Source organism: Lissotriton vulgaris, chromosome 1_1 (assembly GCF_964263255.1).
Source record: "Lissotriton vulgaris chromosome 1_1, aLisVul1.2, whole genome shotgun sequence".
Lineage (NCBI taxonomy): Eukaryota > Metazoa > Chordata > Amphibia > Caudata > Salamandridae > Lissotriton > Lissotriton vulgaris.
In genome coordinates this window covers 1136362544-1136434632 of record NC_141685.1, presented here as the reverse complement: position 1 = coordinate 1136434632, position 72089 = coordinate 1136362544, and the positions used below count along the sequence as shown (strand labels likewise).

At 46.5% G+C, this 72089-nt stretch overlaps 1 protein-coding gene across 1 annotated transcript; it reads right to left on the bottom strand.

Annotated features, from left to right (window-relative positions):
- Positions 1-23724: 23724 nt before the first annotated feature.
- On the bottom strand, positions 23725-64289 carry SKIC8 (SKI8 subunit of superkiller complex). The gene is made up of 11 exons (XM_086963817.1): positions 64069-64289; positions 63467-63513; positions 63353-63380; positions 49961-50066; positions 48848-49020; positions 48541-48689; positions 47946-48039; positions 47220-47313; positions 44024-44116; positions 31675-31753; positions 23725-23953 (listed from the first exon to the last, which is right to left on the bottom strand). The coding sequence occupies exons 2-11, from the start codon at positions 63476-63478 to the stop codon at positions 23864-23866; spliced, it is 918 nt and encodes a 305-aa protein (XP_086819943.1). The 5' UTR covers positions 63479-63513; positions 64069-64289; the 3' UTR covers positions 23725-23863.
- Between the last annotated feature and the right edge of the window lie 7800 nt (positions 64290-72089).

The following is a 72089-nucleotide window of genomic DNA, read 5'->3' as shown; positions in this document are numbered from 1 at the left end:
TATTGGCAATAGCTTAAACTTGTGTAAATAACTTTTGTGAAGATCATGTTTAGTGTATTTTATTGAGACGAAAATCCAAGAACCGAAGTGAAATATTAACATATTTTTGTGAGATTTGTAATAAAGCTTGAAACATTGAAAGAACATATTTGAACCAGTTGTTGTTGAATGGTTGCACAGATTGATGCTGTGGTAGCGCATAGTGATGTTGTGGTGCCCCTGAGTGATGCTGTGGTGGCCCGAGTGATGCTGTGGAGGCTGTGAGTGATGCTGTGGAGGCCGTGAGTGATGCTGTGGAGGCCGTGAGTGATGCTGTGGAGGCCGTGAGTGATGCTGTGGAGGCCGTGAGTGATGCTGTGGAGGCCGTGAGTGATGCTGTGGAGGCAGTGAGTGATGCTGTGGAGGCTGTGAGTGATGCTGTGGAGGCCGTGAGTGATGCTGTGGAGGACGTGAGTGATGCTGTGGAGGACGTGAGTGATGCTGTGGAGGCTGCTGTGGAGGCCGTGAGTGATGCTGTGGAGGCCGTGAGTGATGCTGTGGTGGTGCTGAGTGGTGCTGTGGTGGTGCTGAGTGGTGCTGTGGTGGTGCTGAGTGATACTGTGGTGGTGCTGAGTGATGCTGTGGTGGTGCTGAGTGATGCTGTGGTGGTGCTGAGTGGTGCTGTGGTGGTGCTGAGTGGTGCTGTGGTGGTGCTGAGTGGTGCTGTGGTGGTGCTGAGTGATGCTGTGGTTGTGCTGAGTGATGCTGAGTGATGCTGTGGTTGTGCTGAGTGATTCTGTGGTGGTGCTGAGTGGTGGTGAGTGGTGCTGTGGTGGTGCTGAGTGATGCTGTGGTGGTGGTGAGTGATGCTGTGGTGGTGCTGTGGTGGTGCTGAGTGATAATGTGGTGGTGCTGTGGTGGTGCTGAGTGATAATGTGGTGGTGCTGAGTGATCCTGTGGTGGTGCTGAGAGGTGCTGTGGTGGTGCTGAGTGGTGCTGTGGTGATGCTGAGTGATGCTGTGGTGGTGGTGAGTGGTGCTGTGGTGATGCTGAGTGATGCTGTGGTGATGCTGAGTGATGCTGTGGTGGTGCTGAGTGGTAGTGAGTGGTGCTGTGGTGGTGCTGAGTGATGCTGTGGTGGTGGTGAGTGATGCTGTGGTGGTGCTGAGTGGTGCTGAGTGATAATGTGGTGGTGCTGTGGTGGTGCTGTGGTGGTGCTGAGTGATAATGTTGTGGTGCTGAGTGATAATGTGGTGGTGCTGAGTGATAATGTGGTGGTGCTGAGTGATCCTGTGGTGGTGCCGAGTGGTGCTGTGGTGGTGCTGAGTGGTGCTGTGGTGGAGCTGTGTGATAATGTGGTGGTGCTGTGGTGCTGCGGAGTGATAATGTGGTAGTGCTGAGGGAATGTGGTGGTGCTGAGTGATGCTGTGGTGATGCGGAGTGGTGCTGTGGTGGTGCTGAGTGGTGCTGAGTGGTGCTGTGGTGGTGCTGAGTGATAATGTGGTGGTGCTGAGTGATAATTTGGTGGTGCTGAGTGATAATGTGGTGGTGCTGAGTGATAATGTGGTGGTGCTGAGTGGTGCTGTGGTGGTGCTGAGTGGTGCTCTGGTGGTGCTGAGTGATGCTGTGGTGGTGGGGAGTGATGCTGTGGTGGTGCTGAATGATGCTGTGGTGGTGCTGAGTGGTGCTGTGGTGGTGCGGAGTGGTGCTGTGGTGGTGCTGAGTGGTGCTGTGGTGGTGCTGAGTGATGCTGTGGTGGTGCTGAGTGATGCTGTGGTGATGCTGAGTGATGCTGTGGTGGTGCTGAGTGGTGCTGAGTAGTGGTGAGTGGTGCTGTGGTGGTGCTGAGTGATGCTGTGGTGGTGGTGAGTGATGCTGTGGTGGTGCTGAGTGGTGCTGTGGTGGTGCTGAGTGATAATGTGGTGGTGCTGTGGTGGTGCTGTGGTAGTGCTGAGTGATAATGTGGTGGTGCTGAGTGATCCTGTGGTGGTGCTGAGTGGTGCTGTGGTGGTGCTGAGTGGTGCTGTGGTGGTGCTGAGTGATAATGTGGTGGTGCTGAGTGGTGCTGAGTGATGCTGTGGTGATGCTGAGTGATGCTGTGGTGATGCTGAGTGATGCTGTGGTGGTGCTGAGTGGTGGTGAGTGGTGCTGTGGTGGTGCTGAGTGATACTGTGGTAGTGGTGAGTGATGCTGTGGTGGTGGTGAGTGATGCTGTGGTGGTGCTGAGTGATAATGTGGTGGTGCTGTGGTGGTGCTGTGGTAGTGCTGAGTGATAATGTGGTGGTGCTGAGTCATAATGTGGTGGTGCTCAGTGATCCTGTGGTGGTGCCGAGTGGTGCTGTGGTGGTGCTGTGGTGGAGCTGAGTGATAATGTGGTGGTGCTGAGGGATGCTGTGGTGGTGCTGAGTGGTGCTGTGGTGCTGCGGAGTGATAATGTGGTAGTGCTGAGGGAATGTGGTGGTGCTGAGTGATGCTGTGGTGATGCGGAGTGGTGCTGTGGTGGTGCTGAGTGGTGCTGTGGTGGTGCTGAGTGATAATGTGGTGGTGCTGAGTGATAATGTGGTGGTGCTGAGTGATAATGTGGTGGTGCTGAGTGATGCTGTGGTGGTGCTGAGTGGTGCTGTAGTGGTGCTCTGGTGGTGCTCAGTGGTGCTGTGGTGGTGCTCAGTGTTAATGTGGTGGTGCTGAGTGATGCTGGGGTAGCGCTGAGTGATGCTGGGGTAGCGCTGAGTGATGCTGGGGTAGCGCTGAGTGATGCTGGGGTAGCGCTGAGTGATGATGTGGTGATGCTGAGTGGTGCTGTGGTGGTGCTAAGTGATGCTGGGATGGCACTGAGTGATGCTGCAGTGGTGCTGAGTGATGCTGGGGTGGCGCTGAGTGATGCTGTGGTGGTGCTGAGTGGTGCTGTGGTGGTACTGCTGTCAAGGAAGAGGAATTAGTGGGCACTGGTTAGTAACCCGAATTCCCCAGTAAATTGCAAAATTTACACACAGCTCACAAATTGAAAATGGCAGCCGACGTGCTACGAGAAAGGGAACAGGCGGCGGCTATGTTTAACGATCAGATACGCGTCTCCAAAAATGGACAGAAGTATTCAAATCACACAATAATAGAATTAATTATTCATAATTGCGTGAAGTTGATAAAAGTCAAACTGCAATGACACTTACAGATGATGTAGGCCCCAATTTAAAACCACTATTGGAAAATCCTATAGGTCTCTTCTCTCACCTGTTGGTTTTGCCAGTGCTTTTTTGGCAGTGTTAATTAGCATCGGAAATGCACTTGGCATTGCAGGGGCGGATAGTGCAGTTGGCTCTGATCTGTGATTCTAGGTTGAAAGTCTTGCTGGTAAATATTAATAAAGTGTACTTACAAGGCCGTGGGAGCTCCAGGATGGTAAGTGCATCAGATGCCGAGGGGGCTCCAGTTTCACCGGCTGCTCCGAGGTAGCTCATGCTCCAGAGTGAAAAGGTGCTCCAGGGTGCACCGCTGCTTCAAGGGGCGAGAATTCTGGGATTTGTAGTTCCTTCAGGGTGGGCTGGTGATAGGGGGGGGGCATAAACTTGTTCGGGTATATAGAGTGGTTGCAGAAAGAGGGACACATAGAGATGCCAGGGCAACAGAGACAGACCGGGCGATAGACATAAAAGAGGCAGAAATCGGGACAACCAATGTGGGACGGAAATCAAGACGGGGAAAGGGACCAGAGTCAACACAAACTACGGCGGGAGGGGGGGACGGGAATAAAGTCAATACGGACAAGGGAAGGGGTAGTAAGAATGACAACACATACTACGGCGGAAGAGGGGTGTGAACAAAGGTAACACGGACAATGGGAAGAAAGACAACAAACTACGGCAGTATGGAGGCGGTAACAAAGGGAACACGGAGAACTGGAAGGAGCAGGAAGGACAACACAAACTATGGCTGGAGGGGGGCAGAAACAAAGGTAGCTCGGACAACGGGAGGGGGCGGGAAAGAAGACTACACAAACTACATTGGGAGGGGGGTGGGAAGAAGGGCAATACAAACTAAGGCGTGAGGGTACGGGATCAAAAGCAACATGGACAACAGGAGGGGGCGGTAGCAAAGTCAACATGGACGGACGGCACTCGGAGATAGCAGCAGAGTTTGGAACAAGAACAGGAAAGTTAAACATAGACATAAAAGAGGCAGAAAGCGGGACAACCAATGTGGGACGGAAATCAAGACGGGGAAAGGGACCAGAGTCAACACAAACTACGGCGGGAGGGGGGGACGGGAATACAGTCAACACGGGCAACGGAAGGGGGCAGTAAGAATGACAACACATACTACGGCGGAAGAGGGGTGTGAACAAAGGTAACAGGCGTGAGGGTACGGGATCAAAAGCAACATGGACAACAGGAGGGGGCGGGAGCAAAGTCAACATGGACAGACGGCACTCGGAGATAGCAGCAGAGTTTGGAACAAGAACAGGAAAGTTAAACAAGCTTCTCAGCATTGCTGTGTGGGGGGTGGTGGGGTTGGCGGGGGAGCAGCAGGCAGATGCCAGTGGAGCGCGCGCTGGAGAGGGAGGGGGTGGGAGGACTAGGCAGCTGCGTGCACAAAGTGAAGAGCCAATGAAAGCTCTTGAAAACAAATGCCTGTGGGGAAAATGCGTGTGATTGTGTTCACATGAACTGTCCGAAATCCGCTATGGTTTTAGAGCCTGGTTTAGCCTCTATGCTCTCGTCTATTTATTCCTTGCGGAATATAATAGTCGAGACCTAAAAACAAGGAACATCTGATGAGTGGTGTGCCAGGTGCTGAGAATAGCGTGTAAACTGCACTCTAGAGAGGAAAATAAAACAAGGAATGCTTTATTTATAAAAACATGCGTGGGATAAAGGATTCAGTGTGACCAAAGCGCGATAAATCAGGGTACTTTAAAATATTGCTTTTTATATTTCAACTAGCTTACCCGTCGCGCGTTGCTGCGATCTCAGAAGAAAGGAAATTTAAGGAAACTTGTTATAACATTCAATTTACATTGTGTCATTTTTATTGAAACTTATTCATTTTAATATGGAAAACATTTTAAAGTGTTGTTTTAATTCGGTTTATTTATTCGAGTGCTTGTGGATACACAGTATCTTTTGTTTTTCTGTCTGGTGTGTACACGAATAAATCAGAATGTTTTCTGACGTGTGAGCTGGCCACATACAGTTGTCCATGTGAGAAGCACGGATTCTCCAAATGTAGTCCACACACTTGCAGCGATTTTCTTTGTGCTTTGTTGATGGTCATTGCAAAAGCGATGCGCACCGTAAACTGTAAACATTCGGTATTGGAAAGATTATGAGGGCCCTGGGGGGCCGATATTTAACAATTTTTTTTTTTTTTTTATAGAAACCTTCGCTGGAGTGTACTCAACAACTTCCCAAAGTTTCATGGCGATCGGATGAATGGTGTAGTAATGCATAAAGGACAGACATACTTTCGTTTTTATATATATATATATATAGACTAGCTTCCCCGTCGCGCGTTGCTGCGATCTCAGAAGAAAGGAAATTTAAGGAAACTTATGATAACATTCAATTTACATTGTGTCATTTTTATTGAAACTTATTCATTTTAATATGGAAAACATTTTAAAGTGTTGTTTTAATTCGGTTTATTTATTCGAGTGCTTGTGGATACACGTTTGTTTTGTTTTTCCGTCTGGTGCGTACACGAATAAATCAGAAGGTTTTCCGACGCGTGAGCTGGCCACATACAGTTGTCCAAGTGAGAACCATGGATTCTCCAAATCTAGTCCACACACTTGCAGCGATTTTCCTTGTGCTTTATTGATGTTCATTGCAAAAGTGAGTCGCACTGTAAACGTTCAGTATTGGAAAGATTATGAGGGCCCTGGGGGGCTGATATTTAACAATTTATTTATTTATTTATTTTTGCTATAAACCTTCGCGGGAGTGTACTCAACAACTTCCCAAAGTTTCATGGCGATCGGATAAATGTTGTAGTAGTGCAAAAAGGCCAAACAGACATATTTTCGTTTATATATATATATATATATATATATATATATATATATATATATATAGATAAAAGCACTGCTCAGTGTACATTTAAGAACTCAGTGCGGTGTCACATGAGAGAAAGGACGCGGTATCTGAAGTCGTGTTGAGAGGCAAGTTGAGAAAAGGCACGTCTGGCGAGTGGTATGCGATGTGCGGGCGCTGTGTGAGCCATGCACTTAATGAGCCATGATGAGAGAGGAAAGCCAGATGGCGCCTGTGCGCGTAACCTTACACGTAACCACACGCTTTAGACCACACAAAAAACGTGTGGTCCGCTTTTTGAAGCCCACTTACTAAAAGTCTCGTCAGAGCACCGCATGCGCTGGCTCAGGCAATACCTAAGAAATGGGCTTCATTTGTGCTTTCATAATTCATATTCTGAATTATTTACACAGTTCATTTACATTCAATTTTTGTTGTGTGTTAGAATAAAGCATTTCTTTTCACAGCAAGAGTTTTACTTTAATTTGATATAGCGCACAAATCGCCCCTGTAGGGGTATCTAGGCGCTGTCGATAAACACAGAAAGGTTAAACAACTAGCTAAAATAAGACTGTCTTTAGCATCTTTCTAAATTTAGGATGGTCTGTGCAGGTATGGATATGATAAGGCAAACTATTCCAATAGGACAGGCTAGGTAAAAAAAAAAAAATTAGGATCTTCCTCCGCATTTTGTCAGTCGTGTACAGGGGACCCTAAGTAAGGCTTTGTCCTTGGAACACAGATTCCTGACCAAACAGTAGTAACTGAGCTTCTTATGGACATAGCTAGGGCCATTTCCCATTAGAGGTTTGCGCGTAAGGCAACATATTTTAAAGATTGTGCTTTTATTGACTGATAGCCAGTGCAAGCCTCCCAGTATGGGTTCCGACGCAGAACCGGAAGGGAGATTGCAAACTAGCCGTGCAGCTATGTTTTGGACAACTTGCATTTTGGCCAGTAAAGTCTAATTCGCTGATGCATGTAGTGCATTTCCATAGTGTAATCTGCTTATTAGCAATGCCTGGAGAAGAATTCCTGGCAGAAATAGGAAGGTAAGGGAAGGCTTTCTTTAGCAGGCGCATTGTGTTGAAGCAAATACCATAATGGATTCCCAAGATTCCTAACTGCCTGTTTGGGCATGGGGGCAGGCCCTAATTCAGAAGCCCACCATTCCGAAGACCAAACAGCAGCACAATTTATGTTTTGTTGGCGTTTTACTGTAGTCATCCATTCTGCTACAGCTTTCATACCTTTAGAAAATTGGTCCTTAACTGCATCCAAGTCTTTAGCTAAGCAAGCTGAGTATCATTAGCATATGATGTTATTTTGAAAACAAAACAAAGGTTTTAGCAATAGTAGCTGGGGGGCCACAGAGATGTTAAACACATGGGGCTTAAAGAAGAGACCTGTGGGACCCCCTAGTCAATCAACATGGATCGAGATTTAAATGTGCCCAGCGAAATAGTTTGAGTTCTATTCTCTAGGTAATCTTGAAGCCATTTTAAGGCTGTGCCAAAATTACCAATCCCATGCAGCCTTTGAATTAGCTTGGTGTGGGACAGGGTGTCAAAGGCTGTGGACAAGACCAACAGCACCGGCATAGATGGAGTTCCATTATCAAGGGAGAGTCTAATTGCATCGGTGACCTGAACCAAGGCACTCTCACTACTATGAAAGGGTCTGAACCCAGATTTCGATGGGTCCAAGAGCTTATTCTCCTCAGATAGGCTGAAAGTTGTTTATTCATCAGACTTTCCAACGACTTGCTCAGAAGCCGAAGCAATGAGATAGGACAATAGTTTGTTAAATGTGTATGGTCAACAATGCCCTTCTTTTGTATAAGTACAACCTATGCTGATTTTCAAGCCTGAGGGATTTTCCCAGTGTCCACTATAGATTAAACAATCCCCTTATAGCAGTTGCGATCTGATTGGAAAGGAAAGCTGTAATCTTAGGAGGATAGGAATCTACGGGTGAGCCAGATTTGGATTTCTCTAAAGTCTTCTGGATCTGCTTGAGTGAAGAGGATTCAAACTTTTCAAAACTACAAACACAATTATGAAGGGGAGAGTTGTGGTTTGGCACATCATCAAACTGGTCAGCCAAGATAGTAAAGTTCTGATAGATTTGCTTTATTTTATCCTCAAAGAAATTTGCAAGGGAATTGCATAATCCTTGTAGCGCTGGATTAACCCGAGAACAGGTGTGAGGTTTAACAAAGTCATTGAGGACTTTAATAATTCTTTAGACAAGTTTCCTCTTTTGTCACACAAATCCTCACACTATGAAGTCAGAGAAAGAGAAAACACCCAGCTCCCTGGAAGACAGAGCCTGACATTTACCCCTGCCTTTGAATGCACAGCAAATGTGATAAGATCAGGACAAGATTTGAAGACCTGTTTATTGAAAACGAGCACTTGTGGAAGAATACAGTAAATAAGCTTATGCGACATGGAAGGGACAAACTCAAGCCTAACATGATAGGGGGTGCAGTTACCCCAGGTAAGGGAACCCATTGGCCCCTACCGCCTACTCTCCTGTAACCAGTGCTTTAATTTGTAAAATCTGAAGTTCAGGTGCTCAAATGTTTGTCAGAGGCCACACCTACTTTTCTCCGGCCCCACCCACTTCCTCCACTAACTCCACCCACTATCAACTGGCACTGATAATAGTTGTATGAAATACCAGATCTGAATTTCAGTAAGGGAGCATCCTCAAAGTAAGCTTTTGATAGGAGGTTCGCCTGTCCTGTGAAAATGTTTAAAAAGATTAAATCAAACGTACATTTAAAGCACAATTTTGGAATACATTAGCTAAAATCACTAATGCATTGAAAAGGGACAATTCCAGTGCTCCATGTGCTGATTTAGGGAAAGGACAATTTTAAAGTATGGCATTTTAACAGACTATGAGTTCAAAGATACAACTTTTACGTTGCTTATGTGGCAAAATAAACCAAAATATTCTGAAAACACTCTAAACAGATAAACAAAGGCACCCAGGCCAGAAAGCATGGAAACATCACACAAAGGCACCCATGGCAGAAAGTATGAAAATGGCAAACAAAGGCACGCAAGCCAGTGGTGCTGGAACCATTTTCAAAGTGCTGGTGCTGCCCTCAAAGTTACATCCCTGAAAAAGTCAAGATTATGAAAAATCCAAACATCACACTAAAGGCAAACATGGCAAATGAGCCTTGCCTATTCCGGCGGAAGTGGTGAGGGTGTGGTTAAGTATGTTGCAGACAGTGGAGCATTTTGAAGACCACTGCTTGTTGAGTGGTGTTGGTGAACTGTATGAACCAAATCCTTCCACAATCCTAAACTCACTAACCCCAAGTGCCTCAACTTCCTGCTCTATCCAATGCTGTGGTAGAATTTCTGCTTATCGGCTGATGCTTTGGACAGTTGAGTAGCTACCAAACATCACTAGTTTTTAATGATATGACTGTAGGCATAGCTCTATGAAGCACCGATAACAATTCAAGATAGCATGACATAGGACTCTGAAGCAAAGCTAGTCCTGTGATTAAGACAGGTTGTGTAGAGAGGATCAGACTCCTGCCATCGCATCCGGTATGTTTGGTACCTTCAGGTCTTTGCACTTTAACTTAAGGCAATCTCCGGAATGGGCTGATGAGGTGAGCTGGCCTCCCTCGAAATAGGGAAAATTCAGACTTTCCCAGATCCGAAAAGCAGACCTGTGCCTTGGGTCAAGATTTCAAGGGCACTTTGCAGGCAGCATATAGGTCTGTGTTTAATGGTAAGAGTAAAACTGCAAGCTAGCCCAAGCCTATCCCAGAGATGCTTGTGCTGGTAGGGATTCATTGTTGAGCTTCCTGCAACAGCTTTGTGTTGTAGCTATTATCAGGTGTGTTTTGAAAAGGGATAACTTTACATCTATTTTCTGGTTTGAACACCTGTGCAGACTTACTTAACATATCAAATGTACACATTTGAAAAAGAAACTTCAATGTAATGACTTTCAGGAGTAAAAATCAGAGGCCTAAAGTATTATAGATATTTTGGACTCTGGTTTTGTTGCATGCCACGCGAGAGAAGATTTTTTTCTCCAGAGCAAAATAAAGTACATTTTCACCATAACCTTGTCCTAAATATTACAAACATTGCTCAAAGGTGTTGAGCAATCACGTACATGGAACGCCCTGTTTAGGAGCATAATGTAGCAGATGCTTTAATAAAGGGTGATGATTCAGCTCAAAACCTATGATTCAGACAATCTTGATGCACAAATGGGTGCAATGTCTGATATTTATAGGTTTCTAATCTCTCGTCTTCATTGCTTCATTTTGCTTGCCAGAAAGTGTCAATCATAGTCAGTACTACTGGTTCATAGTCGTTGAAATGTCACTCATAATTACACTGAATTGACTAAAATTATGAAAATGGCAATCATAGGAATCTGAAACCTTGGCAGCTATGCGGCGGGTATCAGTGTCACTGGGCGAAGGGTGCACTGCAACGAGAGCAGAAGGACTTCTCTACCTGGCAAATTAAACTCTCAACTGCTAGCCTTGCTGCCAAGAAAAGAGCACTTTCAAGGCCTGGCTGTTCCCTATTCACTCATCCAGCCTCTGCTGCGAGGTACCCAAGATGTTTCCTGGACCAGAGATTGTATCCTGATGCCAATGTCTATACTTGCTGCTAAATCTCACCCCCCCCCACCCCCGAATCCGAGTTAATGTTGCTGCTAAAGGCCCAACTCACGAGCCCATAAGGGAAAGGGCAGCCCTTTAATAAGTTGTATTGACATAATAAGCTGGATCTAAAAGTCTTCCAAGGCAGTGCAAGCAGGAAGCTCAATCCGTTGGTCTATAGGCCTCAGGCAAGCATAGGTAAACGCAGAGAACAAATTATTTGGCTGTGGCAGGGCAGTGGTTCATGCCAAACTACACTCGCCTGCTACAGCCCCCAGGACCCTGATATTCTACTGGCCGTATCACTTTGGACCTCCAGGAGACAAGCAACCCATCTGAAGGAAGGTGGCTGCTTACTAGTGGGTTCGAGAGTGAGATCTTCATCCAGACCTCCAAAGTCATGCTAGACGCCTATTAGGATGGCTGCAGCCTGCAGCAAACACTGGTGTTGATGTCCCCATATAGGCCAGTGCTGGCACCCTATGTGAACCCTCAAAAGCCTGTACAAAGCAAAGCTTGTAGTGACGTATTCACATAGGCCAGATAGGGTGTTGGGTAGTCTTTATGTCCCGACTCCTGGCCTCCCCCAAGCTATCAACCCTCTTATGCAGTTCAAAATCTAGGCTCTGCACCATTTTGTTTCCATGCGGACTGGTCTTGGTATATTTTATTTGGGCCAGGCTTGAAGTTTAATGTGGGAGCACACCCTTGAGAGTCAGTGCCGCACTGGTGGAAAGACTGTATGTTTCCCTTAGTGCATCTATATCTGCAGGTTATCGTACTGCTGCAGTAATCCCAGATACCCACTACTAGCTCTGGGTTGCAGTCTCCTTCGCAGCCCAGTGTGAAATCTCTTCCTAGTGTTTAGTCCTTAATGTCTGCGCCAGGGGTCCTTGAGCAGCACCCAGTAGGAATGTTTCGGGGTTCAACAGAAGGGAAACCTATGTTGTTGGAGTGTGCTCGCGGAATTTGGAGATTTTTTCGCAATTTGGAGATCCGCGAATCTCGCGAAATTGCGGAAAAATCTGCGAATCCGCGAGCGGGACAAATTGTTTCCAGGAAGCACTTACAGGGTTACAGCAGGTGCCCAAGTTGAAGCTAATTTCTTTGTAACCATTTACAAAATAGTTACTAAGAAATTAACTTCAACTTGGGCACCTGCTGTAACCCTGTAAGTGCTTCCTGAGCGGCGCCTCCTTGCCTACTTGCAACTATTCTCTGACCCTTGAAGCAGGGTCAGAGAATAGTTACAAGTATGGCACGAGGCTCCTGTCCCAAAAATTAAACCTCAACAGGAAGCACTTACAGATAAGTAACAGGTGCCCGAGTTAAAGCTGAAATTCAGTAACGTTTTAATCAGCCAAAACATTAGTGAGCACGTTGAGGCTGGGCAAGTGTGCTTCAACCCCATCCCTGCCGTCGGAAATTAGCTGTAATACTCGAGGGAGGTCTTTGCATCCATGAGTTTTTCCAGCGTGATCCCCTTGTAGTTCCTGTGGCCAGGAAGCTGCTTTCTCCTCACCTGCTGCCCTACTGGCTCTCTGACCCTTTACACAAGAGGCATGTGCACACGCATAGAAGCCCCGCACCACACACTAGCAGTATCAAACGTTTTTCCCGCTCTTTCCCAACTATGATGTACAGCTCACTCAAGGGACCTCGGCGCCTTTTGGTGTGGTCGCAAAGTTACAGATACACATGGTCACTGGGGATAAATCTTCTGGCCCTTTACACAGCTGCAGTGTAGGAAAAGCAATATACATTTACACAACGAGGTAGCACTTACTGATTAAACAGTACTCCAGGTGAGTAGAGGTGTTGCACAAAACGGTGGCATCTTCGTGGATCACTAAGCAGAGCAGGATTCATTCTGGCAAGAGGCTCCTGTCACAAAAATTAAACCTCAACAGGAAGCACTTACAGATATAGCTGGTGCCCGAGTTGAAGTTCAAATTCAGAAACGTTTTTAATCAGCCCATAACATTAGTGAGCACGGTCAAGGCTGGGCAAGTGTGATTTGACCCCATATCTTCTTTTGAAAATTAGCTGCAATACTCTAGGGAGATCTTTGCATCCATGAGTTTTTCGAGCATGATCCCCTTGTAGTTCCTGTGGCCAGGAGGCTGCTTTCTCCTCACCTGCTGCCCTGCTCGCTCTCTGACCCTTTACACAAGCATTTGCAATGTAATTGGTCTCGCATTAGGAAAGTTTGAGCTATGGGTATTGTAAATGACAAATTTTGTATTTATGTGTTGGTTTTGAAAATAGCTAAATTAATAGCTTTGTATTTTACAATGCCAATATTTTTAACTTTCGCAAATGTGACACCTATAGCATTTGTAATGCAAAATGTGTTGTATTTACGTGACTTAGATGTACTGCTATTACAAATAACAGTGGCTTTTATTTTTTTATAATTAATACTTAAATAAAAGTTATTGTAATTTATAATGGTAATAGCTTAAACTTTTGTAAATAACTTTTGAGAAGATTATGTTCAGTGTATTTTATTGTGACGAAAATCCAAGAACAGAAGTGAAATATTAACATATTTTTGTGACATTTGTAATAAAGCTTGAAACATTGAGAGAACATATTTGAACCAGTTGTTGTTGAATGGTTGCACAGATTGATGCTGTGGTGGCACTGAGTGATGTTGTGGTGGCGACGAGTGATGCTGTGGCATTCATTGATGTTGTGGTAGCGCATAGTGATGTTGTGGTGGCGCCGAGTGATGCTGTGGTGATGGGATAGATAGAGGGAGGGCGATAGATGGGGTTAGGGCAATAGATAGACAGATAGATAGAATGAGGGCGATAGATCGAGTGAGGGCGGTAGACAGAGTGAGGGCGGTAGACAGAGTGAGGGCGGTAGACAGAGTGAGGGCGGTAGACAGAGTGAGGGCGGTAGACAGAGTGAGGGCGGTAGACAGAGTGAGGGCGGTAGACAGAGTGAGGGCGGTAGACAGAGTGAGGGCGGTAGACAAAGTGAGGGCGGTAGACAGAGTGAGGGCGGTAGACAGAGTGAGGGCGGTAGACAGAGTGAGGGCGGTAGACAGAGTGAGGGCGGTAGACAGAGTGAGGGCGGTAGACAGAGTGAGGGCGGTAGACAGAGTGAGGGCGGTAGACAGAGTGAGGGCGGTAGACAGAGTGAGGGCGGTAGACAGAGTGAGGGCGGTAGACAGAGTGAGGGCGGTAGACAGAGTGAGGGCGGTAGACAGAGTGAGGGCGGTAGACAGAGTGAGGGCGGTAGACAGAGTGAGGGCGGTAGACAGAGTGAGGGCGGTAGACAGAGTGAGGGCGGTAGACAGAGTGAGGGCGGTAGACAGAGTGAGGGCGGTAGACAGAGTGAGGGCGGTAGACAGAGTGAGGGCGGTAGACAGAGTGAGGGCGGTAAACAGAGTGAGGGCGGTAGACAGAGTGAGGGCGGTAGACAGAGTGAGGGCGGTAGACAGAGTGAGGGCGGTAGACAGAGTGAGGGCGGTAGACAGAGTGAGGGCGGTAGACAGAGTGAGGGCGATAGACAGAGTGAGGGCGATAGACAGAGTGAGGGCGATAGACAGAGTGAGGGCGATAGACAGAGTGAGGGCGATAGACAGAGTGAGGGCGATAGACAGAGTGAGGGCGATAGACAGAGTGAGGGCGATAGACAGATAGACAGAGTGAGGGCGATAGATAGACAGACAGAGTGAGGGCGATAGTTAGACAGACAGAGTGAGGGCGATAGATAGACAGACAGAGTGAGGGCGATAGATAGATAGACAGACAGAGTGAGGGCGATAGATAGATAGACAGACAGAGTGAGGGCGATAGGTAGATAGACAGAGTGAGGGCGATAGTTAGACAGACAGAGTGAGGGCGATAGTTAGACAGACAGAGTGAGGGCGATAGATAGACAGACAGAGTGAGGGCGATAGGTAGATAGACAGACAGAGTGAGGGCGATAGGTAGATAGACAGAGTGAGGGCGATAGGTAGATAGACAGAGTGAGGGCGATAGGTAGATAGACAGAGTGAGGGCGATAGGTAGATAGACAGAGTGAGGGCGATAGGTAGATAGACAGAGTGAGGGCGATAGGTAGATAGAGTGGGGGCGATAGAGTGAGGGCGATAGATAGAGTGAGGGCGATAGATAGAGTGAGGGCGATAGATAGAGTGAGGGCGATAGATAGAGTGAGGGCGATAGATAGAGTGAGGGCGATAGATAGAGTGAGGGCGATAGATAGAGTGAGGGCGATAGATAGAGTGAGGGCGGTAGATAGAGTGAGGGCGGTAGATAGAGTGAGGGCGGTAGATAGAGTGAGGGCGGTAGATAGAGTGAGGGCGGTAGATAGAGTGAGGGCGGTAGATAGAGTGAGGGTGAGATAGATGGAGGGGTAGAGAGAGGGGTGCAGAGAGGGGTGTAGAGAGAGAGGGGTGTAGAGAGAGAGGGGTGTAGAGAGAGAGGGGTGTAGAGAGAGGGGTGTAGAGAGAGGGGTGTAGAGAGAGGGGTGTAGAGAGAGGGGTGTAGAGAGAGGGGTGTAGAGAGAGGGGTGTAGAGAGAGGGGTGTAGAGAGAGGGGTGTAGAGAGAGGGGTGTAGAGAGAGGGGTGTAGAGAGGGGGGTGTAGAGAGGGGGTGTAGAGAGAGGGGGGTGTGTAGAGAGAGGGGGTGTAGAGAGAGGGGGTGTAGAGAGAGGGGGTGTAGAGAGAGGGGGTGTAGAGAGAGGGGGTGTAGAGAGAGGGGGTGTAGAGAGAGGGGGTGTGGAGTGAGGGGGTGTAGAGAGAGAGGGTGTAGAGAGAGGGGGGGTGTAGAGAGAGGGGGGGTGTAGAGAGAGGGGGGTGTAGAGAGAGGGGGGTGTAGAGAGAGGGGTGTGTGTAGAGAGGGGGGGTGTAGAGAGGGGGGTGTAGAGAGGGGGGTGTAGAGAGAGGGGGATGTAGAGAGAGGGGGTGTAGAGAGAGAGGGGTGTAGAGAGAGGGGTGTAGAAAGAGAGGGGTGTAGAGAGAGAGGGGTGTAGAGAGAGAGGGGTGTAGAGAGAGAGGGGTGTAGAGAGAGAGGGGTGTAGAGAGAGGGGTGTAGAGAGGAGGGGTGTAGAGAGGAGGGGTGTAGAGAGGAGGTGTAGAGAGAGAGGGGGTGTAGAGAGGGGGTGTAGAGAGAGGGGGTGTAGAGAGAGGGGGTGTAGAGAGAGGGGGGTGTAGAGAGAGGGGGGTGTAGAGAGAGGGGGGTGTAGAGAGAGGGTGTAGAGAGAGGGGGTGTAGAGAGAGGGGGGTGTAGAGAGAGGGGGGTGTAGAGAGAGGGGGGTGTAGAGAGAGGGGGGTGTAGAGAGAGGTGTGTAGCAAGAGAGGGGTGTAGAGAGAGGGGTGTAGAGAGGGGAGTGTAGAGAGAGGGGTGTGTAGAGAGAGGTGTGTGTGGAGAGAGGGGGCCGAGGGGGTTGTAGAGAGGGGGTTGTAGAGAGAGAGGGAGTAGAGAGAGGGGGTGTAGAGAGAGGGGGGTGTAGAGAGAGTTAAGGAGGGCCTTTATCCAAGATGACTTATTCATTGCACTTCCTTAATTAACTATGCTGGGCCCCAAGTCACAAGAGCCTGTTCCAAACTTTTAAAATAAAGTGTTATGGGAAAGAGAAAACACAGTAGCTCCAGTCTACGCCACCAACTAATCATTTCAAATGCATCATCTGACATGAAAAAAACACAAAATGCTAGCTTTGAAACCTATGCATACATAGATTTTATAGCACAACCACCGGTGCTGTCAAAGCGCAGGGTCTGAGGAAAAGAGTCTCTTTGGCAGTCCTAGTGCTTTCAGTGGGATGAAAAGTTCACAAGCCCACAGAAAGGGGGGTAGCGTTAGCCGTTTATAGCGCAGGCGGAAATGCAGCGAGGTATCATGATCTGCGCACAAACCGTAGATACTGACTGTTCTCACTTTAAATTAAAAATAAAAGGCTGGTAAAATGTCATCAGGCAAAGGTCAACTACGGGATATATGAGACAGTACGGCCGGCGGCCACTTCTTGGCCAGGCAGAGGCAGTGGCGCAGCATCATCAAATCACCGTCACATCACCACGCTAAACAAATAAAATAAAAAAAGCAGCGTTCCTTTGGCAATGGGCATGGCTACCGGCACTTACTTACGGTTACATGGTGGGCCGGGGCACTGCCTTGATTCACCGATGTAGGCCTGGTGCTGCTGCTGCCTCCCCTAAACATTGGCGGGCTCACTTGAATGCTGCTGATGACTCATGGAGTACGGGCGTGCCGGGGCGTTGCGATCTGTAATCTGCTCACGCTGCCTGGCTGCCGCACAGACCATACACCTGCACAACCAAATGCAGCCCAAATTGCCCAATCAGTGTCCCAACCACCAGAAACATTGATCTAAGGGCCGCCAAAGCTGTAATGCCATCAGAACCTTCTTGGCTCAGGCTCTCATAGCTGCAACACTCTTTACAGGGACTGGGGAGACAAGAACAACACCCTGAGCCGAGTGAGTGAAGTAAATATAAATCAACAATATCATATGTGACGTCACATGCAGCAGACGCTGTAGACCCGGCCCTGAGAAGTAAGTGCCAGTGCTAAGCAACTCTGCATCTGACGCCTCTAGCCATTGTCAAGGTGGCCCACAGATCCAGAACAGGTTCCCAAGCGATCCTGGCCTCAAGTTCAGTTTTGGATGACCGCTCCTGGGCCCAACGACGACGCCTACAGACTGAATCCAGAGACCCCCTCATACTGCGACCGGCCCAGTAAGAAAAATCAGACGTCAAAGGACATCCCTGCACCCGAAGCCCCTGGGGTGCTCGGCCAATGGTGTCTATGACCCACAGCATCTCAACTTCTCCCTGCTGTCGCTGGTGACCTCCGAGCAGCCTCCGGTCTGACGCCTGCAGGTCCAACCAAGTTTCTCCTTGGAAAAGCATTGGGCGCCCAGTGCTGTCTTTGCACCCTGAACCCGGCAACCCCTGTGCTGCTGGTGGGGTATGTTTGGTGCTGCCTTATGCCCCCGTGCTTGCTCTAAGTCCCGAAGCTTGGACCCTGCATCGCTTTATGTACCTGCAAGCAGCGTGGCTTCAAACGCCCCCAGTCTGCATTGAAACGCATTGGGCCCATCTTCAAATTTGACCTCTGTAACCGTCGCCCCCGAGCTACTGGTGGTGGTGCAGACATTGGGCTTACCTGAACCTTGCCTTTTGCCGACCTTAAACCCAGAAGACTGGATCTGTAAGTTGGGTACCTACCCGTGAAACCGCATTATTGTTTTCTGCTATATTTTAACACTGAACTGGACGAAAATTACACTAAGTGATGACTTTTGAAAGACAAAATTATTTTTCCTCAAAACGTACAGACCTTTTTGCGAAGATCTTGGTCTTAAAATGAAACTCAAACAAAGCTTATGTTTTATAAAATTGGTGTGGATCTCCCTTTTTGAGTCGTGCGTTATTTATTGGTTATTGTGTACACAACAAATGTCTCACAGTCCTATGTGCTAGGCCTAAGGCTGCTCGCCCACACTAGCATAAATAGAGCACTTTGGGTGTGCATTGAACCCTATGCATTTCTGGGGGAAATTGCTGGACTCTGCGCACGGTATAACCACCTACTGGTATACCACATTGAGGAAATATAAATTTTATGGTCAAGTAATGTTCCCCAACGTGTACCCCACCGTCTCCATGTACCAGCTTAAAGTGCATGTAACTTCCCTCCTGTGCCAGCTATGAAGACGCAAATACATTTGCGTCCAACGTTAACATGTCCTCTTTCAGACCCACCCTGAATGGGTTGAATATTCCGCTTCTAAGTATGCTATGCCAACGTCTTTTTGTGGTGTACTTTACACGTTTTTCAGCTCTGGCGAAGTAGGCCCTGAATTCTGCCGTCGAGCCTTTTTCCTGCCTTCTGACTCTGAGAGCCTCAGCCCAGGCTGCCTCTGTACCCGTGACCTCTGCCTTACTCCCTGTGCGTCTCACGGCGCTTAGCTCAGCCTGCTGCCTGCCAAGACTGAATTCAACCTTCGAATTATCTGTTCCGCTCCTCGAAAATGCATTCCTGCCTACTAGTTTAAGTAAACATTCCCCCAGCTGCAGAGCAAAGGGCCCGGCCTCACTGTCTCCGTGCAAGTAATTCATAGCCTCTGTTACCATGGTAGGCCCATGCCTCTCGCATTCCCATGCAGACACTTAGGCGCTTATACACGCACTCACAGTCAGTATAGAATAGCTTCTGCCCCAGAGACCTTTTCCTTCTAGATAATATGGTTCCCAAACATCAGATATCAGATATCTGAGAGTACGAGTTGATCTGACATGCCAGACTTCTGTCTCTTTCCGCCAGTGTAAATGTCAAGTCCCCTGCACCCTTTGGTTTCACGTCAACCACACGTCATGCAGCTGCGCGCGCATCCAAGCCTCCGATTTCTGCTGACATTGCAACATTCTGCTTTGTGCCACCCACTTGTGACACCTACCTGTGACGTTTCTAGCACACACCTCTATGTTCACGCCTAGTTCACGCCTTCTAATTACGTATCACTACCACGTGTGTGCTCTTATCTTGCTTCTCTCAGCTGTTACGCCTACTGTATTGGTTTCTATAATGTGACTTAAGTATATAAGCTATGTATTGTCAATAAAATATTGCTCTATCCCTTCCTACACCCCAGTGGTGGTAGGAACATGATATCCAGTCTGACCATTCCTTTTTAAGGAATAAAACCCCTAAGAACTCTAACACCACGGACTCTGCCTCTTTCTTTCCGATTGAGTTATTATTGATTAAGTACTTACCTGCATAGAAATTAGGACGGTAAATCAAATATTTACCACAACATACAGAGCCTGCTTCCTACATTGGTGAACAGAAGTATATATATTTTGATTTGGACAAAAGTGAGCTTCCACAGAAAAAGTGGTTTCCTTCCAAGCAGCTATGAGTGTGTCTTTTTATTCAGGTGCATGATCCAGCAGTGCTATGACAGCCTAGACGAGGTTCACTAATGTGCATAAAATATCAAGCTCATACAGAATGACGCTTGAACCTACAGTTGTACCACATGGCACTGTTAAAAGTGTCTTAGATAAGCAGATCATTTAGAGTGTTTGCTTTTCTCTGGTAGCAGCACAGGTCCCCTTTTCATCATTAGCTTTAGATTTCAGAGTGCAGCTGTGTGAGAGCTGTGCGGGATGCCCAGTACCATAGTAATCCACAGGCATTTTTATGCCTGCATTTACAGCACAGCTTTCACTGTCCATACTGGATCGACCAAAAATGTTTTCAAAGTACTACTGAGAGAGAGAACCGGAGTGAGCTCCGCCCACATGTTGGTATCCCCAAGTACAGTATTTGATTAGGCTGAAGTTGTGTGCCTCCAGCAAAAAGCATGCTTGTATTGCACTTTTTGGCTTGTGACAAAGCTTATACCCAGTATAGCAGAACTGAGTTGGTTATCGTGGCAAGGCAACAATCATGGCTATAATCCTGAGCAGTTAAATAAAAAAATGTTACAAAGGCAGTAGGCATGATGTATTGGCTGTCAAAAGCAAATATTATAGTCAATACTCATTTAAGGGTGGTGTATTGTTATTGTGTATTAGAAACTATGTATAAGTATGTTGTTTCATGAAATCTCAGATTATCGAAGTAGGCAGGGGTTTTGGTGTTGGTTATCTCCTCTGACAAACTGTGGGTACTGCAGATTCGCTCTATGCTAGAATCCTTGTTAATCAGTCTCAAGAAAGTTTTTTGATTTGCCAACAGTAATTGTGTATACATTTGTAATGTTATGACTGTAATAATATTAATACTTTATTGATTATTTAAAATCTTACAATATTGCAAATACATAAAATTTACTATGCTAATTAAAACTAATCGTTGCAGCATGAAATTCATTTAAATTTCATTAAAACTAGTTCATTTTAAAAGTATTACAAAGGTAGCGTTCATAGTTATATCATTTGATTGTAGGCAGCATTTCAGTGCATGCCTACATGTCCTTATTCCCCGTACATTAAAGGCTAATTTAAGTAAAGATCTTCTTTCATTTTGGAGTCCAGGACAAATACATTGAAGGTGGACCATGTTCTCCTCGCCATTACTACAGAGTCTACATAATGTGCTAGTTTCCATATTTTTCCAAGTGGGGAGGTGACAAAGTCCCGGCAGAATACCAAATCTTGCTTTAAGAAGAATTTTTTTTTTCTGTCCAGGGTGTTTCCAAGTATTCTTGAACCTTCTTTTTGTTGTATCCATTTATTACTGTCCAAGCGTGTTTTCTTTTTGTCATATTTTCTTTGTCTTTTACAAGGGACAATTGATTTGCAGTTCTAGTCATTATTTTTTTGAAAGATACATTACTTATCGTGTTGTTCCAGATTGTAATAACTGCAAACTCATTTATCGCTTCCTTAAGATAGTTCCATGCCGTTGACTTTACGTTATTATTTCTTTCTTTCCCTAATAACTGCGATATCTGATTATCATGATCATTTTTTATCCGGTTCCAGGTCTTAATAAATTGAGCCTTAGTATTGGCATAGTATTGGTTGCTTAGACCGAACTCAAGTCTGATTTGGGCGGGCGAGGTATTATTTGGGAGGCGAAATAGTGACTTGTATGTTTTAGATATAGCCTTATTTATTATTTCAACATCCTTTCCCGTTAGTGCTTCACTGCCATATGTAATGGTTGGTAACAATCTTGCCCCTATAATGTTATGACTGTATTCTTGATGGTTGCCTTGTGGGAAAGCTTTTGCTCAGATACAGTAGGCCTGATCTGATAATGGCAACAAGCCAAAGATAACACCAATAGTCCTGATTGGCGTGCAGGGAAAAGTTATGCAATTGATATTGTGTCTATTTATTATGAAAAATAATTACAAAGGCAGTAGACCTGCCTTATTTATTGTGAAAAGCATTTGTTACGGCCAATAGCCCTCTTACAGTGAATTGTTATCACAGGTATTTGGTTACATATAATCAGGGCCACTGAAATTATACGATAATGGGGCCATGGCGATTTTCACATAATATATTTGCCACATAATCCGTCGTCTGCTGCATAATCTGCAGATTATAACAAAAAATATGAGTTTAGAGCTCAAAAGGTTCAAAAGCTACTAAAAACACAGCAGCACTTGTTGCCGCACAATGGAAGGCTTTTTGCAAAGGTTGACCAGTGACCTTTCTATTGCTTATTGCTATATTTGTGTGTTAAAGTGATACTAATGAGGAGCACCCAATGCTTAGACAGTGTTAACAAGCATACAAAGTACAAAATAATGAAGTAAACGCTAGTTTAAAAAAATGCTGCATTGTGCCACATAATTTGCCTTTTCTTGCCATAAAATTTACTCCATCCTGCACCATAATTTGGCCCTCTCCTGTCGTACAATTCAAGTGGCCCTGCATATAATCTCACAGATTTTCACAGAGGTGATTGTTCTGGTGTTGATCACCACCGCTGACAAACCATTTGAGTGGAAGACTTTCACTCTGGTGATTGTTTGGCTCTATTGAGATTGATTGCATATTGTTTTGCCAAATGTAATTCTAGTTAAGCAAAAAGGTGGTTCTGTTGGGTAAGACAAATTACTTTGAAAATGCTTATTAATGCAATCAACAAGCACTCTCTGGTACACACCTAAATTGGGAAATGAATGCTCAAAATACAAAATTGTGCGATCAAGAGATTATATTGTACAATTTATAACAGAATTCAATCATTTTGTATCTGAATTACTTCATTCACGGATAATCTACAATGCATGATAAGACCGTCGGAAACAGAGCAATAGCGTGACTTTTTGGTGAGTAGTGCTAAATGAGTGAAAGAATATACAGTGTAACAAGATTTCCTATGTACAAATTTATACAAGTGTTTCATTGGGCAGATGCTGATTTGCAACCAAGGATTCCTAGTGTTCCTATTGGGATCCTGGTGGTTCTGGACCTATGACATGCGTCAACGTTTCGACCGTCGTGCGCTCCAGTAGGTGGTCACGGCGGGTCTTTCCCAAGACAGGGTTACGGGTGAGTAGTGATAACAGTTTAAGTTTCAGATCGGCTGGTAAAAAGAAGAGATATCACACTAACCAGGTAACAAACTTTGAAAAGTAAATCTTGATTTGGGAAGAAGAAAACACATAGAATTAATAAAATAAAATAAAATAAATAAGGCTGCACAATAGTGTCCTTGTAGGGGTTCAAGATTTGGCTACTCAGTTACTCTCTTGGGCACTATGTCTAGGAGTATGTTTAGCATGTGTCACTTAAAACAACAAACTCAAAGGGCCTTCATTTTGAAAATTTGAGGTTTAAGGCATAAAATATTTTACCTTAATAAAACGAGTATGATGAATATGTGTGGCTGTCTGTGGGGATGCACGTCAAAGTGTACTCCTATGACATAATGCAAATTAAACCACAATAAAAATTATGCAGGGAGATCAGCATTCATCCTGGGCATGGGATGTGGTATCATTCTAATTATAAAATAGGAATCTTAGATAGTATAGTGTTGTATTCCGAGTAACTTGCTGATTTAATTCTCATAAACATTAGTGAATTCTTCTAAAGATGGCATAAAAAGTGAAAATGTAAGGTGTAGCTGCTATCCTTCATCCTACTGTAGTCTTAAAGACTAAGGGACTGTAAAACAGGTCAATTCTATGGATGACAAAGATATTGAAGAGTGTGGCCAGAGAGCTAAGCGCTACTAAGACCAGAGTTATTTCTTAGTTTGGATGTGGCTTAAGTCTGTGGCAGTAGTTTTTGTCTCCGAAGTTGCACAAAAGTAACAGGCAGATAGCAGGTCATTTTGATCTCAGAAACTTCACTGTAAACAGCAAGCCGGGTCCTCAGTTAAAGATCTTCCCAGCTTGTTCCAGAACACAGAAGAACAATACCTCAATGTGTAGTACATTGCCTCAGTACAATATCCACCCAGAGTCTCACATTGTCGTAAGACTGAAGATTATACAAATCTTGACTACTACAGTAAAAGCAAATGAACCCCACTGACAGCAAAGCTGATCTCTTTGACCTACTCGGGACATAGTAGGGACACCACACAGGTATTCTTGCCAGTCGTTTTGATTTATTACGGAACAAAACACTTGTGTCCTTGTGGCACCAAGCACTGAATGACAAGAACTTTTATATAAAAAAATAAGTTGGGTCCACGTGGATGCGGTGACAAGTCTGAACATGGCAGTCTTAGATTGGGCAGTCATAGACGTGGATTTCTTGGTCATCTCCGACAGACACTATTTTTGAACCATTGCCGTTGTACTGCACGCCCCAAACCTAGAATAAAAAAGAAAAAAGGAATGAATGCCTCCTTGCAAATGCACACTCTGGAAGCACCCCTGGACTTGGATCAGACTGGAAGCGTTGGGACAGCTGAAAAAATAGCTGATGGGCACGTTTGGAATCCCAGCCAGCAAACTCAGCCTTTTACCCATTTATGGTTAATTAAATGTAGACCTTGTAGGTAGAAAGTTACACCCTTTAAGCCCCAAAACAAAATTAGGTTTGCAGCATGCATGCACAATTTTTCATCATTATCATATTATCACACTACAAAGAACAAGCTCTTTGAAAAGTATATTTGACTCACACAGGACCTGGAAAGAAAGACTAGATTTTAATACCATCTGTCTTTCTCAAAGGACTACCAGGGCAGACGGCCAGCATAGTATTACCAAACCTGTTTCACTACCATAGGGTAATCAGCAAACCATTAACCCTGGCAATTTATAGGAAACCACCACACAAAAACAAAAACTGGATGTAGAAACAAACCTGGGTACAATATATGCAGTCATGGCTTACTACATAGGAGGGGCATCTAACCCCTCAACGCACAAGTTACTACTTGTGTAACAATATATCTGTAAGAGACATTAGTTAGTGATAGATTCCTTACCTTCGACTATCCCCAGGCGTCAGACTGGATCCGGAAAGTTTTGCTCAGCAGTACCCCTGTGTGTCAGTAGGTGGCGTACTGCAGCTCTGCGTCTGTCACTGGCGTAGAAAGCTCCAAGATGACGTCACAGAGACTACTTAGGCGCCACCCATGCGCGCTGACATCAGTTCTGTACACGCCTTTCCGCGCCAGGAACGCAGAGCCATACAAGATACTGACCATTGGTGCATAAAACTAGGGCCCTGAAAGGGATGACCTTAGTAATCAGTTCGCAGAACGGGGAGTATGGGTGGGTCAGTAAAGAATCTATCACTAACTAATTTCTCTTAGTTTCTCTTAGTTAATTTCGTTACACAAGTAGTAACTTGTGAATCTGAAAGAGACACGGTAGTGATAGATTCCTTACTTTAGAATAGATACCCCAGCAATACCAACCCCGGTGGTGGGTCTGCGAACAAGATTACACCAGAAAGTCACGGAGCACAGAACAGCCAAACAAGCCGTCTCTCTGGACCTGACTGTCAAGGCAGTAGTGCTTGGTAAACATGTGCAGCGAGGCCCAAATAGCTGCCTGACAAATGTTTCGCAAGGGAACGCCGCGTCCCAAGGCAGTAATGGCTGCTGTTGCCCTGGTGGAATGGGCACACAGCCCCAGAGGAGGCTCCTTCTTAGCCAAGGAGTAACATGCATTGATGCACAGAACGACCCACCGGGAGATGGTCCGCTTGTGCACGGCCCGACCTCTTTTGGCCCCCACGTATTCAACAAAGAGCTTTGCATCCATCCGGAACTGTAGTGTATGCTGCAGATAGAAAGCAAGCACCCGTTTTGGGTCCAGGCGGTGAAGCCTCCCCTCCTCCCTAGAGGGATGCGGAGGCGGAAAGAAGGTGGGCAAGGTGATGATCTGCCCGACGTGGAAGGGCGTGACAACCTTTGGCGAGAAAGAAGGACAGGTCCTCAAAACCATCTTGTCTGGATGAGCAGAGAGGAAAGGAGGTTTAGAAGAGAGCCTGGAGCTCACTCACTTCTGGCAGAGATGATAGCTACCAGGAAAGCCATCTTGAGAGTGAGAAGACGTAAGGGACAGTTATGAAGGGGCTCAAAGGGAGCGCACAATAGAAAAGTCAAGACAAGATTCAAGTCCCGCTGAGGGATTATGAAAGGCACGGGTGGAAACTTATGCGTAATGCCTTTGAGGAAACGGTTACCAACAGGGGACTTGAAAAGAGAAGGCTGATCTGGAAGCTGTAGAAAGGCGGAGATGGCCGAAAGATAATCTTTGATAGTGCCCAGAGCAGAGCCCTGCTGGGCCAAAGATAGAAGGAACAGAAGGACCTCAGAAAGAGGGGCAGAAAGGGGATCCACAGCCTTTGCTGTGCACCATGCCACAAATTTGTTCCACCTGCAGGTGTATACCGTTTTAGCGCAGGGACGCCTGGCTGCCAAAATAACATTACAGACTGCGGGAGGAAGTCCGAAAACTGTCAACTGTTGCCGCTCAATCTCCGGCAGACGGATCAGGGGATCGACCGCCATGCTGAGTAGCTCGGGATACCAGTATCTTTGTGCCCAATCTTCTTCAGCACTCTGGGCAAAAGTGGTATAGGTGGAAAGGCGTACAACAGACCGCAACTCCACTTGCGACGAAAAGCATCGCCAAGCCAGTGGCGCCTTGGAAATTTCAACAAGCGGATCTGATGACATTGTGCGTTCTCTTCAGTGGCGAATAGAACTAACCAAGGCTCTCCCCACTGCAGAAAGAGACCTAGTGCCACGTCCGAGTTCAGACACCACTTGTGATCCATCAAGCACCAGCGGTTAAGTTTGTCCGCCCTGGCGTTCAGAGAACCTGCCAGGTGTTGAATCACCAAGGTAATGCCTTGATGTGCCAGCCATGTCCAGAGGCGCCGAGCCTCCTGACATAGGGTCCAAAACCCCATCCCGCCCTGATTGTTGCAATACCACATGGCGGTGGTGTTGTCCGTGAACACATGCACCACACTTCCCCGGACAGAGGAAAGGAATGCCTTCAGTGCAATTCGGAACGCCCGCAGCTCCAAAAGGTTGATATGGAGCCGGGACTTTTCCGGAGACCTGAGGCCTCTGATCTCCGCCTCTCCCAAGTGGCCTCCCCATCCAAGGAGGGACGCATCAGTCACCACTGTGTGCTCCGGTTAGGGAAGGGAGAGGGATCTGCCACTGACCCAATCTTGATTTGCGAGCCCCCACTGCAATTGTTGAGCAGTGCCCTCCGAGATCTGGACATTGTCAGACAGGTTGCCGTAATGCTGCGCCCACTGGAACTTCAGGTCCCACTGCAGAGCCCGCATATGCCATCTGGCATGCGTCACCAGCAGGATGCAGGAGGGCATCAGACCCAGAAGCCCGACGGTCAACCTGACTGAAACCCAGGATAGAGGCCGAAAGATCAGAAACATAGCCTGAATATCCCGGACTCGCTGCTCGGGAGGATAAACCCGGAACAGCGTCGAATCCAGAACCGCTCCGATGAAGGGGAGCTTCTGAGAGGGACTCAGGTGTGACTTCGGCACGTTGATGAAGAACCCCAGCAGATGCAGGAGGTCGGCCGTAGTCTGAAGGTGGCTAACGACTGTTTGGGGCGAGCCCGCCTTCAACAAGAAGTCGTCAAGGTAGGAGAAGACGGACACCCCTGACCTGCGCAGGCAAGCTGCGGCCACCGCCATCACTTTCGTGAACACCTGAGGGGCGCTGGTATGGCCGAAGGGAAGCACGGCAAACTGAAAATGCTCCTGGCTTACCGTGAACCGCAGGTAACGTTGGTGGGCGGCAGGACTGGGATGTGAAAATAAGCGTCCAACGCTACCATCCAGTCTCCAGGGTCGAGGTCAGCCAGGACCTGAGCCAGAGTCAGTTTTTGAATTTCTCCTTCCAGAGGAAGCGATTGACGTCCCGGAGTTTCAAGATGGGGAGCACGCCCCCCTTGTCCTTCTTGGGGACCAGAAAGTAGTGGGAATAACAACCCCTCCCTACTTCCTGCCTGGGAACGCACTCAATGGCCCCCTTGGTCAAGAGGGCCGTGACTTCCTGTTGGAGAAGAACCAAATGATCCCCCGAAATGCGATGGCACTGAGGTGGCATGGCTGGAGGGGAGGACTGAAAGGGAAGGGAGTAACCCTTGCGGATTATCTGCAGCACCCACTTGTCCGATGCGATATCGCGCCAGTGGGGGAGGTGGTATCGGATCCTGCCATCTACCGGCGTGGGGTGTTCCACGAAGCTTGGACTAGGAAGGTTTGGAGGTAGGAGCAGCAGGGGTGGATGTGGACTGACCCGCACGCTAATTCCCAGACCCGCCCTTGCGGAAGCCGCGACCACGGCCCCACTGAGGCTGGTTCTGCACAGGCTTGTTGAAGGAACGTGCCTGGGTGCCTCTGCCCTGGCCACGAAAGGAACGAAAACCAGGAGTGGCCGGGTTCTTTGCAGAAAGACACAAGGACTTGGCTGTGGCCCGTGAGTCCTTAAATCGTTCAAGTGCACTGTCTGCCTTATCGCCAAACAGGCGGGTGCCATCAAAGAGAATGAGCGAGCTCTGGACACCAGGCGAGAACCCAGTCGAACGCAACCAGGCATGGCGTCGCAACGCCACAGTTGTAGAAATCACCCTGCCCAACGAGTCGGCGGTGCTCAAACCACATCGAATGGCAAACTTAGCCGCATCCTTACCTTCAGCAATCACCTGAGAAAGAACAGCCTGGACCTCCTCAGGACACTGAGGCAACCCCTGAGCAACAGTATCCCATACTGTGTGGGAGTAGCGGTCCAATAAGCAGGTGGTGCTCACCGACCCACAGCCCCAACTGGCCGTAGAGAACAACCGCTTACCAAACTGTTCCAGTTTCTTAGAGTTCTTATCCGGTGGGGCTGTGGGAAAGGCAGTGTGCGATGTAGAGGCCTGAATGGCCAGACTCTCAGGCATGGGATGAGTGGTCAGAAAGGCAGGGTCACCAGTCGCCAGCGGTAGCATCTGGTGACATTCTTATCCACAGGGGCCCCCTTGGCCGGCCGCGACCAAGTGCCCAAGAGGACTTCAGTAAGGGCGTCATTGAAGAGAAGCAACGGCTCAGACGAAGTAGACATCTTCTGGAGCACCTCGTGAGGAGGTTAGTTTTGAGGGCCAATGTGGGGAGGTTGAGGTTAAAGGCCTCAGCAGCCCGACGGAACACCATCGTGTAGGAAGCACCTTCCTCCATCGTAGGCGGGGGAGAGGCAAACCCCTGGTCAGAAGAGACATCAAGGTCGCCTGCATCCTCCAGGTTGTCCACCCAATCCTGCTTGGAGTCACACTGTCGGGCAAGAGGGTCCTCGGACCCCTCGGAGGGGTCAGTCGTGGCTGCAGTACCGGAGAAGGGACAAACTAAGTCGGAAACGGCGCAAAGAACGGCGCCGGCCGGGGCCGGACCGGCACCGACTCTCAATGCGGGTCCCAGGTAGGAACAAAATGGTCCTGGAACCGGGGCAAGGGTGGAATGAACAGTACCCCCGGCGGACCCGAGGGCCGCGCTGGGGCCGGAGCTGGCAGCGCTGGACCTTGTGGCGCAGGGGCCGGAGTCAATGGAGTAGGATCCTGTGGCACCGAAGCTGGACCTGCCTACGGGCCAACAGGATCTGGACACAGGACCGGGGGGGGGCCAAAGGCGCACCGCAGGGAGCCCGAGGCCTAAAAAGGCGGTCCATGGCAGCAAGAAACTCGTGCACCTGTTCGGGAGTCGCCGATGGACCCGGGTAGGCCGCGGGACTCCCACGCTCCAGGGGCAGAAACCCGGTCTCCCTCGTCTGCATCCGAGGAGCGGCGGGGGGACGTCGGAGACTGAACACGCTTCTTCGACTTCTTTTTATGGCATCGCTTACCGTAATCTGAGGGCGAAACTTGGAGCCCGAGGAGCAACGACTTTGGTCCCACGAGTGGTCCCAGGAATGGCCCCTACACCTGGAGCGGCGGTGTGACGAGTGCCGACCTCCAGCAACTCCGGCGCTGCTCCCTCAAGGCCTTCAGGGCCATGGCTCGACTGTCCCGGCAGGCCCGGGGGTCGTGATCAGTCTCTAGGCAGTAGAGGCAAATATTGTGGGGGTCTGCCACCGAGATATTACGGCAGCAGGGCACGTAGGACTTAAATCTAGGCATCCCTACGTGCACCAGGAGAAACAAGGGGTGAGACAAAATTCTCAAAAAGCAGTCAGAAAGTGACTTAGGTATGTGCTCTATCCGGATCTGCGCTTGCTGGCGCGGAAAAAGAAAGAACTGACGTCAGCATGCATGGGTGGTGCCTAAGTAGTCTCCATGACGTCATCTCGGCGCTTACGATGCCAGTGACAGAAGCGGAGCCGCAGGACGCCACCTACTGACACGCAGGGGTACTGCTAGGCAAAACTTTCCGGATCCAGTCGGACGCCTTGGGATATTCTAAGGTAAGGAATCTATCACTAACGTGTCTCTTTCAGATACACATGGTAAACAAAAATCCAAGAACCCTCCCAGGCATGGGCCTAACTTTGAAACCCGAAACACAGATCACTACTGAAATATATGAATATGCCCAGAATCCTAACAGGGACTTTTCCCTAGGCAGATATTCTGCAGAGTAGAAGCCACAGCAGTCCTACTCCCTTACCTAGACGAAGCAAAGAGGCTTTACCCAGGAGCAGCAAAACTTCTTAAACAAAATGCAATGGATCCAAAAGTCGGCGCTTGGGTGTTTATGCATCTTAAATTCTGAGACTACATTACCATTGGCTTTGTGATGCTTCTTTGGCTTTCCATTTCATATTGGATTACCTTTATAGCACTGTGCATAATATGCGGAGACCCACAAAAATCAAAGCAAGACTGCTTTAGAAGTGAGGTAGTTCTTTCTGACTTCAGGCCAGTAAAAACTTCCAGCCCATGCTCATAAGACAAATACAAAACAACTTTCTTTTGGAAATCCATACAAACTTCACTCTTTGAGCTTTAGATCCTTGTTTTAACAAACTCTGGACTAGATCAAAGAAACCTATTTCACAAACAAGCACATAAACCAACAAAAGGCCTTCTACAATATAGGACTTCTGGCATGCTTCATTCACCATGAAGCCTCCCAAGCTTCTCTGACGCTTTACAGCAAGAGTTTGGATTGAGACAATTGGGCCATTGGGTGCACAAGCAAATGCAGACATGCCAATAGACCTGATTCAGACTGAAAAAACACGATTTATCAAGCAAAAAAATAAAGGCTTTACTTTAGCTGTCTCCCGCCTGAAATTGCATTTTCTGCAATAGAAGTCAATGGGGAAATTACATTCTCCCAATTTCTATTTTGAAATCTACCACTTCCCTGCCCTAAAATGTTGGCATGTCTGCACCATGCTACAATTTTTTCATGTACCTGAAACAAACGCTGCATGAGAAGCAAGCTTGCAAATTTCACAAACCATTAAACATTAGCAAATATACTGCATTTGCAATGACATGAACAGACCACGTCAGGAACACGTGCATCAAAACGAAATCTTCATATATAGACTCATGCAACCACAATTTCTCTGACTCAAACATAAAGGCTTGTTTGCAATCACTCCAGAATGGGTTAATTGCTACAATGTCAAAATAGTGACAACTGCATGCCATACAAGAGCTATATAACAAAAGAGAACTACTTATGCAACCAATCCTGCTGTGCAACCAATCCTGCTGTGCACTCCTTTTTTCAGCTACAGAGGGGACAAGTTTACTAAAACTTCTCCCTATGTCTTGTAAAAAGTGATATTTGGACTGGCGTTCCATTGTGTAGCTCTTCACAGATACAGAGCTGCAATGACCCAAAACGCAGCCGACAGAGTCTCAAAACAATTCCATATCATAGGCGATGGTGCAAAGAAATATATCTATGCACACCGTACTTCCCCATATGCAATAAAATAGCAAAATGAAAAGCAATGAGGTGCTAAATAGCCATCTTTGAGCTGAAAGTGAACCAAACACTTTTCAACTCCAGGCTTCAGAAGATGTTGCCTGCACGTTCCAATGCCAAGAGACCAAGGACCAAAACAAACAAAGAGAAATACACAGATTAAAGCATACCTGATCCTGATGATCGAAGAAAGTGTGGATACAGGTCCTGGAGGCAACGTCCCACACCTTCACACTTTTGTCTGATGAACTAGAAGCAAAAAAAATTAAAAAAATTAACTCAAGTCTTTAATGAACAAAACAGCCATCGTGGTAACTGGTCATATTGCATCCTGTGAGCATACTTCAAAATGCACCGTCCTGCATCCTACAAATAGTAAGGACAACTTCTCAGCAGCAGTTGGGGCTTTTTTTCTTTTATTTAAATATAATCACCTAAGTTTAAAGAGGCATGTTTCACTAAGTTGAAGAGCCACAATCACAGCACACAACATTCATTTAACAATTATTAGAGGTCAATTAGAACAGTGACACAAAGTCATTAAAAACTTTTCAGAAAAGGTAGCCATGATCTTTTACAATATAGAATTATCTATTCAAACATATTTGTCACTTCAGGGCTCTGTATATGAAGTTAACCCCTATACTTTGTGGATTTTAGTTAAGTGAGGCAACACACTTTTGGAATTTAACGGAATTATTATTTTCAGAGAGGTGTAAAAAAAATCCTCAAATAGGAAGATCTGTTCGTTAAAGTGTAAGAAAACGCTTTGAATACTAACACTTCCCGACCTTACCACTAGATGGCGAAATTATGCACAGAATAGGACTAAAAGATTTACACCATGAATGCCGAACCAAGGATACATGGCTGTGTTCAGAAAATTGTTTAGTTTTAAATAAACCCTTAAATCAGGTAAAATTTGCATTTTAGACACTTTGACCTGTGTCAGGGAACCTGGTATAAACTGAAAACGGCCAAGGAAATGCTAATTGGTGTACTACTACTACATGAAAATGAAGCAAAAGATGAAACAAGCGTTAGCAAAACCAGCAGTCTGCCTTTAATTCACCAACAAACATAAAAATACTGCCCTTGCCAATAGGTTTTATCCGTGTTGTACACCAGCGTGGCTGCTGTTCAGAATGGCTAAAAGTTAGTGGGGTAGAGGAGAGTGGCGTGGAGTGTTGTGCAGTAAAGTGGAGTTCAGTAGCAGGTAGTATGGTTGTGTAGAGTAGCAGAGTGAAGTAGAGTGGCAGAGTGGAATTGTGTAGGGAGTTACGTAGAGTCGAGTGGAATAGTGTTGTGGAGTAGAGGGTGTTATGTAGAGTGTTGTAGAATACGGTAGGGCACAGTAGATTAAGCAGAGTGGAGTAGTGTAGTAGAGTGGAATGGCAGAGTGATGTAGAGTTAGTGCCGTAGAACGTAGCGGCAGAGTGTGGAGTGGCATACAGTGACTGAGTGGAGATACATAGAGTGAGGAGTGGAGTTAGTCTGTTGTAGAACAGAGTGGAATAAAGTGGCACAAAGTGGCATAGAGGGAGCTGCATGGAGCGTCGTAGAGAGGAGTAGAGTTTAATGGAATCGAGCATCATAGATTGGAGTATTCTAGAGTGGAGTGGTGTAAAATACAGTGGTACAAAGTAGTTGGCGTACAGTGCAGTGGTGTAAAGTGCATTGGTATAGACTGGTACTGAGTAGACAGCAGTGGCGTAGAGTATATTGTTTCAGAGAAGAGTTAAGAGGTGTAGAATGTTGTGGTGCAGGGTAGAGTGCACTTGTGTAGATTGCAGTGGCATGGAGTGAAGGGGTGCAGAATAGATTTAGAGTTGGCGTTGTGTGATGTGTTGTGGCGTAGAGTTAAGTGGTGCAGAGTAGAGTGCAGTAGAATACAGCAGAGCGGTGCAGAGAAGAGTGGCGTAGAGCGCAGTGGTGAAGAGTAGAATATAATGGTGTAGAGTGCCGTAACGTAGAGCGCAATGGTGTAGTGGCGTAGCGTGCAGTAGAGTGGTGTTGAGTTAAGTGGCAGAGAGTGAAGTCTTGCACAGTAGAGTGTAGCAGAGAGTAGTGGCGTAGAGTGGTGTAGAGTGCTATAACGTAATGCACAATGGTGTAGCGAGCAGGGGTGTAGTGTTGCAGAGTATAGTGACTTAGAGTGCAGTGGCACAGAGTGCACTGGTTTTAAGTGAAATGGCAGTGAGCAAGAAATGCATGCAGTGCTTTAGAGTACAGTGGCGTAGAGTGGAGTACAATGGTGCAGAGTAGAGTGGCGTAGAGTGCAGTGGCACAGAATGGAATAGAGTGGCTTACAGCACAGTGGCGTAGAGTAGTGCAGAGTAGAGTCCATTGGAACAGAGTAAATTGTTTCAGAGTAGAGAGAAGTGGTGTAGAGCAGAGTTGTGCGAGGTAGAATGTTGGGGCATAAAGTAGTGGTATTGAGCGCAGTGGCGTAGACTGGAGTGGTGCAACATAGAGTGCAGTAGCATAGAGTAGTGGAGTAGAGACAAGTGTTGCCGAATAGAGTGGCGTAGAGTGAAGTGGTGTAGAGTGTAATACTGAAGAGTGCAGTGGCATAGAGTAGAGTGGTGCAGAGCAGAGAAGCATACAGTGCAATAGTTCACAGTAGGTGAGTCATGTTGAGTGTAATGGGGTGTGTATTGGCGTAGAGTGGTGTTAAGTACAGTGCAGTGGCGCAGAGTAAAGCGGCTAAGATTATGGTGTTGCACAGTAGAATGGTATAGAGTGCAGTGTAAAGTGGCAGAGTGCATTGGTGTAAAGTGACAGAGTGCAATGAAGTAAAGTAGAGTGGCATACCGTAGAGTATAGTATAGTGGCATAAACTACTGCAGTGGTGCAGAGTAGACTGGCGGTGAGCACAGTGGCATAGAGTGTTGCAGAGTATAGTGGTGTACAGTGCAGTGGTGCAGGGTAGACTGGCGTTTAGCGCAGTGGCATAGAACAGAGTGGTGGGAGTGACACAGGGTAGATTGCAGTAGTGCAGAGTGGAATGGCTGAAGGAAGTGACCTGATTAGAGCCACCGGGTCACTCGCGACCACCTCTCAGCCTTCCATACAAATGAAGAGTCGGTCAGACAGTAGAGAATACAAATAAAAGGTACACTTGAGCGGGGTGCAATCTGACCAGCTTCCTAGGATGGCAGCAGAGGGACTGACTGCAGCAAACAGAGATACATTATGTATGTTTCTGAACCACAAATGTCCCGCCCCTAATGGGACATCTACTAGCAAATGCAGCTAAAGTAAAGAAGTACAGTAAGACGAGTTTCAACTCTGAGGCCGGGCACACATGATCATTATACCAAGGTCATTCTGTTCATGTCTACCGCTAGGGTAGTGGGAGAAAGCCTCTATCTATGGGCAAGGAATGCATTCATAAGAACAGTGTATTCATTAGCAGAGCAAGGCCTAACCTAGAGTACATGGGACTTCCACAGCCTGCTTCTTGAGAGGGGAATACGCAGCTCATGGCAGGATTCTAAATGGCAGCTGAACTTAAAATGGTGCCCCGAATGCTGACTTAACATAAGAACAAAACACAAGCAGGGTAGCAAAACATTTTCATTTTATCATGGCGCAGAGTGGTGCAGAGTAGAGTGCAGTGGTGCAGAGTACAGTTGTAGAGAGTAGATTAGAGTGGCTTAGGGTGGATTGGCACAGAGTGCAGTGGCATAGAGTGGAGTGATGCAGAGTAGAGTTTAGTATTGGTGTACAGTGCAATGGCTCAGAGTGCAGTAGAGTAGAGTGGTGCAGAGAAGAGTGGAGTACAGTTCAGTGGCGGCAAGTGCAGTTTAGTAGATAAGCATAGAGTAAAGTGCTGTGCAGAGCAGAGTGGTGCAGAGGCATAAAGTGCATTGGATGTAGTGTGGCGTTGAGTAGCATAGAGTGCAGTGGAGTAGAGTGCATTGGATGAAATGTGGAATAGAGTCGCGTAGAGTACAGTGGCATACAGCAGATTGGCACAGAGTAGATTGGTGTGCAGTGTTGCAGACTAGACTGTCAAAGTGCAGAGGCTATGGTAGAGTGGCCTAGAGTGCATTGGCGTGGAGTGGCGTAGAGTGGTGTAGAGAGCAGTGGCACAGAGTATAGGGGATTTATAGTAGACTAGAGTTGTGTAAGGTGCAGTGTTGGGGAGTATAGTGGCATAGAGTGCAGTGGCGTAGAGTGCATTGGTTTGGAGTAAAAAGGTATAGGGTGCATTGGCATGGAGTGCATTGGCGTAGAGCAAAGTTTAGTGGTGGGGAGTAGATTTTTTCAGAGTGGAGGGGTGCCCAATACAGTACAGTGGTGTTGAGTGGATTGTCAAAGTGGAGAGGCGTGGCATGGTACAGAGTAGATTGCATTGGTGTAGAGTGCAGTGGCGTAGAGTGCAGTGTCACAGAGTAGGCTGGCAGAGTGCAGGAGTGTAGAGTGAAGTAGCGAAGAATGAAACGGCGCATAGCAGTGTAGTGTGTGGCAGAGTGCATTGATCTAGAGTAGAGCGGTGCAGAGTAGAGTGAAGTGTTGCAGAGTACAGTGCAGGGACGAGTGGCATAGTGTGGGTGGTTCAGAGTAAGACTGCAGTGGTGCAGAGTAGAGTGAAGTGGGATAAAGTGAAGTATGCATGGTGTGGTAGCGTACTGCCATTACAGATAACACATCTTCAATCAAAACGACCATTGCATTTGGAGAGGGGCAGTGGCTCTGGATAGTCTAGGTGGGTCACAAAAGGGCTGAATAGAACTGGGCTGCATTTAGAGTAAGGGGAGGAGATTTCCTTTCACATGAATGGGCCTTGTCTACCTCTGACAATGTAGTCTCCACCTCCTGCCAGGAAGCCACACCAGAGAGGGCAGAACAGGTATTGGCTGGGCACAGACCTTCTCTGCCTGAGATGACAAAAGATTTTGGGCTATAAAAAGAGGGACCCAAACCCCTGTACTTTAGAACTCTTTTTGACCAAGAAGAAGAACTGGAGAAGCTGGGAGGAGGAATTACCACTTTGCTTGGTGCTTTGCTGTGTTGGCCTGCAGTGGCTTCTTCTGACTTGGGTAGTGAAAGGACAGGACTGAACTTTCTGCAACCTATTTTTGTGAGTTTCTCTAAGGGCTTGAGGTAGAGCTTGCCCCCTGTTCAAAAAGTCTCAGGAATAGCAAAGACTTCAAGTCCTTCTGCCCTCAGCACTGGGGACTGTGTGTTTTGTGCTGCAACAGAAGGAAAACGCAACCCGATGCAGACTCTGTGCCCTGAAGGCACCGGCAGATAGCGGACCCAGGTCTCGCTGACAACGCTGCTGCTCGCAGCGACTTTTGGGCAACGCACTACGCATTGCCTCGCTTCACGACGCTGCCGTGGTATCCCCGACAACACCACTGCTTGCACCATGGTTCGAGGGCACTGCTTTTAAAGTTACACGATGGACCACCCTCATCCCACACAGCAGCCTTGGCCTACCGAAGCCATAGACTCCAGTTCGTCAGCCGGTGGCACCTTGACCCGACAGCACGGTGACGAGCACTGCATCACTTCGCACTGCGACCCTGGTCTCACCAATGACACCATCTGATGCTGCCAGAACCGTGACCTGAGGGCATCGCACTTCGCACCAGACGCCTGCCAACGCCAGCGCTCCTGACTTCAACTGCGGGGAGTTTGATCTGCAACACGTGCGACTTCCGGGGCCAGACGACTCCTGCACCGACCTCCGGAACCGACTCCGCGCTTTCGGAAGCTTAACGAGGAGTTGCCGATGCCCTGCATTTCTAAAGGTACTATTTTGCAGGTCTTCCTGACACTGTAGCTGGCCTGCGGCACCGCGGTCAGCCAGAAATGACTGGAATTGTTTGTTCACAACGCCGCGATATGCCCGGACAGAGCTATCGACTTCAAGGAACTGTATTTCAAGGTTATTTTGATAACTGAAGATTTCTAAGTACTGTATTGTGGATTTTTGTCATTTTTGGATCTTTTTCTAAACTGGTGTGGTGTCCTTCTGTAGTGCTTACACTGTATTACTGTTGGTTATGTGCAAAAGCTTTACACTCTGCCTCCGAGATAAGCCGGACTGCTCGTGCCAAGCTACCAAGGGGGTAAGCAGGGGTTATTTTAGGAGTGTAACTCCCCTATCCTGACAAGGAAGAAGGGTCCCTACTAGGACAAAGGTACCTACCTTAGCCAACTAGAGACCCCCATTTCTAACGTTGGTTGTCAGCGGTGAGGAGAAGACTTGTGTTTGCACTTGACTTAGCGATTGGTGTGCACTACTACCATATCGCAGATGATAAGGTGCCACATACAGTTTTTTTTGCTGGTCTATTTTTGCGATCATATCGTTTTGGAACTTTAACTTCCTACTGCATCATGCCGGACACAGCAGCATCATCACTTGCATCTCTAGAGGTAGCCTTTAAGGAGGACAGGTTGGAAGCCTACAAAGTCAAGGAGTTGAAAGATTTTTGTAAAAACCTATAGGTCCATGTCAGAGGCCTCACCAGGAAGGACAAGCTACAAAAGGCTGAGAGCCTGGATAGCAGCCAGACATGCCAGCAAACAGTCTGGAAATTTTAGTGGGGAGGCGGAGGAGCCTACTCCTAGGGTAGATGTGCTGTTGGGAGTGGGTCCCTCCCAGACAGGTAGCAGTGGTTTGTCCCCAGAGGAGCTGGAGGACAGAAGGGGAGCTAGGAGACATGAGATAGAGCTTGAGAGGTTCAAGATGGAGTCACAAAGGATGGTATTAGACCATGAGCGTGGGCTCCAGGAGCTGGAATTGAGGAGCAAGTCCAGCAGGGATGGCGACAGCAACTCTTCAGTGCAGGCAGATAGGATTGTGCACATCCCCAAGAATGTAGGTAAAGAGTACAAGAAAGGGGATGACATACAGAGGTGGTTTCAAGGGTTTCCTTTCACATGAATGGGCCAAGTCTGCCTCTGACAATGTAGTCTCCACCTCCTGCCAGGAAGCCGCACCGGAGAGGGCAGAACAGGTATTGGCTGGGCACAGACCTTCTCTGCCCGAGATGACAAAAGCTTTTGGGCTATAAAAAAAAAAAAAGAGGGGCCCAAACCACTGAACTTTAGAACTCGTTTTGACCAATAAGACTTCAAAGAAGAAGAACTGGAGGAGCTGTGAGGAGGAACTACCACTTTGCTGAGTGCTTTGCTGTGTTGGACTGCAGTGGCTGCTTCTGTCTTGGGCAGTGAAAGGACTGGTCTGAACTTTCTGCAATCTTTTTTTGTGAGTTTCTACAAGGACTTGAGGTAGAGCTTACCCCCCTGTTCAAGAAGTCTCAGGTACAGCAAAGACTTCAAGTCCTTCTGTCCTCAGCAATGGGGACTGTTTTGTGCTGCAACAAAAGAAAAAGCAACCCAACGCCGTCTACGACGCTGCTGCCGTCTCCTTGTCCTCAAGGCACCACAAAGGGTACTGCTGCAACACGACCCTGGTCTCACAGACGACGGCTGCTGTTGCCGCCACCGAGCCGCTGCCCGCACCTCTACATGTGGACACTGCACTCTACATTGCTTCGCTTCAGGCTGCCGCTGTGGTATCCCAGACGCCACCGCTCAATGCCGAAATCGATGCCGCTTCTTTCATCCGGCGTTAGAGGGCACCACTCGTAAAGTTACATGACGCACCACCCACATCCCGCACCGCAGCCTAGGCCTACAGACGCCATTGTCTCCAGTTCGTCAGCCGACTACAGCACATCAGCAACAACGACGCTGCTTGCACCGTGACCAGCCAGCACCATGACCAGCCAGCACAGTGACAAGCACCGCATCACTTGGCACCGCAAACCTGGTCTCTGCGACGACTCCATCCGACAACGCCATCAAGCCGCTGCTCGCACCGCGACCTGAATGCATTGCACGCCGCACCACTGCACTTCGCACCGCAGCACCCGACGCCAGCGCTCCGGACTTCAACCGCGATCTGCAACGCGTGTGACTTAGAGGACCCGACGACTCCTGCACCGACCTCTGGAACAGACATCTGCGGACGCCGTGCTTTCGGAAGCTCAATGAGAGGTCACCGACACCCTGCATTTCTAAAAGGTACTGTTTTGGGGGGCTTCCCGACGCCGTAATAGCCCCGGACGGAGCTATCGACTTCAAGAAACTGTATTTCAAGGTTATTTTGATAACTGAATATTTCTAAGTACTATATTGTGGATTTTTATCGTTTTTGGTCTTGCCTCGAGTATATAAAAATATTGGATATTTTCCTAAACTGGTGTGGTGTCCTTTTGTAGTGCTTACACTGTATTACTGTTGGTTATTTGCAAATGCTTTACACACTGCCTCTAAGATAAGCCTGACTACTCATGCCAAGCTACCAAGGGGGTGAGTAGAGGTTATTTTAGGAGTGTAACTCCCTTATCTAGACTAGGAAGAAGGGTCCCTATTTGGACAAAGGTACCTACCTCTGCCAACTAGAGACCCCCATATCTACCACCACCACACTTCAATATTAGCCAAAAATTTGCTTTATTTGTGCTTTTCTAGTTTTTTCTGAAATATCTGCACAGGTCATTAGTAGACATTTAAAATGTTGTTGTTTGCTAGAAAAAAATATCATACAGTGTTCCTCAAGCACACTCTCAGAAGCCAGCACGCTTGCCACATATATCCTCTCACTTTGAAGTCAGAGAAAGAACAGTAAACGCCAAGTTCCCTGGAAGACAAAACCTGACATTTGATCTCTGCCTTTGAATGTACAGCAAATGTGACAAGATGAGAACAAGCTTTAACCCCTTCCATGCTCATGACGGAACGGTTCCGTCATAAGCGTCGGTTGAGCTGTGCTCATGACGGAACCGTTCCGTCATGAGCCGATAGGCTCATTAGAACCTTCAGCACAGCGCGAAAATCCGCGCCGCCCTGAAGGGTTAAAAGGGCTTTTTACAGAAATCCATTATTGGGGAAAGAATACAGTAAATAGAGTTTGGGCAACGGAAGGAATGAATTCAAGCTGGACAGCATAAAACAAATAGAGGCAGCAAATAGAAAGCAGGCAGATGTGAGTTACAATGCCAATGGTAAGAAATTGCGGAATGCATTCCCAGGGAAGCTTTCTTAAAGTCCCCAAGATGTTGTTAGCAAACCAGACCGCTGTACTGTCTGGTACTCTTTGACCTAAAAAATAAACGTGACACATAGTGGAGTTTATTTTTCAGATTTAGAATTATTCCTTGTTCATCCTAATGGAAGCTCTTCCTGGAAGGCGGAATTATACATCACCAGCTGAGAGCATGAGGTGAGACAGTAATGCTCCTATGGGTGGAGCGAAGCCAAATTCCACTATGCATTTTTTAAAGACTTGCTAAAAATAGGTCTTACAGACAGCTGTGCTGTCAAGTCAGACCTAAAAAGGGAAGTCTACCTTACCTAAAAGGCCCGTTATTAAGAAAAACATAGAATAAGTTGTGCACTAAAATTTGGTGTGTTATATTTTTCACTGACATACTATTTTGAAGGTCATTTAGAGTATGTGAGAAGCGGGTTAAGAAAAAAAAAATCCTGTGAAGGGCGTTTTCAGTTTATTTAACGCTAGAGCACAAGTGAAAGCTAGTGCTAATTTTACACCAATAACTGTAGAAAAAGAGGCAAACAATGTTTTCACGTTTATCTCTAAATTTTAGAAAGATCATGAAAACTAGTTGTGGTAACGGTATTATCTGGTTTTTATGGTTCGATGAGGGTAGAGTTAAGGGGCTGTAAGAGATTCTTAAGGAGCGGGGAAGGTCAGCATTAAGGGGTAGTACGAGATTTTTAGGGTTCGGAGAAGGCTAGCATTAAGAGATAGTTAGGGGTGTTCAGGGGTGAGGGTAAGTTAGCGTTAGGGAGTAGTTCTTTAGGTTCAGGGATGGTAGCGTAAAGGGGAAATAAGGGTTTAGCAGAGAATACCTTTAAAAGGTAGTAAGAGTTTTTAGGGTCCAGGGAGAGTAGTAAGAAGAATTTAGGGTTCAGGGAAGGGTAATGTTAAGTAGTTTCGGGGTTTTCGAGTTCAGGAATGAGTAGCGATAGAGATTTTGGGTTCAAGAAAAGGAAGTGTTAATGGGTAGTTAGTGATTTTTAGGATTCAGGGATAGGTAGCTTTAATGCATAGTAAGGGTTTTAGGCTTCACACAAGGGTAGAGTTAAGGGGTAGTAAGGATTTTTTAGGGCTCAATGATTATTATAATTAGGGTTTTTAGGGTTCAGTGAAAAGTAGCATTAAGTGGTAGTAAGGGTTTCTCAGGGCCCAGGGAATCGGTACAGCTAAGTAGTAAGGAATCTTTTTAATTCAAAGAAAGATACCACTAAGTGTTTTTTAGGGTTCGGGCAAAGGCAGTGGTATAGGGTAGTAAGGAGTTTTTAGGGTTCAGGGAAAAGTAGTATCAAGGAGTTGTGTTTTTTTTGGGAGGTCTGGGATGGGTAGCATGCGTGGGAAATAAGGTTTTCTAGTTCAGGGAAGGGTAGCATTAAGCTGTAACAATGAGTTTATAGGATTTAGGGAATGGTAACATTAAGGTAGAGTAAGGGGGTTTTACAGTTAAAGGAAAGGCAATTTAAAATTCTCTAAAGGAGTGCCATATCAAAGAACCTGAAGTTGATGAATGGAAAGGGGAGTGGTGGATGAAATAATGTTGGAGGGAGGTTTGAGAATATTCCGACCCTCTCATGTTAGACTCAGAACTAAACTTTTTAGCAACCTTTAATTCCACCCTGGAACACCCACTCTGCATCGTTTGAGTGTGTTTTACTACTGAGCAATATATTCCTGCATAGAGTGGTTATACTGCACAAGAATAAATTGGTTTACATAAGCAAGTTCATCTTTTCTGAATAACTTGCACTTGTATATCAAACCAGTTTCACATGTAAAGTCTCGCAAGTACAACGAGACGTTTTAAGGCATGGGCAATTGCCCAGGCCCCCAACCTTCCAAGGGGCTCCCTGGGAACACAATATAAGCATTTTTGAGTCGTTGACAAAATATATATCAGTTGTTTCGGGGTGACCCAATTTCCAAAAGTTTAATGTAATCCAAACAATGTTGTTTGCAATCATGAAATGGCACAAAATGTGTAACGAGATGCAACACTGTTCCAAACACTGGGCCCCAAAATAGGACTTTCCAAGGTCCCAAAAAAGCCTTAAGAAGACACTGCCTACAATCGGAACAGTGAATTGAGTCCCGTATTTCCATGTATGATGTGGTGACTATTTCTGAATGAAGGCCTTTGCTCTTGAATGGCCCAACAATTCCACTCTGCCTCCACAGACCAGCTTCTGAAAAAAAACACCATTTAAAAACGGTCTCTTTAATTTTGGAACTCTTAGTCTATTTTGACCTGTTGTTCCTTGTACCTCTGAAACCCCCCTTTGGGTGGCCAAGGTGGCCATGATGCTCAAATATTGATAGGACACCATAACAGCACCATGATGGTTCTCAGACGCATTAGTCCAATTCTTTCAAATCCAGCAAACAATAAAACTCCCACTATACCATGTTTGTTAAATGAAAGACCAGGAATTAAATGAAAGGCCAGAAAAGAATCCCAATGGCCTAATAACATGGAGCCATCTCGCAAACCTGAGCCTTCCGCCTGCTCTCCCCTCCCCTCCCATCTATGCTGTTGCTAGAGAAAAACAAACACCATATTTATGTGCTTATCTAGGCACCATATAGAATTGCAGTGGCATGCGATTGACCTGGAGGGCAAGCTCGGTTGTAACACAGTAAGCTTGACTTGATAAAGAGCTCTGGCTCATACAACCTGAGAAACAAATAATTACAGCTTTTGGAAGGTAATCACTTCTAGTAGGAGCACACAACTTCTGCCCAATCAGAAAATTTACTCCTGTCCATCAACATGTGGGCGGAGTCAAAGCCCCTCTTTGCAGTACTCCAGAGAGCTGCTTTTAGGTTGATCACATAAGGTCTAGCAACAGCTGTGCTTTGTTCTCGCCAACACAAATGTGTACATTTAAAGAAAAATGTACAAGCAGTTTTTCTTTGGAAGAAGCTTCCCCCTACAACATCAAAATATTGTGTCACCTGTTAGGTGCACCCTATAAGCAAACACTAGTTTCTATCTGCAAGTTTACACTGTGGCCATATGGTCCATCTCTACCATGAAATATTAAAAGCAGCTTGATTCTAGATATTTTGAAAAGATGACAATGATAAATTACAGACAAGTTCCAAAACAACGGGCATCTCAGTGTTTTAGTTTGAGGTCATTACTAAATGTGTTGTGTTATTGTTGAATGAGGAACATTTCTAATGAATGGAACATTTCTATCCATCTGGGGACCATGTGCCAGTATCTGCTTACATGTCACCCGGCCGATGACTACACTATCGGGGTTTGGCATGGATTCTTGTGGCTTTTGGGAAAATGTATCTATTATTATTTGTATTATTATTTAGACCCTTTACCCTTACATAATGCTCCGAGATAATGTTGGCAATGCAATTAATACCGGAATGAATAGAAATGTCAAAATACACAGGGAACAGAGGCTCTAAAATACCTGGACACGAAGTGGGCATCGTCTGGACAAAACGCCACACTTACTACCCAGGATCCATGCCCACTTAGGGTCCCCGCCAGGTTCGCATGCTGCCTGTATGTGGAAACAAAGAGGATCATTAATAGGAATGCAGGCAGAAATGCAGCCAACCATAAGCAATTGCATGACTTCTTATTTCAGTATCAATGGCACAGCGGTCCATTTCCTGTAGGGACATACGCATCAGTTCATCACACTAAGCAGCCATAACCCTCTCCTACTACAGATCTGGAGCTTTGGTAATAAGAAAAACAGGAGGATACAAGATGTAAAGTCACAATCATGTATCCTTGAATGGCACTATTTACCGAGAGGGACTGGCCTAATAGTAAAGCAGAGGATTTCATGACCGGTCAGCAAGGAAATGGCAATTGGGTAACTTAACAGCTACCCACATACGTGGTTTATTCACCACCATCCCTCCTCTAGCTGTTTTTACTTAATTGCAAAACAAACCATAAAAATATACAAACACACAAAGCATGAAACCAGTATAAAGAGATCAGCATTTACAACTAATTACTAATTTTAGATACTATGAGTTAGATAACTCAGTGCTATGAAGTAACCAATTGCAACCAAATATAAGAGCCACCGGATAACCACATCCAACTTTGAGACTCAGTTCCGCTATTAAAAATATAAATACAGAAATAACCACGCGGACATGATTAGCGAAATAATGATGAATGCTCCAATGGATGAGTTAGAGAAAATGTTTGTGTTAATGTTTTTAACACACATTGTAGGTTTCTGTGCAACTCTCCATGTATTGGGTTGCAGTGTAGCTCAAGCTGTAATGTTGCTGCTAGCGTTGCTCAACATTTTCAGCAGGGCTAACCACACAGTGGATAGACATCCTAAACATTCCTAGACCCATTTCAACAACTACACAACCTGCTGTCAAGCGGAGGACTCTTTAAAACCCACTATTACACACAACCTCACTGGGGACACAGCACTTCAGCCATACACTCCTACCTCCAAACGGGGTACCCAAACCTTTCAGAACATTCTATTGCTCTTCAGGAGCCCCTGGAAATCCAGCACATCCCTGCAAGCAGTTAAGAATAATAGGAGGCTGCACAGAGCTCCATAGCATCAGGACACCATGATTCCAGTTCTGGATATTCACTTGATGACCAAGATCCTAATTACATGTTGCAAGTTACTGGGGTAATTTTCTACATGGTAAAATCAGTTTGTGTGAAAACAAATCTCCCTAATACCTTGCAATTACAGTAAACCCCCATGGAACCTGAAATATTGTGTGGGCCCAATTGTTCGGACAGTGAAACCCCACGGAATCCCTTCTTTCATATACTTTTATTGCATACATTTACCACCTTCTGGGGGAATTTGGTGAATATATGCAGGTGCCAGTGAGTGGGGTGGGGGGAAGTTTAGTTATTTTTTTTTTAGCAGGGGTAGGAACTGAATACTTCTTCCTGTTAGAAATAAAAGCGGCAGAAATAAAAGAGTGCCGCCTGCTAGGATTGTTGTCTGGGAGAATATATTTATCTATTTATATTTAGGATCCTCCACACCCAGTAAATACACATGCACGAAAAAAACCTTTCTATTAATAACCAGGCAGAGCAAAACTAACTCATGAAGGATGCGGTAATTTCGTTCAGTTCTACTTGAGAGGAGAAAGTTAATTAACAGTGGTACTTAATTAAGTGAACTAAGCAAACTATCATTCAAGCCCGTGGTACTCATAGTAAGGCTTGCGGGCTGCCAGCGGCCCAGCAGGCCTTCCTCAGTGGGCCGCGGTCCTTGCAGGTAAAGTACCTATGGTCCCCCACAGCGAGATAGAGAGTGGAGACAAAGAGAGAGGGAGAGAAAGACAGTGGAGCGAGAGGGAGAGACTGGCAGACAGAGCGAGAGGGAGAGACTGGCAGACAGAGCGAGAGGGAGAGACTGGCAGACAGAGGGAGAGACTGGCAGACAGAGCGAGAGACTGGCAGACAGAGCGAGAGACTGGCAGACAGAGCGAGAGACTGGCAGACAGAGCGAGAGACTGGCAGACAGAGCGAGAGACTGGCAGACAGAGCGAGAGACTGGCAGACAGAGCGAGAGAATGGCAGACAGAGCGAGAGAATGGCAGACAGAGCGAGAGACTGACAGAGACACAGAGAGACTGACAGACACAGAGAGAGACTGACTGAACGAGGCTGAGAGAGACTTGATGGAATTGGGGTCAAAGTTTGTATGAAGCTAATAAAAATGTTTTATCAAAATGTGCTTTGTAGTTACATCTGCTTTTGGAATACAGCATTGTCTAATGTTTTGAAAAGGGTTGATTTTTATTTACTCTAGCTCTGCTCCATAACCTCTTAAGTGCTGCGTCGGGGCGTTGGCCGACGGCAGCACTACCTCCCCAGTGCTGCGCACGTCCATTGGACGTCCATTCAGCACTAGTTCCAATGGACAGTGCAGCACTTGGGAGGGATATTTGCGCCGCATCTAAGGTGATAAACGAGCGAGTCCTGATGATGATCCTACATTTTGTAAAGGACTGAAACGTTGTCTGCTTGTAACTAGCTGTACTATTCTTTGTTACTTGATACGCACACTAATCACCTTCATCACACATGTGTATCACAATTAAGAGAGCAACTCGCACATTTGCCACTTATACCCACTTTGCCGTTCATTTAATAATGTATTTATTCTTTGCATTAAATTGCCATTTGGCTTGAACAGTAATTTGCTTAGATCGTTTAATTAGGGACCACTGTTTATTTACATTCTAAACATACCCCAGACCTCTAGTGACTATAGGGTCTCTCTTGTACCCTTGTAACTACGGACTTGAGTGATGGCCACAGACACACTTACAATGACTTGTAATAAAAACACTGGTGTCCCAATGACATAGAGCTAGACAACTCTCCTTACAAGTATGTATCAAAACACCCAACGTGGACGGATACAGCCTTGAGCATCTTTACCACAGGTTAATGTGATCAACACTATGCTGAACATCAATCAGAGAAAACAGTCTCAAAGGGGAAGGCGGCAGGCTTCTCTCTGCCAAGGGAGCAATACAATTTGAGAGAATCCAACACTCAAAAGGAATAGACACTAGCAATTGTCACTTTGCACCTTTCCCAAATGCATAAACTACAAATCTAACCTACTCAAAACCTACACATCGTAAATCTTGATATATCCATCATCCGAAGCCGTGACCAGCAACTGAGAGTCTGGAGAAAATGTCAGCGATCGAATGGGCATAGCGTGTCCTGCAGAAGAGAAGTCATGTCATTAAGACTGTAATTCAAAAGGTAAATGCACCACAAACTGCAAACCCACACCAAGAGACAATGCACCTCAAACCAAATACTCAACACTGTTTTGGTGCACTCTCAGGACCCAACACAAGTTTCAAATTGGGGGAGTTGCCATTTCAGAATGATGACCCAGGCACCCAAACGCACAGATGAGGCGTATTATTTTAGATAAAAATAGAATGATTTACACAACCACCACCACATTAGAGGAAAAAACACATAAGAAGACAAGACACATATACACACACACCCATTTATCTAGGGCTGAAACACTATCTCACAGGGACCACACAGACCCGAACTTGCTCTGCAAAAACTAAATTTTAGACTTGATAATGTAACACCTACTCCATTTTCTGTTATAAGCATTTCTTCTCAGACCAACTTAGAAAAAAAATAGTTTCGAGACTACCTCCACTCTCACCCTTCCCCTTAGAGATGTCCTTGCTGAAAGGACGATGCACAGCTCACGGACCTTCTTGGCCATTGGTGCCCCATGCCAGATGAAAACAGCATAATTACATGTACCTGCTGCCAGACAGGAACTCTATAATCTCTAGTAGAGACTAGAAGTGGGATCTCACCTTCCAGCGTGTGGAGGAGTTTTCCTGTCGCTATGTCGAAAATATTGATGATGCCATCAATAGCTCCACTGGCCAAGTACTTTCCATCTGGACTCTAGATTATGGAGAGATAACAGGATTTTTGATACAATCCAGTGAATGGCATGCGATTAAAGCCTGCTTCAGCACAAATCCACAATCAACAAACAAGATACTAACATATAAATGATTTGAATATCGGAACACACATTTAAAACACGCAGAAATTTACTAAATTACAAAAATGCTAACATTTTAAGGCATAATACTCATATTTATATTGTCACCCGAGACTGAATTTTGTGCTAACATTGAGGTTTTAGTAAGGAATCCCAGTTCACAAGTGCTTTAGTCTTCAACACACTCAAGTGCTGTCTGTACTTTAAAACCACAGTTTTACACTAAAGGTGACTGCAAAATACAGCTGCAAGAAGACCACCACAAACGTAAGTTGTGGGTTTGATATACAGCAGGTTTATGGAGATCATTATGCTCATGTTGAACATCAGGCTCTTTACTAGCTTTTCCAGATGCAGAGAACAGCAGGACAGTCTTAAAGAGCAGAAGGGTCTCTTACGTATGCGATGCTCAAGATGAACTTCCCTCGGGTGTCCAAAGAATATTCTTTTTTTCCTGTCTCCACGCCAAAAATGTTCACCTTACCCACATGGCTTCCTGTTGCTAAAAACTGAGAATCAGGCGAGAATGCCAGCGACCAGGCATCAACTATGGAGAGAGGAGAAGTGATGCAGCATAAGCTTATTGTATTTACAATTCCATCACCAGCCAAGCCTTGTGCAATAAGAAGTCTCAAGACGGTAAAAGCATGACCCAGTGCAAACTTGAATTTCCCCCACATAAGCAAGATGAGAATAAACTCTTACCAGGCCCAGCATCGATAGAGCGGATTTGCTTGCCGTTTTCCAGGTCCCAAAGACGGATGTGGGCATCCAGGGAGCTGGAGCACGCTAGGCTGCCTGTGTGGTTTATGCCCACGGACACTACGCCTAGTTGATGGCCTTCCAAGCTCCACTGCAGATCTAGGCGCTCGTCAGCCCTACAAAAAAACATAAAATGTGCTGGTTGAGAAGCAAGATCAGGGTACACTTGGTAGAAATCAAGCGTGTCTGCCCCTGCACCATTACACCATACAAACTACTACCATTTCCCTCAGTGTTAATGATGCAAGGCACCTCATAGCTATGGCAGAGCACATACTAATCTCCCCTTCTCCCCCTCCCACATCAATGTAAGTTGGTGAATTAACTTCAAGAGGTCCCACCTTAAAGACTGATGGCAGTTGTTTATTTACGGAACTTTGTTTCCAACCCATACGTACTCACATACTGCTCCTGGCCCCATGGGAAGCAGTACAAGGTTCTCTCGCTTGAAAAACAGGTACAGCATGGGTGGCAGTGACTGAGGACGGATAAGAGTGCAAGTATACTGTGAGCACGTGTGCACGCACAAAAACACACACACACTCATGGAAGAGCACAGACAACACCAGTGCAGGCTTAATTCATATACAAAGGGCAAAGTATGCACAAAGCAGTGCAAGATGCCATCACTCGTAATAGCTACAACACTAACAGCAGCAGAAAAAGGCTTTAACCCCAATAACACTCTGAAATTAGTAAAAACTATCCTCAGAAATAAAATTGGGTAAGCAAAGAGCAGTATCAGTGCACATGTATTTCATATATAAAGAAAAGTTAGATGCAGCAGCAGTGCAGGCACCCTTCTCTCTCAAACAGACAGACAACCACAGAAGTAGCAGAACATGGACACCAGCAGTGCAAGCTTCCTTCATACAGAGTATGGGCAGAAGTTGGCTAGGAACAGAAAAACAACAAAAAAAGCATACTAACACAGTGCTGCACTAGAAACTCGGTATTTTGTTTTATTTTATGTACATAACAGGTTACATGCAGAGAATGTTGTGACCTCTTACTGTAAATCAGATCAGAGGCTGGTATTTGTTAGCACAGACTCACCATCTCCAAACTTTCACCAGGTCGTCCAGTGAACCAGAGATTACTGTTTCTGTGTGGTCTTTGGAGCTTTTCCCCCAGGCCACAGACCAAATAGCATCATCGTGGGCTACAAGGCAAAAAGGACTGGTATTCATTTCTATGATCTTACATGCAAATTACAGCCCACTGCATTGCAACCACTACCTCTAACAAAACACCACCACCCGTGGCTACAACCTCCACTGGGTTATGGGGAACTGGGCGGTGTGCAGCAGAATATTCCTGCTCACAAGCATTAATCAAGTATGCTTCCAGCAGATTAGTTCAAATGCTCTTCTACAATGTTTGCAATTTTTAGTCACTTCAGTGAATTTGGTGCCTTGATTGTGCAATTAACATCTTTGAATAACTAAGCAATAGGTATAGTAAGAAAATTACAGAATTGTGTTACATTATAGTGACTTTAACAATAATCTTGAAGAGCAGATACAGCAGGTGAGGGTGGCAGAACCAGGTGTTAAAAGCAGGTTCCTCTCTATAACGCTGAAGTAGGACTACAAAATAGGAGGGAAACAGGCAAGCAACCTCATCCAGTATGACCCCTCCACTCTTCCCCAAGAACATAGGTCAATGAGTTACATTCACGATTCAGAGACCCGGGTCTCCAGATTTAAAATCTCACAAGCCCAAAGCAGGCTTTGGTCTTTAACAGGTGATTACATCAAGCATTACTGTATTAGAAAGGAGTAACACTTAAACTCCAGCATCTTAAATCAATCAATCAATCAATGAATCAGAGTACTTGTAAAGTTCGCTACTTCCCCGTGAGGGTCCCAAGGTGCTGGGAGGGGGGGGGGGGGGGGGGGGGGGTGTTGCTGCTACTGCTCGAAGAGCCAGGTCTTGAGGAGTCTTCTGAAGGCGAGTAGGTCTTGGGTCGAGGGAGGAATCGAGGATGAATCCTAGATTGCGTGCATGGTCGGTGGGTGTTGTTGCTGTTCCCAGTGTGGTCGACCACCAGGAGTCATCCCAGGCTGAGGGGGTGGGTCCGAGGATGAGGACCTCCGTCTTGTCAGAGTTCAGCTTCAGACGGCTGCTCCTCATCCAATCAGCAACGGCCTTCATTGCCTCGTGGAGGTTGGTTTTGGCGGTGTGCGGGTCCTTGGTGAAGGAGAGGATGAGCTGGGTGTTGTCAGCGTAGATTATGTTGAGTTCGTGATGGCGGGCCACTTGTTTAAGGGGGGGCATGTAGACGTTGAACAGCGTTGGGCTGAGGGATGAGCCCTGGGGGACGCCACAGATAATGTCGGTGGCTTCGGATCTGAAGGGTGGGAGGCGGACGCTCTGGGTTCTGACGGAGAGGAAGGAGGTGGTCCAGTCAAGAGCCTTCTCTTGGATTCCAGCTTCTAGGAGGAGTGTCTTTAGAGTGCGATGGCAGACCTTGTCGAAGGTGGCTGATAGGTCCAGGAGGATGAGGGCTGAGGGCTGATGTTTCGCCGTTGTCTAGTTGGTGCCTGATTTCGTCTGTGGCGGCGATGAGGGCTGTCTCGGTGCTGTAGTTTCGTCTGAATCCGGACTGGGACGGGTCCAAGATGTTCTTGTCTTCGAGGTGGCGGGCCAGTTGCATGTTGACGATTTTCTCGTTGACCTTTGCCGGGAACGGGAGCAGGGAGATTGGCCGGAAGTTCTTGAGGTCCTTGGGGTCCGCTTTGGGCTTCTTGAGGAGGGCGTTGATTTCGGCGTGCTTCCAGCTTTCCAGGAATGTCGCTGTTTCGAATGAGATGTTGATGACCTTCCGTAGTTGGGGTGCGATGGCTGCGTCTGCTTTGTTGAATACGTGGTGTGGGCACAGGTCAGACGGAGATCCTGAGTGAATGGAGTTCATGACCTTGCGTGTCTCGTTGACGTTGGAACAGGAGGTCAGACGGTTGGCACTGGTGGTGTTCACAGGGGAGGTGGAGTCTGGTGTAGTCAGGGCGGTCATGGTGTTGAAGCTGTCGTGGATGTCAGCGATCTTACGGTGGAAGAAGATGGCTGGTGAGTCGCACAGTTCTTGTGAGGGCGGGATGTCGTTGGCGCTGGGGCTGGAGAGTTCCTTTACGATGCTGAAGAGCTCTTTGCTGTTGTGTGCGCTATTATCCAAGCGATCTTTGAAGGAGGATCTCTTGGCTAATCTGACGACGTGGTGGTGTCTACGGGTGGCGTCCTTGAGGGCTGCGTGGTTGTCCGGTGTGCGTTCGTGGAGCCATGTCTCCTCCAGTTTCCGGCATGCGCATTTAGATGTCTGGAGCTCGTCGGTGAACCAGGTGGCTCTCTTGTTGGCGTGGCTGTTGGAGGGTTTCTTGAGCGGGGCGAGGATGTTGGCACAGTTGTCGATCCACTGTATGGGGGTTCGGGCTGCAGCGTCTGGGTTGGTGGGGTCGGCGGGTGGGTTCTTGGCGAGGGAGGCGGGGGGGGATCAGCTGGTCTTCGGTGACTTTGCTCCAGCAGCGGCGAGGCAGCTGTTTGGTGCGGTGGTGGGTGGTTGGTTTCTTGAAGGTGAAATGGATGCAGCGGTGGTCGGTCCAGTGGAGTTCGGTGGTGTGGTCGAAGGCGACGTGTGAGAATGTGGAGAAGACGGGATCCAGCGTGTGGCCGGCGGCGTGGGTGGGTGCGGTGACGAGTTGTCTGAGGCCCAGGTTGGCGAGGTTGTCGATCAGGGTGGCGGAGTTGGCGTCGTTGTTTTCGAGGTGGAAGTTCAGGTCCTCGAGGAGGATGAAGTCCGTGGAGGAGAGTGCGTGGGTGCTGGCGAGGTCGGCGATGGAGTCTCTGAACTGAGCCCGGGGTCTAGGGCGTCTGTAGAAGAGTGTTCCTCGTAGGGTGGTGTTGGGGGTCGGTGTGGATCCGGAAGTGCAGGTGTTCGGCGGTGTGGAGGGTGTCGTCTGCGTGGGTGGCGACCTGGAGGGTGGACTTGTGGATGATGGCTATTCCTCCTCCGACTCCATTGACGCGATCCCTGCGGGTGATCTTGTAGCCGTCCGGGATGGCTATGGCGATGTCCGGCGCCGAGGAGTCGTTCCACTAGGTCTCAGTCAGGAAGGCCAAGTCTGGGGCGGAGGTGTCGAGCAGATCCCAGAGCTCGACGGCGTGTTTGCGGGCGGAGCGGGTGTTGAGGAGTATGCAGCGGAGGTGGTTGGGTCCAGTCCTTGGAGGTTTGGTGGTTCTGTCGCAGGTGAAGCTGCAGGTGTGGCAGGAGAAGGGTCTGTTTCAGGGTGGCCTGGAAGCAGGTGTGGTTTCAGCCGGCGTTGAGTGCGTGGAGGGTGCTGGCGTCGTAGTGGATTCTGGTGTTGTGGCGTTCGGGGGGTCCAGGGCTTCTGGCGCAGGGCGTGGTCCAGGCGAGGCGGCCAGCGGCGCGCCCGCTGCGCGCGTTTGCTGCGCGGCTGCTTCTCGGCCTGCATATGAGGTGGCTTGGGAGGGAGAAGCAGCTGGGAGGCGAAAGGGTGTGCAGTAGGCCTGGGCGAAGCACTACGCTAGCGGAGTTTGCGCAACTTTGCACTACGCGAGCTGCACGTAGCACAGTGCGAACACACGTAGTGCAGCGTAGCGTAGTGCAACGCTCATTTTTTGCTTGTTTGCGGTCCTGAACGTCATGTTCGTGACCACGAGCAAGCAAAATGACATCCCGGCGAGATTCTCAACACGGGGAGGTAAGGTTTCTCATTGTGAGTGGTTGCGCATGCTCGTGACCGCTCTCAATGAGAAACTACCAGTTCGCATTGAGAAAGCTGCAGCTCGAGTAATAATCTACTCGAGCAGCAGAAAACTACAGCTCGCACTGTGCAAGATGTGTTTTCAATGAGTGCACAGTGCGGACAAGCATCCGGCACTGTGCAATCATTGAAAACACATCTTGCACAGTGCGAACATGCTACTACGCAGCTCGCGTAGTGCTACGTGAAGTTCGCGTACTTACCGAACTACGCCCACCCTTAGTGTGCAAAGGGGGGAGCGGGAGGGGGGAACTGGTGCACAGGGCAGAGGGGAGGGAAAAACCCAGGAAACAAGGAGGCAGGAACCAGGCAGACAGGTGACGAGCAGCGGCGTGGGGGCGACCTGCCTGCAAGCAGGGTCAAAAGTCACAAAAAAGCGCAGAAAGTTCACAATAAAGCGCAGAAAGGTCACAAAAAAACGGGGGGAATGAGAGGCCAAAGCTCACAAGTAGGGGCAGAAAAGGTCACAGAAAACAGGGGGAAGCGAGTGGCACAGAGGCAGAAAGGTCACAAGAAAGGGCAGAAAGGTCACAAAAAACGGAGGGAAACGAGTGGCACAGAGGCAGAAAGGTCACAAGAAGGGGCAGAAAAGGTCACAAAACGGGGGGAAACGAGTGGCACAGAGGCACAAAGGTCCCAAGAAAGGGCAGAAAGGTCACAAAAATAGGGGGAAAACGAGTAGCATAGAGGAACAAAGGGGAGTAGAGGCAAGAAAAACGAGAACAATCAGGGGAGCAGAACAATTGAAAAACGAGTGCAATCAGGGAAGCAGAAGGCACGAAAAACGGGTACAATTAGGGGAGCAGAGGCAAGAAAAACAAGTGCAATCAGGGGAGCAGAAGGCAAGAAAAACGAGTGCAATCAGGAGAGCAGAAGGCAGGAAAAACGAGTGCAATCAGGAGAGCAGAAGGCAATACAAGCACTGGCGTTGCCAATAGGTTTCGCATTTGGAAAGTTGGAGCTATTGGTTTTGTAAATGACATTTTATATTTATATTTTGTTATTGACAATGCCAATAACGATATATAAATATAAAATGTCATTTACAAAACCAATAGCTCCAACTTTCCAAATGCGAAACCTATTGGCAACGCCAGTGCTTGTTATTTTTTTTGTCCTTGTGGGATCTTTCAAACTGCCGTGTTGAAAAGACGGCAGACAACGGAAAGCCCCTACTACTGAAAAGTAACATCTCCCGAACATTTCACATATATATATATATATATATATATATATATATATATATTTACCTTGCACCCCAGCCTCCGCCGCAATGTACGCTCGCATTTCCTCCGGATTTAGTAAACGCAGCCGCCGCGTGGCAAACCTTCGGTAACTAATCAAGGCTTATTCTGAACGGGTCGGACGGACTGGAACGGCACAGCTTTGTGACGTCTTGTCACCTATTCGTAACTCTATGACATCACAACAGTCCGGATCAGACTGGCCTATATGGCAATCGAGTAGTGCCCGAAGGACTAGTCTTACAGGTGGGACTATTTTTGGGCAGTTTGTGGGTCTGTTCTGTGATCTGCTAGGCCGGTTTTACTCCATTGTTTTCACATTGCCTGCAGCAAGCTCAAATGCATGGTCTTCCTAGGGCACAAAACACGTATACAGCGTATCTTCAAAAGTTCTACACTGACCCAGTCTGCAAACATTGGCCCCCTTATTAGCTATCTAAGCCACTAATAGGGGCTACATTTATTTTGGAGCCTGGGTCTATTTTCCGCCTAACGACATTCAAATGAAAGTACTGGATATTGTAACCTGGATACTTTCATTCAAATGAAAGTATGCTGGCAAATGGCCGGAGGGAAGCCGGATGGGGGCGGGAATGCGAGCGAGGGGAGGAGAAGTGTGGCAGGCGGATTAGGGAGATGCGTGTGCTTGTGTGGTCACGTGACCCGCTTTTGTGGTCACGTGACTCACATGCACTGTGAAAAAACCGCAGTGGTTTGACGAGTCTATGGAGCACTTGAATTCTCGCCTATTAGGCGAAACCTAAAAAACGAGTGCAATAAGGGGAGCAGAAGGCAAGAAACCTGAGTGCAATCAGGGGAGCAGAAGGCAAGAAAAACGAGTGCAATCAGGGGAGCAGAAGGCAAGAAAACGGGCACAATCAGGGAACAGAAGGCAAGAGAACGGGCACAGATAAGAATGCAGGCACAGAGGGTAGACAGGCAACAGCGGTCACAGACACCAGAAGACAGGATGGGCAGTACAGGGAAGACAGGCAGACAGCGACAGTGATACAAACCTAAGGCCTACCACTGGCCACCAGGGATGAGGCGCAGGTGGTAGCCTGCAGGTGGAGGAGGGCCTCAACTTCTACAGCAGCGGCAGCTGGGGCAGGGTCAGGACACACAGGCGGAGCTGTGTGGTGGGGGAGCAACCTACCAGCAAGGTCAATGGCCACAAGCAATTCAGCTTGTGGCGTGTGCTAAACGGTCAGCATTATTATGAATAAATTAGCAGAGAGGAATCTCACTGACAAAGTTGGCTTTGGCATTTGAGTCCTGAGCTTGTAAAGCCACCGTACCCTTAAAATTACAACGGTTGGGACCTGAGCCGAGTAGGGAATTTATGGAAAATAGCTCTACAAGCCCCAGATGCAAGAGGACATTAGGGTCAGGAGCTGGGAAGAATGGAATACGAGATGTTCTTGGGTGCTGAATTCGTGCACTCGAGGGGACAATGTTTCAATACATTTGATATTTTTTGCTTTTAACTGTCGGGCTATTTGAACTAAAACACTGACAAGGGCAGTGATCTGCTGGCAGGGATCGCTCTAGAAACAGAACATGACACCTATAGCTTACACCCACTATCTAGCTGCATTAACCTGCTGATTTTCTAACCTACTATGACATGGAGGTTGCACACAAATGTCAGGGGTAAGTAGGTTAACCCAGAGGCATCACTCTAGGACTGGAATTTGTGCCCAAAGTATTATATAGAGCTTTACAAAATAGAAACCAATGTCCTGCAGATTAAACAGATATCTTCAGTGAGTTCAAAACTCATATTTTAAAATGTGATATTAAGAACCTAATCACAAGGCCACTGGAAATATGATATTGTGTGGCTGTGGCGTTTTTCTGCATAATTATGGATTTGCCACAAAATCCATCATCTGCTGCATAATCGGCAGATTTAATAAAAACATGATTTCTAGCTCAATCAATTCAAAAGGCACTAAAAGTGCAGAGACGTGTTACAGCGCGGTGAAAGGCCCTATGTAAAGTTTGACTGGTCACCTTTCTGTTGATTATTGCTAGATCTGGCTGTTCCAGCTGGTATCAATGAGGTAATACAAATGCCCAGAGTGTTAACATGTGTAAAAATGAGAAAATAATGAGTAATACAATCACAAAATGTGTCCTATTAAGCTGCATAATTTGGCTCTTACCACATAGCGTACTCAATCCGGCCACATTATTTGTACCTCCCCTGCTGCATAATTCCAGTGGCCCTGCCTATTTATTGTTCTACTGTTTTATGTTTCTATTTCCTATTTGTTCCAAGCCTGTTCTCGTTTTCTTGCGTTGGTCCTTTTTTTACCTGTATTTTTTCCTTCATCTTGCATTATTTTTCTCCGATTAGTTTTTTTATCTTTGTTCTTTACATTTGTTTAACTCGACAGGTCTTCTTCATTTTCAATCTTCCTAAATTATTTTCATCAATTTGTGTTTATTTTCTGTTCTTTCCCTTATCACTTTTCTCCCTCGTCTATATTCTCGTGACATTCGCCCACATCTTTTTTTCTGCCTTTAGTTTTTCTTCTCTCTTCTGCCATGCTCCTTTCCAATCCCTATCCTTTTTTTGTCCTTGCTATACTTTATTTTTTTATCCTCACGTGCATCAGGTCCCATGAAGTGTCAAACTCAGCTACCCATCGTTTGGTTCTAAATTCAGTTGCCAACCAGAATTAGTTCCCTATACATGGGGTGCAAGTACAGTGATCTTTAAAGGAGGAACTGATTTTGCCATCTCATTTATGACCATCATAAACAGAGTAAAATTCAGCCTATACTTCAGAGTGATTTCTGTGTTCTACACAGATCAACATCTATAACCTTAACCTCTGATCTGCCTCCCCAAAAGAAGGAAAAAAAAAAAAAAAGCTTCTCGCCCCCCCATCTATAGTTAAAGCAATTTTTCTGAGCTCCATTCCCAATTTTGAATATATTTACCCTCAATGGGCTAGACTCTCTGCTTCTAATTTCCCCTCTAACTTCATCTTTCAAAAACACTGGACTCTCTTGGTTGGTCTGCGGGTGCCAGTCGGACCACCAAAATGGGCGACAAATTAAGTTATAGTGCATGGTTTTATATATAACACACATTCACCAATTACTGGGCTGCTTAGCACTTTAGGATGCTGTCGTTTCTGCAGTTGGAGTTTGTCTTTAGAGGATCCTTCGAAGGGGGGCGGGGTCGTCCGGAGGACAGACTACCTCTGAATATGTTTTGCAGTGAGTGTGGTTAACTTTTCATGTGTTTTCTGAGACGGGTTGGCAATGCAAACTCTCGTCCAAACTCACATGACAGTGAGGAGCAGCGTGGTTGGCTCAGCGTGTGCATCGCAGTGGGATACAGGTCTTACAGCACCTCTTGTTGAATCACATACTTTACAGGGTACTATTGCACACTTTCCTACATTTCTGTCAGGTGCCTGCATTAAGCGTATGTGGTTGGTTATCTTTGTGGATGTGTTTCAGCTAGTCCTATAGTAGGGCTACAGGATGAAGTGTGTTCTCTTCCTCAAGAGTGAGTAGTCTGTAAGGATCGGTTTGTCTTGTTGAAGTTACTTGTTAGAGATGCTATTATTGATAATTTACCTCACCCTGTGTCTTTGGTTCTCTTGTACCCAATGAGTCTTTGTTCTCTTGGATCCCTTTTGCGAATATATGTGGGTTTCCTAAGAAATCTTAGTATATTTTTCCTAAATGTTTTTGTTTCATGCAGAACAAGCATTTACAATGCAATGGTCTCGGCATTGTTAAAGTTAGAGCTATTGACATTGCTCATGAAGTTATTTTTATTTATGTTTTTAAAAACAAATAAATGACATTGTCATTTACAATGCCAATAGCTTAATCGCTCGCAAATGCGAGACCTATTGCTTTTGCACCCACACAGAGCCACACACACACAGCCACCCACACACACATACAGAGCCACCCACACAGAGTCATACACACAGAGCCACCCACACACACACACACAGAGCCACCCACACACACACACACAGAGCCACCCACCCACACACACACAGAGCCACCCACCCACACACACACAGAGAGAGCCACCCACACACACACAGAGAGCCACCCACACACACACAGAGAGCCACCCACACACACACAGAGAGCCACCCACACACACACACACACACACACAGAGCCACCCACACACACACACACACAGAGCCACCCACACACACACACACAGAGCCACCCACACACACACACACACAGAGCCACCCACACACACACACACACAGAGCCACCCACACACACACACAGCCACCCACCCACACACACACACACAGAGCCACCCACACACACACACACACAGAGCCACCCACACACACACACACAGAGCCACCCACACACACACACACAGAGCCACACACACACAGGCACCCACACATAGAGGCACCTACAAAAAAATCTAGCCACACAGACAGAGCCCCAACACAGACAGAGCCCCAACACACACAGACAGAGCCCCCCCCACACACAGACAGAGCCCCCCCACACACAGACAGAGCCCCCCCACACAAACAGACAGAGCCCCACACAAACAGAGCCCCACACACACAGACAGAGCCCCACACACACAGACAGAGCCCCACACACACAGACAGAGCCCCACACACACAGACAGAGCCCCACACACACACAGACAGAGCCCCACACAAACAGACAGAGCCCCACACAAACAGACAGAGCCCCACACAAACAGACAGAGCCCCACACAAACAGACAGAGCCCCCCACACACAGACAGAGCCCCCCACACACAGACAGAGCCCCCCCACACACAGACAGAGCCCCCCACACACAGACAGAGCCCCCCACACACAGACAGAGCCCCACACACACACAGACAGAGCCCCACACACACACACAGACAGAGCCCCACACACACACAGACAGAGCCCACACACACAGACAGAGCCCCACACACACAGACAGAGCCCCACACACACATTTGCTGTGGAATACTTATATTTACATGGTGCCATTTGTATGACTTTGTGGCGCTGTAGAACGTGAAATAAGTTATGAGGGAGGTGGGACATGAGTGATATGCTGCCTGAACCTTCAAAAAAGTAACAAAATCCTTATAAAAGCAAACACCTATATGTAATGCAAGACTGAGTAAAGCATGTGAAATGTAAGCAGAAACAAGCAGCTATTAACAAGGAACCAATTTAGCTCTTTAGATCGTTTCAGAAAGAAAACAAAAAATCACGAGTCAAGCGAACAGGCCACCTTGTGCTCAGGGCTGACATGCAATAAAAAGTTTGCCAAACGGTCCAGTGACTCTAGAAGGGCCAAAGAGCTAAGGAAGAGTCAGTGAAAAGTGGATTTAAGGGTGCAGGGATGGAGGTCTAATTCTGTGGTAGGCGATTTGTTTGCTCCTTAATTCCAGTGTTGTACTTATGTCATGTCCAGATCCCGCCCTCTTGGTTAACATAGTGTCCTTAAGCAAACTAGCCCTAAAGTGGCAATTCTCTCTGCAGGCAGGCAGGCAGGAATGGCAAGTCAATTTGTCAGCTCACCCTTTGATTGCACGCTGCCTGTATTGAGCACTTTGTCCCAAGAGATAAATAGCAACTTGTTTAAAACTACAGCTTTGCTCAAGTCTCTTGGTTGCATTTTCACCATGTCACGAGTCCGACACTAAGTGCCAGCTCTGGTGACACATACAGGTTGACTAGGGAAAAATGTGAACACATTTCTTTGCGGCCCCGTCAGTTCACATACTCAAGTCCATGCTCTCAAATATTTACCTGTAGTAAGAGTATTGAAAAACTACAAATGCCTACACACGCTACTCTTTTTAAAATACAAATGCTGCAGCTGCAAAGGTCTGTACCTTGTAGGTGCCCGCAGGGGCATGTTAGGAGCGAGGGAGGTGGCCAGGCAGAGCAGTGAATGAAATGCCTGCATACGCTACTCTTTTTAGAATACAATGCCACAGCTGCGAAGGCCATGTACCTTGTAGGCGCCCACGGAACTTGTGCAGTGGGGTGTTGGGTGCGAGGGAGGAAGTCAGGCAGAGCAGGAAATGGAAATGCCTACATATGCTACTCTTTTAAAAATAAAAATGCCGCAGCTGCAAAGCCCCGTACCTTGTGGGCAGGCGCCTTCGGGACCTGTGCATACAGGTGTTGGGAGCGAGGGAGGAAGTCGGGCAGAGCAGCGAATGGCTGCGGGAGGAGGAATGAGGCAGCATTGCCGCTTAATTGAGAAAGGCTGCGTTTGTGCTCAGAGGGTGGGGAAGCAAAAACCGCTCCAAGGAACACACCGAGCAGTGCTGCAATGCATCGAATAGTTTGTTTACACACGCATTTGTTGAAAAATGCAAATGCCTACACACACTACTGTTTTTAAAATAAATACAAATGCAGTTGAAACAAGAAGCACCTCAATGCATTCTGTGGCAAAGCAGGAGGGGTAAGTGCACGGAACAGGCGCACTCCGAAGCATCTGACGAGTCAGGGTTGGGGGAAGTGCATAGCTGTACCTGCAACGCCAGCTCCCACAAAAAAAGTCAATTGAAACTGTAAATAAAAAGGTACAGAGTAATCTTACATGTAAAAGGGGCTGTCGTCGTGGGAGGTAATAACAGAAAAGAGGGAGATACTAAACAGGAAGAAGGAGGGACTTGTAACGAAATAAACCAATTAATTAAAAAAAAATCCTAAAGACACTGCAAGGAGCCCAAAAAATGTATGGGCGGAACATGTGCGGAGCTTAAAGCCCATATCCTGAATATAGCATGTCTCGAAGAGACAGCACATGAGCTGCTTAAGCAAGACCTAAAAAGGGGATATGTACTGTGTGCAGGGAAGCACCCACTTTAAAAAAAAAATCTTTTATCCCATCTTCTAGAGTATGCTTCTGAATTCTCTGTGGGAGGAATAGCATGCAAGCATAGATGCCAGGTGTAAAGGGTGGTGGGAGAGTGAGTGCTGGTGTGATGGGTAGAAGAAGTAGTGAGATGAAGTACATTTTGGGGTGTTAGAACAGTGATTGGGGTGGAGGACAGTGGAGTGCGAAAAATACTGAATCAAGGAGTGATGGGTGGAACTGAAAAGTGAAAAAGAGCTACTGTGCAAAAACTAAGACGCGTGTGCCAGGAGATGAGGAGCGTGAAGGGTGTTTCAGGTTGTGATAGGACAGAGTATAAGGCAATGATAATGAGGTATGGTGGTGGGGCAAGAAAAGTGGATGAGTACTTAATATATAGAAGGAATGGTGACTCTGTAGATTTTTATTTTCTAATACTAGGTTACTTCAGATGAGGTTTTGGATTAGCAGAGTTGAGGGGTGTATGGAGGAGCCAGACATAGGATGATTAGGTGGCTGGGCATTATGGAGTGACTGAAATGTGTGGTGGTGAAGAGAAGAAGGTTGAAAGTAGTAGTGAATAGTGAAGACATTGGGGATATAAGTAGTGATGAAGGAGTGAGTCACTGAAGTGTACAGTGGGAGGTGAAGTGGGGAGTGGTCAGGTGTAATTTGGGGAAAATGAGGTGTTGTGGGAACGGATAAAAGTTCTGCAGGCAGTTTCTTTAGTCCAGAGAAACACCGCCTTGTGCTACCACTTATTAGGTGCCATAGGTGTCAGCTAAGTCAACCTGCTTGGTAGTTCTCTGATTTAAGAGATCCAGTTATCTCGTGGTTATTCTGGGCTGGATATTTCAATGCAAACCCTGTGGCAGTTTTATTTTCCCTTCTTACAAGAAATGTGTCCTCAGCAGCATGTGGGTGTATTGCATGCTTGAAGCCTGGACCCCAAAAATTAAACTGAGGGACCAAGAACTTCAAATACTTTAAAAATAATTTATGCACACAGATCTCCATAGGTTAACAATGAGTACCGACATGTGGATACATTCATGATCTCACTTTTTTTGGAATATACAACAAATGACTGGAAACCATAAATGTATGTAAATAGTAATTTGTAAGACTGCCATATCACCAATGGATAGGTCTGCTGTCTAAAGCCTATACTTGTAAATGAGTTGTAACCTGATAGTTGGCGCTGATGTCGGAGACCTGAGCTTGTAAGCTATGTTTCACTAAGGTTATCAGATATTTCCATGCCATCAAGGGCACAACGCTCCTGTTCTGCGTGTTCATTTAAAAATCCAATGTGGAAGTTGTTGTTGTGGTTAACTTCAGGTAATCTTGCTGGAAAAAATATTTGCTAAAGAAAAGCTCAGAAGAGGAGCATTACATACTGAGAGCTATATAGTCACCTGGTAACTTTATATTTTACCTGAGGGATACCCCTGCTCTAGTTGCCTTGATGTTGTAAGAGTTGAGTATCATGACAGTAAATTACCTTTTTGCACTGATTGAGAAATGGGTGGGCATTCCTGGTGCCCTGTTAATAATGTGCGTAAAACGACAGCTTACCTTGCTCTTGCTTGAAGAGTATACTATACTGCAGAAGGAGAAAAAAAGATGGAATGAGTCAGACAATCTGGGAAAGTGTATTAAGACACGCGCACACAACTGCACAGGTCTTACCTGGGTGCTCATCGTTCCGTGTACAGCGTTCTATGGATGAAGGTGATCTGAAAGAAAACGCATGCCTTAGACTGGCCTGCTTTCTTGATGTTGGTACAAAATACAGACTGTTGGGGGATCCCTAAGCGAATTCTGCCAGGTCAAGGTAACTGGAATGCAGAGGGCCTTAGCATATTTGATGCTCTATTCCTAAGTCCTCTCTTAAAACTCGGCTCCCATTATCAACCCTCTTGCCTGATGATAGCGTCCCAAAGTTCTATTCAAGCATAAGGCTGCCTTATTTACATTTTCATGTACCACATTAGTGATATCTGGGACTTTATTTCTTGGGTTACTTCAAGTGACACACTTGGCCTGAAGCCACAATTTAAAGAAGTTAAGTCCAAATAAGAAAAAGAAACTACACGTGTCTGTCAACCTATCAAACTTGAGGTTTTCTTCCTTCTGGCTGTCCATCTACGAATATCCTGCATGCCTCTCACCGATCGATAGCCTATTATCCCACTCGTTCGCTACGCTACTGATCTCGCCATCACCCCAACTCCCTTCCCAATGAGTCAACAACCCGGCTTCATAAGCTGTTCCTCTTTTCAACAACTCACCGTCCTCTTCATTCAGACTTCTCTCCTGCCATCGAATAGAACACAGCCCACTGGCAAACACGTCAGGGAAGCGCGCCTGCACCAGTCGCGGGATGGATGACGTTTCTGTGCGCCGTTTCCATAGAGATCACCGCACAGCCTCCTGTTTGAGGAATGATCATAAGCAACGCTACAGAATCATGACGCTCACGTTTGAGGACGCCTTCTCTGCCTCCAGCCTTGAGGCACAGCCACGCGAGAAAGGGGACTTAAGTTGTCCCTTTACACAGAGAAAAATACTGATCAATTATTAATATTTTAAGATTCTGCAAAGGCCTGGACATGATAGTTTAAACGCGTCCATGTTCATTTTAACTTGTTTTTTTAAAACTTTAGTAGTCAGTAATCATTAATAGAGTTTGAGAACACATTTAAAGAGCTTTATTTTTATATCAACTGTTGTAAGTATGTAATGATAAAGGGAAAAGTTCTGACTTTGAGTGATTTTTCTATTATTATTTTTTACCGCAGGGCATTAAAATACTGGCCATGCTGGTGAAAAATTGCCAAATCCTAGACTTGGAATAATTGTGGACCTATATTACTTGTGCAGGTCTCACATTCTGCACAACTAATAACCTGATTTCTTACAATGACGCCCTTCCTCCTTCACAGCCCCTTGTTTACAATTCAGGAAGCTTTAGAATTAAATTGCTTTCTTCTTATAGTTACTGTGCTTTCTTATTATAGTTACGGTTTAAACATGTACTGATAAGGGAAAAAATACCAGCTGTAGGTGAATTTCCTAATATTTATAAGGGTCAGGACATTAAAATTAGGGTAATGTCGATAAAAAACAAACAGATGACAACCCTATTGAATGCAGGTGCATGGAAGCAGTGTCCACTGAGCTGAGGGCCTGCCAACGACACCCATAACATATGCAGTGCTTGAAATCGGAGTAAAGAAGTGCAGATGTTGACTGTTATCTCCCATGAGATTCTTTTGGGCAGGCTCAGTGACAGGCCTGGTTCTAGCGGGTGAGCCAGGCCCACCCAAACATGAGCCTGGCCCACCCAAACAGGAGCCTTGGACCTCGCAGTGAGGGCTTGAAGGCAGGCGCCAACGCCTTTGGGATCAAAGGGCTGTTTGTGTGTGTGTGTGTGCTGAGACAGCTTCCCAGGTTCAAACACACACACACACACAGACAGTTTTTGAGATGATCACAGCCGCACCGAGTACTTCCCAGGCCTTTAAAAGACCATTTACACGTGAATGAGGCTTTGTTTATTTTTTAACCCCTTCATCTCCACATGGCAGAGGCGACAAATCCTTTCTTTGACAAAGGTAACCTTTGCCTACTGTTCTGCTGCGTGGATATTTAGTTTTCCATGCAGTGCAGGAGAAATGTTTGTTTATTACTATTCACCTTTCCTGACCCCTGCAGCGGCTTATCACATCAGACTGTGACACAAAGTTTGACTAATGGAGTAGGTAAGAGAATGTTTTACTAAACTCTTTTCTTTTTAAAATCTGCACAGGCCCAGCAGGACACATACTTCGTGTGTGCTTAATTTAAACAGTTTTTATCATTATCATGGCCGATGCAGCACAACAATAAGACAATCCAAAATGGCCAGATAAATCTGGTGATTAATGATTCTGCTGGAGAGCAATCATTCGTCTGTTAGTAGTTTTTAAATGCAGGTGGACTGTATTTTATGTGGATAGCTCAGTGGGTTACTGCCTTTGTCACAAGAGATCCTTGTGTCACTTGCAGTTTAGAAGTTACAATCCTAACATAGGGCAGTGACCAATGAACTGTCATCAAAGAGCTGCATACAAACATGAATGGTATAGTTAGAACTTCGCTTTTTTGTGAAATAGTTAGAACTTCCCCAGTCTTTCATTATTCTAATGTTGCTAAAATGAGTATGTTTGGGCAGATATACATTTTTATAAGTAAAGCTGACCCCCATGGAATACTCTTTAAATCCTAAGGTTGTGTTTCCCCAGACCAAACCCTCTTAAAATATACTGCCCACCAGTATGGATGATATGTGATTCCTACAACTTGTAATCCTCACTGGCTTATGTGACATTCCCTGTAGACTGATTTACATACTTGTATGATTCATTGTCTCGTTATAATGTGTGCGTGGTCTAAAGTTCTGACACACACTACACAGATATGAGTAGCGCTATACAACAAATGAAAGCATATGAGAGAGGGGCGACGTAAAGATGAGGGGCACTGTTGGAGGGTGACAGTGAGGGAATCAGAGGAGGAGGTAGTGGGAGGGACTATGGAGTGATGAGGGGCACTGGTGGAGGGTGGCAGTGAGGGAATCCGAGGAGGAGGTCATGGGTGGAGAGGGGAGCTAGGGAGAGATGGGGGCACTGGTGGAGGGTGGTAGTGTGGGAGTCTGAGGAGGAGGTCATGAGGGGGATGGGCTACAGAGAGATGAGGGGCACTGGTGAAGGGTGGCAGTGAGGGAATCTGAGGAGGAGGTCATAAGATCATAAGGGGGAGGAGCTATGGGGAGATGAGGGGCACTTGTGGTGTGCGGCAGTGAGGGAATCCGAGGAGGAGGTCAATAGGGTGGGCATGGAGGAATGAGGGGCACTGTTGGAAGGTGGTAGTAAAGGTATTTACGGAGAAAGAGGTTATTAGTGCAGCGCCAAAAAAGACGTTCGCATCAGCGGTGCAGCCGGCCCAGCCATTGCCTTTCTGTTTTGTTTATTTAATTAACAGTCGGGTCATAAGGACTACTGTGGAACATACTTTAAAGTGCGTGCTAATTATGTTTACTGCTATATTCAATGTTTTAAGTTTGAAGGTGATTTTACTAATGTTTTTACCGGGAAAAATTAAAGTGGAGCCCAATGGTACCTGATATGGGACTGGGGCCCAAGGCCAGCTGTGAGATAAGGTGCACTGGAGAGAAAAAGTGGATAATCAAGCCTGTAAGGTAGTTTGTTGCAGATTCTGTGGTCAGGTGGAGGTAGTAATGAAGAGGGATTCTCCCTGAAGGCTCGCACAGAGGGAGCCCGAGAAGTGTCACTTGCCTGATACTCCCATCTCAGAAACCTCCTCTTCCCATCAAAGGAACATTACATGGAACAAACACTTTTTGAGAGTGATAATATTTAGAAATAGATTTGGAAAAGAGTGTGTTTTACTGGGTCTTGTAGGACTAAGAAGAGATAAAGGAGGGCCCTGAAGCAGACCTGCCTAGACAAATATGTGACAAATCGAGCCCGCAGTGGCCCACCCAAATGCACCCTAGGCCCACCCAAATAAAACTTCCTGGAGCCGGGCCTGCTCAGGAACCTGGGTATACACAGTCATGTCCTTTCTTGGTTTAAGTCTTTCTTGAAGGACAGGATGCCATTGGTCTTGTTATCACCCTTTTCCTCCTCTGCAAAACCTCTGGAGTGTGAAGTGCCACAGGGTCCAGCTCTGAGCCTCACTCTTTTTAATATTTATCTGGAGCCGCTAGCGAGTCTAGTTGAAACTGGGGGCTCAGGGTGATTTTCTATGCTGACAATACCCATTTACTTCTATCCTTCCATGAGAAGGATTCTTAGGCCCTCAACTCCTTTAAAAGGTGCTTAAAGTCTGTCAGAGATTGAATGACTAATGATTGCCCCAGGGTTAACTCTGATGAAACCGACGCCCTCTTTTTCGGTTCTATGAGCCATCCTGACTCATGCAACTGGTGGCCTTTGGAGCTCGGGGTTCATCCGCCCATGAACCAACTGCCAGGAATCTTGAGATCGTTTTTGATTCTGATCTTTCCTTTGCTCCCCAAGTGAAAACTGTGTTGGCCAGCTGTTTTGCCACTCTTAAATCTCTAAGAGAACATCTTGTGCCCAAGGACACACATAAAACCATTGTTTCAGTCTTTAGTTATGTCTAAACTAGACTACACTAATAGTATTTATCTGGGGTTACCTGTCTAATTACTGTGTCATCTACAGATTGTGCGAAATGCTTCTGCTTGACTGATTCTGAAAATTCTAGCTTTTCAATCAATAATGCCCCACCTACGACATCTTCATTGGCTTCCAATTGTCAAGTAAGTTCAATTCAAGGCTCTAACTTTGGCCTTTAGAGCCTTGGACCTCAGATTTCCTGCATATTTAAGAAACAGAATAAAGGCCTACTCTCAATCCAAATCTTTGTAATCTAGCAGTCACCGACTACTTCAGATTCCTCTGGTGCGCCAAGCAAGAAGAGGTGGAAGATCCTTCGTATTCCTTACTGTAAATCTTTAGATCTTCCTCTGAAGTGATTTTTTAAAAAAATCATCAGAAAGCTTTTCTTTTTAACTCTACTTTCTAATTTTGTCATTCTGTACTGACCTATGTCTCTAGCGCCGGGATGCTCTATGAACATTTTTGCATTGTATTGTATAAGGCAAGCCTATTGGCTTTTTTAAGGAGTTAACACATTAAAATATAAGGCAAGGCTATTGGCTTAGTCAAGGGGTCACCACTTTGTTAGACCAATAATCACATGTTAAACATCACCATCGTACTACCAAAATCAGTAATCATGTTTAAATGCAATCATTATTGTCAACAAAAGCAGTGCAATGTTTATCAAAAATTACTTTCAGCTATACATTTTCAATAAAATCAACATAATGTGTCTGAGTCTATTATATACACCTTTAGACCACATGCAATTCAACCATAGGACCAGCTTCTAGAGGTCCCTACAATTCCATATTGCCCAGAGTGCTTGAAACCTATTGAAAAGTCTCCCCCGGTCATGCATTCCAGGACCTGGGAGATATAAGGTTGATTCTTTAAAGTCGACCAAGTGGGGCTGCTGCATTCTGTCAGCCCCTAAACACTTCATTGTGAATGTTGGTCATGTCTTGCCCCTTCTTGGGGCACCACAAGGAAGTAAAATATGCAAATTGGCCTCTCGTGGGGCAATATGGGGTGCTCCATGCTGGAGAGAAAAAAATATTTTATTAGCGGCTCCAGCCTCTCTAGTTACCTGCCTGGCTTCGCAAACCACACGTCTTTTTCTTCCATTTATCTTCATACTTTTGTGCTTATTTTTATGATCTTGGGCACAGTTTGCTCCTGGTGGCCAGCCCTAGAAATCTGGAGTAGAACTCCTTGCCTCAAAAAGGGCTCACTCTGCAGGGAACTGATTTCACTTGCTCCCTGTACCAGCTTTCTCATTTGCCTGGCTCCTGGTGTTCCTTTCCTTCTATTGAAGTGCAGCTCCACCCCTAGCTGCCATCCCTGCAATGAGCTTTACCACCAAACCTTCAAAGAGGAGCCCTTCCTTTGTTAGCTCCAAATACCTGGGCTTCCTCCTTTGTTCAGGTGGCCTAGCCTATCCCAGCCCAGGTGCAGTGTGACAACTAATTACCAGATGCAAATTTTCCTCCTCATCGCATTCTTTTTCTGGAACTGATTCAAGCACTAATAATTGCTCCTGTTGTGTGAGGAGGCCTTTGATACCTCTGATGGAGAGAAGAGTAAATACCCTGGTCCAGCAGAGGAGCAAACAACATGGAATCTGATTCTGAGTTGAGCTAGAGAAGTATATCATTCCTGGATAACCCATGAGATGTGCATTTAGATTCTGGAGAGCTGCACATTCAAACTTGGTGTCCATATTTTACCCCAGTTTGACACCTCACTGGACTGTTTTGGCCTAAGTGAAGTCAAACTACACGTTAAGGCAGATTTCACCCATGTGTATAAAACAGTGACACACAAGATAACACAGTAAACCCATCTGACCTATATAACAGTCCCCACTAATATACTAAGGCCAACTCCAGGTCAGCATCTATCCTTGCAGAGTCCCTTCTGAGCCATACTATCTTTGCACAATTACTGGGCTGCGCTCAATTGTAGTCTCCCATGTGCAGACCACAGAGATGAGCAGACGTGTGTGCACACATGTTCAAGTGTATCCAGTATCCACATATAACCATTCATAAATCCCATTACCCTAGCTGTGTCACAGTGGCCTCATCTTAAAACAGGGACACTGGTGGTAAACACACCCAGTGCAATTACCATGTAATTACCATGAGTGAGACTCGAGTATTGAAACACCCATAATAACTGTATTAAAACAAGCATATGCAATGCAATAGGTCTCGCAGCATTAAAGGTTGAGTTACTGGCATTGTAAATGACAATGCTTTGCATTAGTTTTTTGTCTTTAATTTGGAATTGGTATATAAACATTGTTTGCATAAAGGTATTCACACGATACCCCCCCGATTGACGAAGCCAGTTTGAGGGTACCCATATTCAAATGTACTTTTTAGGACTAACACTCTAATGATGGTTTACAATGTGACCAAAAAATCGAATGTGGGTAAACCATTCAATAAACTGATACCCCCAATTTGTAAATACGTGTAATGTGCTCTGTTTGGTACTGTTTCATCTACATGTGCCTCATCATCAATGATTTTTAACCTGGTTTTAACTGAACCACACAATATAGTTCTTATGCATAGCACCTCGATCTGCCTGTGGAGGCATACACTTCACAAGAGTATTATATGGAAACAGACGAATACAGGAAAGGGTCTGCAGAACACAGGGGGACACACAGAGAGGCTGCTACCTGTAAAGTACAGAACCACACTGTACAGAAAAAATACGGGGCGTTGTACTATGTGGGAATGCGCACACTTACAAAATTACACCTGCAATAATATCACATGGAACACTTCCTGCCTCTCTGCCCCTGTACCTGCGTCTCCTCGTGCAGTGCATGTATCGCCTGTACATAACACGTGTCACTGGGTCTCAAAATGACTTTTCACAGCTTAATGTTAGTCCCACAATGGTCCAGGCACTGTGTTCCGCGTGTTGACCCCTTTCACTAATGCTGGTATGCTTCGCAGCGCTTCAGTTCGTCTCGTACGGTAAATCTAGATGCTTCTTGGGGGCAATGATAGCTACTGCTCGGCAGAGGTAGGGGGGGGTTAGTGCGCTTGTGTGTGTGCGTGTGCACGCTTGCGTGTGTGTATGTGTGCGATGGCGGGGAGGTGTCTGTATGTGTGCGTGCGTGTATGTGCGCTCGTGTGTGTGTCTCTGTATGTGTATGTGTGTTAAGGTTGCGGGAGGAATAGGCAAGACGCTGATTTTTGTTTTCGCAGGGTTTATTTTCGAATACAATGAGTCTGAACTTTTCCTCTTGGATGTTATCTTCCCCCTTGGTGAACGACTTCTCGCGGCCTTTCTGATCCCAGATTCAGCTGCCGAGGCTCGATGTTCCCTGTCGAGTCTCCTTCGTGGAACAGGTTCTTCAACCTCCGTCTTGCCTCTCGGATGAATACCCAGGGAGAGAAAAATATCAAGTATCAGTGGTCTGTCCCCAACGCTCTACGGGCTTTATAGGGAAAAGGGAGTGAGGACTACCCTAACGGTGCAACACGCCTAACTTAAATGCCGAAGTGAGGGGGACTTAGTGCTCAGGAAGGGGTACACCACGACCAGGGCGGGTGATGCGTCAGGGTACGTCGGTACTCGTAGTTTTGCCTTTGACCCAGCCTCGGAGTTTGTCACGTACCTGGCTGAGCCATACATCTCCCGCGGGTGTATGGCTGGGCGGCTCGTAGTGTCGGTGGCCTCCTGGCTTCTCGTCCTCACTCGTCCCTTCAACGACTCCTGCTCTCGTCTCGTCCCGTCTCTCCGCACTCCGCTCGTCTTTGCTGCTCTCTCCAACTCCGCTCCGTTTCTCCGTCTCCTCCTCCTCGGTGAACAAGCACACTCCTGATACGTTCTGTGTGGAATAAGACGTCTCTGTGTCCTGACGTGACTCCTCCCATTGGTATTCCCAATCGTCATTAAAGGGCCAGTGTTCTGATTGCAAGTCTACGTTTGTCTCGAGATTCTGCAGAGGGTACAATGGGTTAGAGGTAGAGTTTGTCCGTTTCGCAGCTCGACCACATACCACATCTTGGGACAACCCCAGGTTGTTACATACCTCCCCCTCCGGACACTCATGATCGGTGAGTGGGTGGCGTGACAAAAAATCTGCC

Coding starts and splice junctions, on each gene's coding strand:
- SKIC8 (XM_086963817.1), bottom strand. Junction 49,021..49,960: donor CTGGTGAAAGTTTGGAGATG/GTGAGTCTGTGC, acceptor GTTTTTTTGTAG/GGCTGACGAGCGCCTAGATC. Junction 48,040..48,540: donor TCATCTTGAGCATCGCATAC/GTAAGAGACCCT, acceptor TCCATAATCTAG/AGTCCAGATGGAAAGTACTT.